The following is a 72089-nucleotide window of genomic DNA, read 5'->3' as shown; positions in this document are numbered from 1 at the left end:
GTCTTCCATATTTTACACTCTTGTTATCCCAATGTTGAATCCCTTGATCTATAGCTTGAGGAATAAAGATGTAAAAGATGCCATAGAAAGAACCTGGAAAAAGATAGCCAACATCTTTTCATAAAAGTTGCATGCAATAATAGCCATAAAAGTCTGCTTTAAATGTAAACCTTCATTGTTTTCTTCATCGCTAACATGAATAGGCTCAATATGTATTTCATCTACTTGAGTCTTAGTACTAAAACAACTTTATTTATTATAACTATATTAAGGAAGAAAAGAAAAAAGTTTTTGCTTTCTCTCAAGGAAAAGTGTGGTGATATTTTATTTGTGCTGAAATGTGATATTTTATTTGTATGTTAATAAATAAAATTTGCCTGGAGATCAGAAGTCATAGCAAGTCATAAACAGAAGTCAGAAGTGGTAACACATGCCCTTAATCCGATCACATGGCAGGCAGAGTCTCTTTGTGGTCAAGGACACAGCCAAACATGGTGACACATGTCTTTAATCCCAGTACCTACCATAGAGACCTGGAGGTCTATATAGACCTGCAGTGACAAGGAAGTGGTGTGGCTGGGCTTAGAGACAATGAGAAGGCAGAACAGGAAGGCAATAAAATCACAGGTTAGACAGAAAGAAACTCTCTCTTGGGAAGCTACAGTGTGGTGGTAAGATAAGGTTAATGAGTGGCTATTTGCTATCTCTCTGATCTCTTCAGCTTTTACCCCTGTATTTGGCTCTGTGTTTCTTGTTTAATAAGACTGTTCAGAAATTCATCTACAGGAAAGTAAGAATTTTAATAATAAGACTTGGGTACAGTCTATAGAGAGTAATATTGGGTTGAGGGTCAATGTATCCCAAATATGTGTTACTGAGTCCTATGATGCTTGGGGAAACTAAAGAGGTCATGAATTGTGTGTGGCATTTTTATCATTACAGTGAAATTTGCAGGGTTCATTCTATTATGTGTTCATATCTGTGTTTCTGCTTTTTGTAAGTGAATACTTTCTATTTTAGGCTAAAATTTATTGATACAGATATATTAAGGTCAAATTTGATTATGACCTCAGAACTGCTAATTGCAACTCATGGTTAGAGTCATTCATGAAAAAAATGTTCAAGTACTCCTTCCACATGATAAATCTAAATGTGCCCCCCTTTTCCTTAGTGTTCTTTTATATATAAAACTACTCAGTCTAAATATTTGACTATTCAACAACCAAGAGATTCAGCAACATCTGTTCTTGAAAAACTCATGGCATGTCTGTACACAAGTGAGTCCACCATCACTATGCTTATCTAATGTACTCATATTCTGCCTTAGGACAGATCATGAGTTTTCAACAGTTTGAACTAGATTCTTACTGACATTTTAGCACTATTGTTACTTGACTTCTCTAAATTCAAGTGATTCTTACTTAAAACTCATAGTTGTTTTGTCATTCAATTCTTTCGTAAGATGCCTCTCAGTAAGAATGTATGTGGGTCATCTTAAGGCTGATATGTTTTGTTTCATCCATAAACTACATTCTGTCTTTCCACTGGGTTTTGCATTAATTTTATTTGATAATTAACCTGGATGAAGCTAACAGATGGACTCTTTTGTTTTGATATATGCTATGTCTAAAGAAAATGAGGTAGATTAAATATTCATGTACAAACTTGTAACATCTTCTTCACACTCAGCATCCATTCCATCACTCCCTCTATGCTACTACAATTTATTATATAATTTCTAATGTTTATAATTTGGTATTTTATTTTCATAGTGGTCATATTGATGTGTTTCCTTAGCATGTGATCATTCATTCAATAAAACCATTTTAGACACATACATTAGAGAAAATATTTCCTAAAATAGTAAAAGCACATAGGTTTTCATTTTTCTTTATTCTTTAGAATTTCATACATGTATACAAAGAAATATGATAATATCTATATCTCACTCCCTTCCTCCTTCTCCCATATTCCACAACATATCACCTCCTTGCTTTATATTTCTTTTTATTATATATTTTTGAGATTATAATACGATTATATCATTTCCACCTTCTTTTCCCACTCCAAACCTGTCATCTACCCCTTCTTACTCTCTTTCATATTCATATCTTCTTTTCAAATTGATGTTGTTACATATATTGTATTGTTATACATATAATATATATATATATATTTAAATACTTCACAAAGTATAATTAGTGTTCCCATAATTAATGGGAGAGGAGCGATCTACTGGAACAAGGAAATAATTTGGGTTGAGTGCATATGGATATTTTCACAATGGATAGACATTGCCAAAATATTTATAATTGATCTTTTATTTAGCCCTACAATATTGAACAACTAAATTTTAGCTGTTTATTCATCTGTATATAATACAATATTGTACTATTTGAGGAAAAGTATGTAGAGAAGAAATAAATGAATTGTTATTATTGGTTTTAGTGAGCACATCAAAATATTTAAATAAGTATATTTTTAAATTATTTTAAGTTGGGCATAGTGGCACATGCCTTTAATCTCAGAATCTGAGAGACAGAGGAATGCAGATCTCTATGAGTTCTAAGCCAGCCTGGTCTACATAGTGAGTTACACAACATACAGGGCTACATAAACCCTATCTCAACAATAACAACAAAATATTTCAGCAAATTAATTTCTGTAGGTAACTATAAGTTTTAGTTGCTAAAAAGTATAGTTTGTATAGCTCAATAAAATACATCTAGTTAATATAGTCCCCAATTCTACCTCTTTAATAAGTACTACAAAAATTACTATGAGATAATATGTAAAATATTGGAAAAACCAACAATATCTGTAAAAACAAAACATGCAATTTTAGGTTAGTGTTTCTTAGGTCCTTTTGCTATTTGTTTTCAGGTTTATTTGCTTTATTTTTTTGCCTGTTTGTTTTCTAAAGACAGAAAAAAGATAATTTTGTTTGTTTTCCTGTTTTCTAAAGAAAAGGAGACAACAGACTTGGGGTTTGGTGGATGAGGACATGGGGAGGATCTGGGAGGACTTGAGGGAGAGGGAACAGTGATCATAATATATTATATAAAAAATACTATATGTGTGTGTGTATAAGAAGATGGAAAAACTGGACACAGTTTCACTATACTTCTGGGTATAAAAGTTATAGCTACACTGACACAAATTTGCAATTACAAATAAGGTTATATATCCTACGAGATTAAGGCTCTATTTTTATCATATCATTTTCACTGTACCTTTAGGAATACAGAAGTTTAGAGCTACAACATCAGACAATACATTGTTGGAACTATTAAACAAATTCAGAAAAGTTATAAGATTAAAAAAAAAACATACAAAATTCAGTAGGATTCTTCCATAACAATAGCAATTCCCTTTAAATGATTGAGAAGAAATTAATTCCATTTACAATAACTGTAAGAAGCAATATAACTAAAAACAAAATAATGGAAATCTAAAATAATAGACAATCTTTACAATGAAAAAGTCAAAACATGTGTGTGAGGAAATGAAGTGACTTTAAAATAAAACTGTGTACAATATTCATGTACTGGAAAAATTAACATAGTAATTGGTCCAGGTAGACAGCTATGCTCACTGCTACAGCACTGTCAACACCGCATATAACAACAATGATCAGCAAATTCAATATCATCCTCAAATAAAAGATACCTTAATCACAAAAACAGAAAGAAAAAAAAAAAACATGTGGACCATGTTCTCTGAACCATAAAACAAGAAAACACAGCAAAAGTCATCTTCAGTATTAAGGTTAAAGAAAATCCATTAAATTGACTGAATCTATAAAATATTACAAAGTTATAAGAATAAAGGCATAAATGGAAACAGAAGAGACTTGTAGAGCCTAAAGACCAACCCATTCACCTGATATAGCCAATGAATTTTATGAGTGTATACATTGATACAACCTAGAATGACAGTGGGAATTACATTTAAAAATATTTCCAAAAACCCTCCTCAGAAAATAGAATGTCTACATTCATGTTAATGAAAGTAGAAAACTGTGTTTTACTAACAATGAAAATGAATTCAGAATTGTTTAAGACATACACAGAAAGAACACCTCAACTTATGAAATGCCTAGGGTAGCACATGGAAAATATTGGAGAACTATAAAAGAAAAGCATGGAGACTTTTAAACATCAAGCATTAAGCACAAATATGTGAATGCGATTAAATCACACTAAAAAGTTCATAGTAATTAAAAGAAAAAACAGATTATAATGTAAATCTAGAGCAGTGGTTCTCAACCTTCCTAATTCTGTGACCTTTTCATACCATAAAATTATTTCTATTGCTGCTTCATAACCATAAGTTTCACTACTGTTATAAATTAAATCATGGTGTAAATATGTGTTTTCTGATGGTCTTGGGCAACTCCTGTGAAAGTGTCATTTAACTCAAAGGATTGTGACCCACATATTGAGAACTGCTGATCTAAAGTGTGGGATGAAATATTTGCCACCTATAAAATTTAGAAACAGGTATAGTCCATAATAAAAAAGGACTCCAAAAGGCAATAGTTAAAAACAAATCATTTATGGGCTGGAGAAATGTCTCAGTTGATAAGAGCATGCACTACTCTTCCAGAGGACCAGAGTTCAATTCCCAGCACCCACACCAAGTGTACCAGGTGGCTTACAACCATCTGCAACTCCAACTCCAGAAGATCCAACTCCTCCAGCCTCCATGGGTACCTGCACACACATGCACATACCCACACAACACATTCACATAATTAAAAATATTTAAAAAAATCATTTAAATAATGGACAGTAAATCTAGATGGAAATTTCCCTAAATAAAACATACTAAGTGAGAAAAGTTCATTTTAAAATGTCCTCTTGGAAATATACCCAGGGGATGCTCAATCATACCACAAGGACACTTGCTCAACTATGCCCATAGCAGCATTATTCCTAAAATCCAGAACCTGGAAATAGCATAGATGCCACTCAACCATAGAATGGATAAAGAAAATGTGGTACATAAACACAGTGGAGTACTACTCAGCTGTAAAAAACAAGGACATCATGAAATTTGTAGGAAAATGGATGGAACTAGAAAATATCATCTTGAGTGAGATAACCAAGACTCAGAAAGACAAGCATGATATGTACTCACTCATAAATGGCTACTAGATGTAAAGCAAAAGATAATCAGACTACAACCTACAGTTCCAAAGAAGCCAGGAAACACAGAGGACTCTAAGAGGGATGTGTGGATTGTATTGGGAAGGGGAAACAGATGAGATATCTGTGAGGAATCTGGGGATGAGGGGATTGACAATAGAGGGGAGGGGATGGGGAACGAGGACATGAAGTAATGGGATGGTGGAGCTGGGACAAGGACAGAGTGGGAGAGCAATGAAAGAGATATCTTGATAGAGACATTATGGGGTAAGGGAGAAAACTGATGCTAGGGAAATTCCCAGGAATCCCCAAGGACGACTTCAGCTTCAACTACTAGCAGTAGTGGAGAGGGTGCCTGAACTGGCCTACCCTGGTAATCAGATTGGTGAACACTCCTAACTGTCATCATAGAGCCTTCATCCAGTAAATGATGGAAGCAGAAGCAGAGATCCACAGCCAAACACCAGGCCGAATTCTCCAGTTGAAGAGAGGGAAGAGAGATTCTCTGAGCAAGGAGGGGTCAAGATCATAATGGGGAAATATACAGAGACAATTGAACGTTGCTCTTAAGAACTCAACAAACGCCGGGCGGTGGTGGCGCACGCCTTTAATCCCAGCACTCGGGAGGCAGAGCCAGGCGGATCTCTGTGAGTTCGAGACTAGCCTGGTCTCCAAAGCGAGTTCCAGGAAAGGCGCAAAGCTACACAGAGAAACCCTGTCTCGAAAAACCAAAAAAAGCCGGGCGGTGGTGGCGCACGCCTTTAATCCCAGCACTTGGGAGGCAGAGCCAGGCGGATCTCTGTGAGTTCGAGGCCAGCTTGGGCTACCAAGTGAGTTCCAGGAAAGGCGCAAAGCTACACAGAGAAACCCTGTCTCAAAAAACCAAAAAAAAAAAAAAAAAAAATTTAGACTAACAACTGTAGAACCTGCAGGGGACCTGAGTAGGCCATCTGCATGCAGGAGGCAGTTGTGTAGCTTGGTCTGTTTGAGGAGTCCCTGGCAGTGGGATCAGGATCTATTCCTGGTGTATGAGCTGGCTTTCTGAAGCCCATTCCCTACAATGGGACGCCTTGCTCAGCCTTGATGCAGGGGGGAGGAACTTGGACCTTTCTCAACTGAATGTACCAGAATTTGCTGATTCCCCATGGGAGGCCTAACCCTTTTGGAGGAGGGCATGGGGCTGGACTGGGGGTGGGGAAAGACTGGGAGACATCAGGAGGAGGAATGAGAGGGGGATCTGTGGTTGGCATGTAAAATGAATAATTTTTTTTAAATAAAGAAAAATGAAAATAATAATAAAAAGAAAAATGAACAATAGCATTCAAAATACAAACCATAGTATTATTTCCCCATATTTATTTCAATTTATTTGTTTGTGTGTATGTGTGTGTGTGTTCACACAATACAAGAGTTCATGTGCATAATGTGCATATCAGTGAGTATAGATGCCAGAAGAAAGTATCAACGGATTATTCTCGAACTTAAGTCACAGGCTGTTGTGAGCCACTATATGGGTTTTGGGGATTGAACTCAGAACCTCTGTAAGAGTAGTCCTGAACTTTTAACTGGTCCACTGTCTCTCCATCCCCCATACTTCCTCATACTTAGAATGACCACTCTTCAAATGCATACTAGTACTCTCTTTTAATAGGAAGGCAGCTAATAAATGTATAAAAAAAAATAAGGGGCACTTACAAAATGGATATACTTTAGTAATATCTGTTGATGTTACTTTTTGAATCTCAGAAGCTTTCTTTTAACTATGGCTTAAATGAGTGCTATGTAGCCATCTACAATTTTCTACAATTTAGCATCATGTTCAGATTCATCCATTATTACACATCGTAGACTATAATTTTTTAAGGCTGGATGATATTCCAGTGACTACATGTAATATATTTTATATATCAATTCATTTATAAATGGATATTCAACTTGTTTTTATTTCATAACTAGTTAGAATTAAGTTACAATGAATTTGATTTTGTGAACATCTCTTTAAGTTCATAATGCAAATAGTTTTAGATAAAATGAGACATCTTTTGGCTCATCTTATAATTTTAGTTTATTCAAAGTGATATACAAATTCCTCCTGACAATTAGTGGACAGTCTCTAGACATTTCATTAAGCATTCTGACATTGTGGGCTAATCAAGAAAATGCCTGACACATCCATGGGGAGACTCTTTAGAGTTTGAAGAAACACCCATAAGCTAGCATATAATACTCTGTGTTAAATTATGCATGCAAGAGTCACTGAGGCGTTTTCAACACAGGTAAGGGATGCAGTAGAGTTTATGACAGCAGTACCTACAGAAAAGGACACAGTTTTCTCTGACTTTGTGATCAAATGTTGCTGGTTTTTTTATTTCTTTCCTGTCTTTTCTCCTACTCCCTGTTGGCTGAACAAGAAGACCCCACCTATCATTTAAGTTAGAGAAGAAAACAGATAAGCAATCTGAAGCACATGAATTTCATCTTTTCTTAGAAAATATTTAACTTTCTATATACATGATATAAAATCTGATACATCTGAAAAGAGATGATGTAATAATAAATCATATGAATATTTTCAAAGTAGAAATCCCATCATTTTAATTTGCTTTCAAATAGTTAAGCATTGTGATTACAGAGTTTCCTATAGTTAACTTGAAAATTTTTAACACTTAAGGTATATAGGTAACTGCATTGATGAGAATGATGCATGATATACTCATGTCAAACAAATTTTCTACGTCATATTGATGTATAGAAAGCAACTATTTGTATTAAGAGAATTTTAAATAATCACCTTAGTGGCAATGATAAAATATTCTTTATTTTGTGCAGTGATCTGTCTACACACTTATATGACTGTAGGTTTAAAAATTAAATTTGATATATTGGAAAATAATAAATAATAGTATGCTGCATTCTATTAAACTCTAAAACTACTAGGGTAAAGTATATGTGCATCCTTTACTATACAGGATTAGTGTTACATGCTAGTCACAAAATTTTATTTTGCAATATATTATTGTTATTACAAAATCAAGCAAAATAAAACAACAAAACAAGATTTAAACAGCTTCCCATTGCAATTTTTGAAGATACTTCTCTAATATTGTAAAAGCATATCCTTTCTGTATTTATATAACAAAGGTTTATATATGGGACAGTGTGAACTACCAAGTATCGTCAACCACCTAAGTAATGTTTTATGTGGAAACAATAGGAAGTCTATTCTAAATATAATGTTGAAAATTTTGTGATTTTATTTAGTTACCTACAGTTCTTGTAAATATAGACTGTAATGATTAAAGCATTCACAAAATACTGTCTTTCATACGATAATAAAAATATATAACTGCAAAAAATTGCAAAATCACCTTTCTTTCCTTTTTCCACTCCTTTCTTTCTTTCTTTCTTTCTTTCTTTCTTTCTTTCTTTCTTTCTTTCTTTCTTTCTTCCTTCCTTCCTTCCTTCCTTCCTTCCTTCCTTTATTTCCTTTAGTTTTTGATACAGGACTTATGTAGCCCAGTCTGGTTTTACATCCTTAAACTCCTGATACTACTGTTTCCACATCCCCAAATCTGGGAATACAGGGGTGAGCCAAAAAATCTTGGCTTCAGAATTTTCCCTTAAAATAGAGTATCCCTCTATCCAAGGGGAATTTTGTAAATCTTCATTACATAAAACCAATGTTATGGTTCTTTTTCCATAATTTCATCAGGTGGTCTCATTCTCCTAATTTCTTCCACAATGAAGTGGATCAGATCTGTTACATTAACGTAAATAAACATCAGATATAATGAAAATGCCCATACTGGTAGAACAATATTCCAGTAAAAATGATATAAATACAACTTGAAATACTGTTGCATTTATGAATGTTAGATAATAAGTTGTGAAAAATCAAAAACATTGATTGTTGACATAATGGCAGTCATGGAAGGAGTAATTCAGAAAATGACTGGGAAATTTGAAAATTGATACATTATTTTCTATTACCCTTGTTTTCTATCTTGCTATTATTTTTCATATTTTTTAATTTTTATACAATATATTTTTATCTTCTTTTTCCCTTCCCTCAATACCTCACAGATCATCCCCATGCCATTACCTACCCAGGTTTATGTTCTCTCTCTGAAAGAAAAAATATAAAGCAAACCCCAAAATTTAAACCTTACAAAAAACTTAAAAGACAGAAAACAATAAACCATAACAAAATAAGAACATAAAAAGTAATGAAGTTCATTTTGTGTTGGCTAACTACTCCTGAGTATGAGACCTGGGCTGGAAGGTGGTTGATATACTCAGTGTCACTCCATTAGAGAAAATTGATTTTCACTTTATCAGCACATATCAATGGCTAATAAACAGTCTTGTATAGGGGTGGAAGTTTGTGATCCTTTCTCTATCCTGACAAACCTTTTGGCAAAAGACAAGGGCAGGGTACATATTTATTTGTAGAGGATACCTCTTTCAGATACTGTGACAAATTTCCAAGTAATATTACCAGCACTCCTCAAAGTAGATAAAAGGATCACAGGTTCCTGAGCAGCCTGGCCTACATAGTGAGGCTTTGCTTCTAAATGCTTCTAAAAAGTACAAAGGTGGGTATGGTTGCCCAGAGATAAAGTGTTTGGCAAATATATGCAAGCACCTCAATTTGATCCTCAGTCAGCACATACAAAACAGAAATGTGAATAATATTTGAGAATGATTTTATAATACCATTTCAACATTAAAATACCTAAACATTCTTACAGAAAATGCTACAAAGACATCTTTGGAACTTGCCATGAGCTTTATGAAAAATTAACTGTACCAAGCAAGGCTTATCTTTATTAAGTACATGTATCAGTTCTGTGTACATCTATTCAGTGCTTTGTTTCTTCATATGAAGACAATATTATATGTTAGTATGTTGACTTTTATTCATCTGCCCAATATTTACCAAGATAATTAACACCTTACTTTGCATCACCTGCTATAACTATTTTAGACGACTATATTATAAAGAATAATTTATATGCTTTATAAATATAAATATAAATATTTATAAAATACCAACTACGCATGAGTGCCAGAAACCTATCTTGCATACTCTACCACAGCAGTGTTTGTTTTTACTGATAAGACATTGCTCCAGATATGTGTGTCTATTTTTTTAACCCTGTCATTAGAAAATCTAACAGAATGGGCATGTGTATCATTGATGTTATTGAGATACTGTTGTTACTAAATGAAATGGAAGCATATGGAGAACAACATTGCAATAAAAATCCATTAGATATTTATTTAACAATTAAGTCTTAACAATATTTCATCATAGTTTTACTTTAATTTTTTTACCTATATCTTCATATCTGCATTTATACTCTTGTACCATCTGTATATGTCTGCATGTATATATACATGTAAGTATGTGTGTGTGTATATATATATATATATGTATTTATCTTCCTATCTATCATCTACTATTTAAGTATATAACTATAGAAGTTTATAAAATTATATGTGGATTATTGGTATATATTGTTTGGAAATGAATTCAAGAACTATATATGGTGTTTACCAGGCTAACTGGTTGCAAACCCTTAGAGGACAGTGGTAATTCATGTTTACATTGGGATTATCTAACAATCTCTTGAAGCAGTAAAGTGTTTTCCATTAAAAACATCATAAATGAGAAATACAAATTAGCTTTTGTTTCTTTATCTGTATATTCCTGTGAGTAAATGTATTTATTTTAAATATTAAGTTGGAAAAATCAGATATTTCTTACTTGTAGTCTTGCTCAATAAATGTTGTTCGAAAGATAAATACTGAAAGACATTCAGTACTCTATTGCTTCTATTAATAACAGGTTTTATGATAAAGAAGAATGGCGAAACCCAATCTCACTGTGGTGACTGAATTCATCCTAATGGGCATCACTGAGAATCCTGAGCTGCAGGCCCCATTGTTTGGGTTATTCCTCATCATCTATATGATCTCAGTGATTGGCAACTTGGGGATCATCATCCTCACCAATGTAGATGCCAAACTACAGACACCAATGTACTTCTTCCTTAAACATTTGGCTTTTACTGATTTTGTTTATTCAACAACTGTGGGACCAAAAATGTTGGTAAACTTTGTTGTAGATCAAAATGCAATCTCTTACTATCTTTGTGCTATACAGCTAGCTTTCTTTCTTCTGTTTATTGGCAGTGAGCTTTTTATTTTGTCTGCAATGTCCTATGACCGCTATGTGGCTATATGTAAGCCTCTGCTCTACACTGTTATCATGTCACATAAAGTATGTTTGTTCCTGGTTACAACTACTTATCTTTACTGTACATTTATGTCCCTTGTTGTCACCATAAATATTTTCTCTTTATCCTTCTGTGGCCACAATGTCATTAATCATTTCTTCTGTGACTGTATCCCCTTAATATCTTTGCTTTGCTCAAATACACGTGAAGTTGAACTTATAGTTATGATCTTTGCAGCTTTTGATTTGATTTCTTCCCTTACAGTTGTTCTTATGTCCTACCTGCTCATCCTCATAGCCATTCTCAGGATGAACTCTGCTGAGGGCAGACGCAAAGCTTTCTCCACCTGTGGGTCCCACCTCACAGTGGTTACAGTGTTTTATGGGACATTGATATTTATGTATGTACAACCTGAATCTAGTCATTCCATTGACACTGACAAAATATCATCCATATTTTATACTCTAGTCATCCCCTTGTTGAATCCCCTGATCTATAGCCTGAGGAACAAAGATGTGAAAGATGCCCTACAAAGAACATGGCAAAAAATATTCAGCACATTTTCTTAAAATGTACATGTAAGATTAATCCTTCAAACCAGGTCTGAATGTGGACTCATTCTTCTTTCCACCGGAATGTACAAAAAGCACCAGTGTACTTAACTACCTGAATTTAACTGTTTTAATTCAGTGTATTTAACTACCTGAAGGCTGGTGCTAATCAAATTCTCATATACTATACTTGCATTAGTGGAGAACGATTTCATTAAGGGGATATTATGTTTTTTTTTCTTATTTTATTTTACAATATAATTTAGTTCTACATATCAGCCATGGATTCCCTTGTTCTCCCCCCTCCTGCCCCCCCTTCCCCCAGCCCACCCCCCATTCCCACTTCCTCCAGGGCAAAGCCTCCCCTGAGGATTGAGATCAACCTGGTAGACTCAGTCCACGCAGGTCCAGTCTCCTCCTCCCAGGCAGAGCCAAGTGTCCAATGGGACCTCTTGAAACTGAGAAGCTTTTGTAGAGCAAAGGATATGGTCAACAAGACAAAGTGACAGCCTACAGAATGGGAAAAGAGATATTATGTTTTAAACATAACAGACAAGCCTATTGCAAAATACAAGGAGATTTGGTGTCTGTAGAACTGGAGTTATATCTAAAGAGACATATGGTGCATGAGAGAGAGAAAGTACAGTACGTGCAAAAGAGACTTTAAATGATCTTGTGGAATTAATATTAAAATAAACATCTGGCATTTGTATTTGCATGTGCTTATGTTTTATGAAACTACAGTGTTTTTTATTTAGCTCTGTTTTTTTATATTTGACAGTTTCATGTGTTTATATAATGCATTTTAATTATTGTCACTTCCATTCTTGAATCCCTCATCACCCTCCCTCCCTATCTGAAACTGTTCTCTTCAAACATCCCCTTCTTTCTTCTTTGGTGTGTGTGAAGTGTGATCCACTGATTTAACAAGAGTTACTTGCTCAAGATTGGGCAACAGTTGTTTAATGGAATTTACATTATATATATATATATATATATATATATATATATATATATATATATATATATATATATATAAAATCACCCAAGAAAATGACAGTCCATTTCTTTCCTTCAGGAAAATAGAGTCTCAGAGACTCTCCCAATACACACTGAAATTTTAGCAGGTCCAGTCTAGTGCATTCTAATACAAACAACAATAGCTGCAGTTCATGAGTTAAACCTCAATGTCATGTCCAGACGACATGATTTCACTCTATATCTCAGTTACCCCAATCCTTAAATTCTTTCTGCTCCTTCCTCTGTGATGTTCCCTAGGAAATAAAGAGGGAGATGTAGCTCTCATTAGGGACCAAGCACACGACCACTGCTTATTCTCAGCTCTTTGACCAGTATGTTTTTCTGCATTAAGTGCATCCAACTAATAAGAAACTTAATTATTAATATGGATAAAGAAGATGTTTATGACATTTGTACTTTATGAACTAACTAAGTATCATGACATTCTAAGGCTTAATTTGTAAAAAATACTGAAGATAAAATTGACTAGAGTTTCATACTGGAAAGCTTATTTTAGTAATCTGAAATTTACAGATTTTCATTAGCTCATCAGTTCATTTTTTATTTTAATGTTTTTATATTACATATAATATTACAATAAATAGGTGACATATGACTTCATTGTTAAAATAATTTTATCAGGAAGAATTTTATGTGTTATAAAATTAACTTCAATATAATTTAAAAGAAGAAAACAAAAAGTTTAGGGTCATATGAAATTTTTGTAAACAATCTGAGGTTTAAGATCACACCACTTGAACTGCTTTGTTGCAATTTGTCATTTACACAAAAGCTAAAAAATGTGGAAATATCTTGACCAAATAGCATCAGATGGAAACATTTTGTGGAATTCACGTACTACCTTATACTAACACCAGATGCTTGTAGCTTGATTCTAATAGAAGTTTAGGGAATTGGAACTACTGTTCTCTAAAAATCTTTCCAGACATCTAAGAACAGTTTTATTTTATTTTTATTTATTTATTTATTTATTTTTGGGTTTTTCAAGACAGGGTTTCTTTGTGTAGCTTTACACCTTTCCTGGAACTCTCTTTGGAGACTAGGCTGGCCTTAAACTCACAGAGATCGGCCTGCCTCTGCCTCCCGAGTGCTGGGATTAAAGGCGTGCGCCACCACCGCCCAGCCAGTTTTATTTTTTAATTTTGGTGAAACAATTGGCTAAAATTACATCAAGTCATCATATGTGTACAAATTAAAAAGCAATATTCACTGCTGTATATTGCAGCATATATGAGACAACCAAAATTAACTGAATTGCCTTTACGTGGAATTTGAAGTGGTTTGAAATATTCCCTTCCAACAATAACATAAGAAGTTTTCCCACATATAATGCAGAACAACATTATAGTAATATTGCATAAAATGAATTTTTATGTACTTAATGAACAGTAAGTTTAAAATATCTAACACTGGACATTATCAATTTTGGTTAATATTTTGCGTATAAGCATAGACTGTATAAGAAAACAATATAAACAAGCTCACAAAGATTTGCAGCATTCTGCATAATTTGGTTCCTTTTGCATGTCACTGTACTTACTTAAATGTTGCATGTAGGTTATAACTCTTTGATATCTTCTATTGTCTCACACAGACACTTTCACCTAGGAGCATGCATGCTAGATTATAACATTAGAGAAATGCCTTAAACAAATGCAATAAAGACCATCTAAATTTTGTTTCTATTTTTATTGCTTTGGTTTGCAATGATGAAAAAAATAACATGAGAATAATACCAGTTTTTCTGGAAAAGATAAAGGAATGATGAAGAGAAAGTAAAGGAAAAATAAGGAAAAATAAAACTGTTTCTTATCTATAATTTTGGAATTAAAAGTCAAGAAACAAATATCTTTTTCAGAGTTACTATCTCTACCAAATACTCGAATTTTTTTTTTTTTTTTTTTTTTTTTTTTTTTTTTTTTTTTTTTTTTTTTTTTTCGAGACAGGGTTTCTTTGTGTAGCTTTGCGCCTTTCCTGGAACTCGCTTTGTGGACCAGGCTGGCCTCGAACTCACAGAGATCCGCCTGGCTCTGAAAATACTGGAATTTAATGTTATAAAATACTTCAAAAAATTGTTAGATATTACTAAGAAATTAAAAACATTCTTTTCATAACCATAAAACAAAGTGAGTCAGGCATTTTGTTTTCTTAATTAGTAATGTAGAAATTAATCAATCTTTATATTTATTTAAAAATGATTAAATAGTATTTAGAGGAGGGCCTAGAACAAAAAAAATAGCACATTAAGAGAACAAGAAATGAGAGCTGGATGGGTGGTGCAGTTGACAAGAACACTGGATTCTTGTCACAAACTATTACAGGGTATGACTCAAATACAGCCTCTAGCATTTGATAATTCAGATATCAATGCACCAGAGGAATGAGTCTCTGATGGAGGAGAATCCCATCCAGACAAGTCTTGCAAAGCCACCTGTTCTGCTATCCAGGGAGCGGCATGTAATGGCACACAAGTAAAGCTACAGAACACATGGTTTCATATAGACTAACTTAAATGGGCTCAGTTTAAGTGTAAGAGCTAGTCAGTAGTTAGCCTGAGCTAATGGCCAAGAAGTTTTAATGAATATAAACCTCTGTGTGTTTACTTGGGTCTAAGCAGCTGTGGACCAGGCGGGACATAGGAAAACTTACAGCTACAAATAGTACCAAAACATGGGACCTAAAACCTGAGAAAGCTTTAAAAAAAATCTAAAACACAGCTAAAAACAGCATCCTAGTTGTGTCTCTCAGTTCAGCCATGAGCTACAGTATGGTGGGTTCACAGTGTCATGTGGGCTTGAGTGCAGCATGATGGATTCCCACCCGTGGTACACAGCGGCATCTCCAAGCCATACAGTGCACTGCATAATGACAGATTTTTAGCTTTTTGCTAGTAAAAATAAATAAATAAATAAAAATAAAAATAAATGAAGAAGTTTCTGGGCTACACGCTGCTGGATGGAAGCATAGACCCACTGCTTCCCAGAGTTGGCAGTGAGCCCAGTTACCAGAGCTGAAGGAAAATACAGTTCTGCCATTTTGGGAAGCTGAGATGTGTGAAGCCAGCAGCCAAAGCTGCTATTTCAATCCTAGTAATGCTGCAGTATAAAGCAATAGATTCACAATGAGTCAGATTCAGATGGAATAAGACTTTAAATGTTTTACAATGTATGTAAAAATATAAGTAGGCTTGGAAGACAGAAGAAAATGAGTATCAATAGTTATATAAAGAAATAGTATTAAAAAATAAAGTCTTTATGGACTTAATCGACATCTACAGAACATTCCATCCTAACAAAAAAGAATATACCTTCTTCTCAGCACCGCATGGAACCTTCTCTAAAATCGACCACATACTTGGTCACAAAACAAATCTAAACAGATACAAAACAATTGGAATAACCTCCTGTGTTCTATCAGACCACCATGGTCTAAAGTTGGATTTCAACAACAACAAAAACTACAGAAAACCTACAATCTCATGGAAACTGAACAATACCCAACTGAATCACCAATGGGTTAAGGAAGAAATAAAGAAAGAAATTAAAGACTTCCTAGAGATCAACTAAAATGAAGACACCACATATCCAAACCTATGGGACACTATGAAAGCAGTACTAAGAGGGAAATTCATAGCACTAAACGCCCACATAAATAAGCTGGAGAAATCTCACACTAGTGACTTAACAGCACACCTGAAAGTTCTAGAACAAGAAGAAGCAAAGTCTCCCAGGAAAAATAGACGCCAGGAAATTATCAAAGTGAGAGCTGAAATCAATAAAATAGAAACAAAGAGAACAATACAAAAAATTAATGAAACAAAGAGTTGGTTCTTTGAGAAAATCAACAAGATAGACAAGCCCTTATCCAAACTAACCAAAAGACAGAGAGAGAGCATCCAAATCAACAAAATCAGAAATGAAAAGGGGGACATAACAACAGACATTGAGGAAATCCAGAGAATCATCAGGTCATACTTCAAAAACCTCTATTCCACAAAACTGGAAAACCTAAAAGAAATGGATAATTTTCTGGATAGGTACCACATACCTAAATTAAATCAAGACCAGATAAACTATTTAAATAGTCCAATAACCCCTAACGAAATAGAAACAGTCATTAAAAGTCTCCCAACCAAAAAAAGCCCAGGACCAGATGGTTTCAGTGCAGAATTCTACCAGATCTTCAAAGAAGAGTTAATACCAATACTCTCTAAATTGTTCCATACAATAGAAATAGAAGTACATTACCAAACTCCTTCTATGAGGCTACAATTACCCTGATTCCCAAACTAAACAAGGATACAACAAAGAAAGAGAACTACAGACCGATCTCCCTCATGAACATTGATGCAAAAATACTCAATAAAATACTGGCAAACAGACTCCAAGAACACATCAAAACAATTATCCACCATGATCAAGTAGGATTCATTCCAGGGATGCAAGGATGGTTCATCATACGAAAGTCTGTCAATGTGATACACCATATAAACAAACTCAAAGAAAAAAACCACATGATCATCTCACTAGATGCTGAAAAGGCATTTGACAAAATCCAACACCCCTTCATGATAAAGGTCTTGGAGTGATCAGGAATACAGGGAACATACCTAAACATAATAAAGGCAATTTACAGCAAGCCAACAGCCAACATCAAATTAAATGGAGAGAAACTCAAAGCAATTCCACTAAAATCAGGAACGAGGCAAGGCTGTCCGCTCTCCCCATACTTATTCAATATAGTACTTGAAGTTCTAGCCAGAGCAATAAGACAACATAAGGAGATTAAGGGGATACAAATTGGAAAGGAAGAAGTCAAGCTTTCCCTATTTGCAGATGACATGATAGTATACTTGAGCAACCCCAAAGATTCCACCAAGGAACTGATACAATTTATAAACACCTTCAGCAACATAGCAGGATACAAGATCAACTCAAAAAAAATCAGTAGCCCTCCTATATACAATGAACAAAAAAGCGGAGAAGGAAATCAGAGATACATCACCCTTTACTATAGCCACAAATGACATAAAATACCTTAGGGTAACACTAACCAAGCAAGTGAAGGACCTATATGACAAGAACTTTAAGTCCCTGAAAAAAGAAATTGAAGAAGATGTCAGAAAATGGAAAGATCTCCCATGCTCATGGATAGGCAGAACTAACATAGTAAAAATGGCAATCTTACCAAAAGCTATCTACAGATTTGATGCAATCCCCATCAAAATACCAACACAATTCTTCACAGACCTGGAAAGAATAATACTCAACTTCATATGGAAAAACAAAAAACCCAGGATAGCCAAAAGAATCCTGTACAATAACACAACCTCTGGAGGCATCACGATCCCTGACTTCAAGCTGTACTATAGAGCTACAGTAATAAAAACAGCTTGGTACTGGCATAAAAACCGACATGTGGACCAATGGAATCGAATTGAAGACCCTGACATTAATCCGCACACCTATGAACAAATAATTTTTGACAAAGAAGCCAAAAGTGCACAATGGAAAAAAGAAAGCATCTTCAACAAATGGTGCTGGCAAAACTGGATATCAACATGTAGAAGGCTGCAAATAGATCCATATCTATCACCGTGCACAAAACTTAAGTCCAAGTGGATCAAGGACCTCAACATAAATCCAACTACTCTGAACCTGCTAGAAGAGAAAGCAGGAAGTAGTCTTGAACACATTGGCATAGGAGACCACTTTCTAAATAGAACACCAGTAGCACAGACACTGAGAGAAACAATCAATCAATGGGACCTCTTGAAACTGAGAAGCTTTTGTAGGGCAAAGGATACAGTCAACAAAGCAAAGCGACAGCCTACAGAATGGGAAAAGATATTCACCAATCCCACATCTGACAGAGGACTGATATCCAGAATATATAAGGAACTCAAGAAATTAGACATCAAAATGCCCAACAGTCCAATTAAGAAATGGGCTATAGAACTAAACAGAGAATTCTCAACAGAGGAAACTCAAATGGCTGAAAGACATTTAAGGAATTGCTCAACATCCCTAATCATCAGGGAAATGCAAATCAAAACAACTTTGAGATACCACCTTACGCCTGTCAGAATGGCTAAGATCAAAAACACTGAAGACACCTTATGCTGGAGAGGATGTGGAGCTAGGGGAACTCTCTTCCACTGCTGGTGGGAATGCAAGCTTGTACAACCACTTTGGAAATCAATATGGCGATTTCTTAGAAAATTGGGAATCTATCTCCCCCAAGATCCAGCTATACCACTCTTGGGCATATACCCAAGGAATGCTCAACCACACCACAAGAACACTTGTTCAGCTATGTTCATATCAGCATTGTTTGTAATAGCCAGAACATGGAAACAACCTAGATGCCCTTCAACTGAAGAATGGATAAACAAAATGTGGTATATATACACAATGGAATACTACTCAGCAGAGAAAAACAATGACATCATGAGGTTTGCAGACAAATGGATGGATCTAGAAAAAATCATCCTGAGTGAGGTATCCCAGACTCAGAAAGACAAACATGGTATGTACTCACTCATAGCAGGATACTAGATGTGGAACAAGGATGACTGGACTGCTACTCACATCACCAGGGAGGCTACATGGAAAACAGGACCCCAAGAAAGACACAGGGATCGCCCAACGACAGAGAAATGGAATGAGATCTACATGAACAGCCTGGACATGAGTGGGGGTAGTGAAGGGCGAGGGTCGAGGGAAAGAGAGCTTGGGTGAGTGGGAGATCCCAGCTGGATCAACAACAGAGAGGGAGAACAAGGAATAGGAGACCATGGTAAATGAAGACCACATGAGAATAGGAAGAAACAAAGTGCTAGAGAGGCCCACAGAAATCCACAAAGATACCCCCACAACAGACTGCTGGCAATGGTCGAGAGACAGTCCGAACTGACCTACTCTGGTGATGGGATGGCCAAACACCCTAATTGTCGTGCTAGAAACCTCATCCAACTACTGAGGGATCTGGATGCAGAGATCCATGACTAGGCCCCAGGTGGATCTCTGGGAGTCCAATTAGCGAGAATGAGGAGGGTTTATATGAGAGAGAATTGTTGAGACCAAGGTCGGATAAAGCACAGAGACAAATAGCCAAACAAACGGAAACACATGAAATATGAACCAATGGCTGAGGGGTCACCAACTGGATCAGGCCCTCTGAGTGGGTGAGACAGTTGATTGGCCTGATCTGTTTGGGAGGCATCCAGGCAGTGGCACCGGGTCCTGTGCTCATTGCATGAGTCGGCTGTTTGAAACCTGGGGCCTATGCAGGGTCCCTTGGCTCGGCCTGGGAGGAGGGGACTGGACCTACCTGGACTGAGTCCACCAGGTTGATCTCAGTCTGTGGGGAAGGCTTTGCCCTGGAGGAGATTGGAATGGGGGGCAGGCTGGGGGGAAGGTGAGGGGGGTGGGAGGGGGGAGAACAAGGGAATCTGTGGCTGATATGTAGAACTGAATTGTATTGCAAAATAAAAATTTTAAAAAAAAAAGAAAAAAAATAAAATCTTTAAACAGACAGTAAATATAATATAAAAAGCCACATAAAGATGAATATTACACAGAGAAAATGGATTGTGTTGTCTTTGATATTTTTAACTGCAGAGAGACATTTGATTGTAGAAACTCTGATGAGTTAAATAAATATGCATATTTTAAAGATATTTTGATTTCAAAATTTATGTATAAGGATATAAACCTCTTTGGAAAAGAGGTTCTGCTTTTGTTTCCACAGAAGATGAGAACCTGTGGATTGCTTCCAGGCTCATATGGTTTGACCAGCCAAGACCCCCTGAAAGGTCTCCAATGACACTATACCTCAGATGATCCAACATCTAGAAAGGCTTCAAGGCAATTGGCTCAGACAGTGAAGCCTCACAGACTATTCCAGTCAAGATTTAACTATAATTCTTAATTTTCTCAGGATCCACATTAATAATACAGCACCCTCTATCAGCAGGAAGTAGCCTATAAAACTATGCCCACATTCCCAAAAAATGGATTATGGATGTTTGTATTTGTTTAGGTTGTTGGTTACAATATGTTATTGGTCATAGTCAATCTCTTTCTAAAAGAAGAAAGGGGAAATATGATATAGAAGTATAGTATATAGATATGATAGGATAAAAGCATAGATTATTGAATCTGCTTTTAAAGAACAACAACTTATTTAAAAATGTTTCACATTGCTATGGGTTTTAGTTTTTTGATACAAGTTTAGAGTTGATTTTGTTATACTATATATATTTCTAATCTTGTTTAAGTTATTATGTTTATGTATCTCATTTAAATTGTAAAAAATAATTAAGAAATACAAATTAATAATTAGTCTTCTATGATAGCCAAACTTACAGTCATGTTAAGTTTTCTAGGTATACATAGATATAATTCAATTAGGTAGGTGATCTTCAAACACTTGAAAGATCTACAGAATATGGCATTTAAAATGTTTTAAAAGCTTAGACTTTCTGGACAATGAGACAAGTCTGCTCCTGGCAGCACCAATTTACTTCAAAGAGAGAGATGAGTGTCGAAGACACTCCATATGGAGTTTATCTTCTTCTTTGCAAAAATAGCCATTTGAGCAAGGAACTGTTCTTGCCTGGACTGCTTGACAAAGTGTTGTATCAACTGGACATGCAGGACCCATAGGAAGGTTACCACTGAACTTTGCAAGGCAAAATGTTCCTTCAGGTTGCTGCTTCACAGAAGAAACTGCCAGACATTCTACAGGACACAGAGAAAAATGACTGAGAGACTCTAGGCCTATATGGCTGAAGATGGATGACCCAAATTTACAGAGGAACTTTTGGGTAACTGTTCAGGCAGGCAGCTGTTTCAGTCATTCTAGATTTTTGGAAGTTGCTTACAGTGCATTTCCTGTTTACTTAGGTAATATTATATCCTTCTGAGGTCCTTGATGTAGTTGAAGACTAGATAGTTATAATTATGATTTTCCTTGGTTATGAAAAGAGATAAGGTAGATATGAAAATTTAAACTCACAAATATGGGATTGATAGAATATTTTCTTTAATTTTACAAAATACAAATAGATTAGTAATAGACTGTAATTCTTGTTTGTTATATGTAATTTTACTATTTGAAAGTTAAAACTTTCCTTTGTAATTAAACAGAAAAGGGGAATTCTGTGGGATGATGCTTTTATACACTGGTTTAATAAACACTGGTTGGCCAGTAGCAAGGCAGGAAGTATAGGCGGGATAAGGAGACAAGGAGAATTCTGGGAAGAGGAAGGCTGAGTGAGGAGATGCCAGCCTGTTGTCCAGGGAGCAGGATGTAATGGCACACAGGTAAAGCCACAGAGCACGTGGGGACATACAGATTAACCGAAATGGGCTGAGTTTAAGTGTAGGAGCTCATCAGTAGTTAGCCTGAGCTAAAGGCCAAACAGTTTTAAATAATATAAGCCTCTGTGTGTTTACTTGGATCTGAGCAGCTGCGGACTGGGCAGGACATAAGAAAACTTCCAGCTACAACCACCAATTCTGGAAACTGCTGCTCATCTCTTTAATTTCACATGTGCAAAAGCAGCCATGGTTTCTCTCCAATACCTGCACTGTAGTGTGTAATTTCATATGATATATATAAATAGTCTCATGATTGCATCTCAATCATATGGGCACATGTATTTGTGGATTGTCAGGAAGGTGACTTCTCATCAAGCTGTATAATTTTGGTATATAGAAAAAATATACTAGGATATGCTTCATAACTAGGTCTATTGTCCCATGAGGATTATAAGACACTTTAAAGTCTGCTTTGTTCCATTAACTCAAATTAACAATTTCTTCCCAGTCTGAGACAAACTACACACAATTAGCTCATTTTTACCTCAGAGTAAGTTCAAACTACACTAAATGTTTCTGTAAACAGATCATAAGTCAAAAACATTACAGATATGCACAAAAACAAAGTCACAGATATCTAACCAAGGTTGTTAATGCAAAACAACCAAAAAATCATGACAATTCTTTTCTTTCCAAGTCTTGCTGATAGAGATCTATCCCTCAGTGGCTTGTCTCACGGGGCACTGTGCCTCTGGCCTCTGGTCACAGTCTTACACTAGGGACATTGAAACATTATATTGCCATGATAAATGGCTCTTCCCCTTACCATTTGCTCAAGGAATATGCTATGACCTTCAGAGGCAGCTTTGTAACTCTTCTTATTATTGAAAAAATTACCTCCTGACACATCAAAAATATTATCCACCATGACAAAGTTGGTTTCATCCCAGGGATGCAAGGATGGTTCAACATACAAAAATCAGTCAATGTAACACACCATATAAACAAACTGAAAGAAAAAAAAAAACATGATTATCTCATTGGATGCTGAAAAAACCTTTGACAAAATCCAACACCCCTTCATGATAAAGGTTGTAGAGAGATCAGGAATACAAGAAACATACTTAAACATAATAAAGGCAATTTACAGCAAGCTGACAGCCAACGTCAAGTTAAATGGAGAGAAACTCAAAGTGACTCCACTAAAATCAGGAACAAGACAAGGCTGTCCACTTTCCTTATACTTATTCAACATAGTACTTGAAGATCTAGCTAGAGTTATAAGACAACAAAAATAGATCAAGGGGATACAAATTGGAAAAGAAGAAGTCAAACTTTCACTATTTGCAGACGATATGATAGTATACATTACTGACCCCAAAAATTCTACCAGGGAACACCTACAGCTAATAAACTCCTTCAGTAAGGTGGCAGGATACAAGATTAACTCAAAAAAGTTAGTAGCCTTCCTATATACAAATGATAAATGGGCTGAGAAAGAAATCAGAGAAAAATCACCATTTACAATATCCACAAATAATATAAAATACCTTGGGGTAACTCTAACTAAGCAAGTGAAAGACCTGTATGATAAAAAACTTTGTCTCTAAAGAAAGAAATTGAAGAAGATATCAGAAAATGGAAAGATCTCCCATGCTCATGGATAGGTAGAATCAACATAGTAAAAATGGCAATCTTACCAAAAGCAATCTACAGATTCAATTGAATCCCCATCAAAATAAAAACATAATTCTTCACAGACTTGGAAAGAACAATACTTAACTTTATATGGAAAAACAAGAAACCTAGGACAGCTAAAAGAATCCTGTATAATAAAGCAACCTCTGGAGGCATCATGATTCCTGACCTCAAACTCTACTATAGAGCTATAGTAATAAATCAGCTTGGTAGTGGCATAAAAACTGACACATGAAGATCTTTTCCCATTCTGTAGGCTGTCGCTTTGCTTTGTTGACTGTATCCTTTGCCCTACAAAAGCTTCTCAGTTTCAAGAGGTCCCATTGATTGATTGTTTCTCTCAGTGTCTGTGCTACTGGTGTTCTATTTAGAAAGTGGTCTCCTATGCCAATGTGTTCAAGACTACTTCCTACTTTCTCTTCTAGCAGGTTCAGAGTAGTTGGATTTATGTTGAGGTCCTTGATCCACTTGGACTTAAGTTTTGTGCACGGTGATAGATATGGATCTATTTGCAGCCTTCTACATGTTGATATCCAGTTTTGCCAGCACCATTTGTTGAAGATGCTTTCTTTTTTCCATTGTGCACTTTTGGCTTCTTTGTCAAAAATTATTTGTTCATAGGTGTGCGGATTAATGTCAGGGTCTTCAATTCGATTCCATTGGTCCACATGTCGGTTTTTATGCCAGTACCAAGCTGTTTTTATTACTGTAGCTCTATAGTACAGCTTGAAGTCAGGGATCGTGATGCCTCCAGAGGTTGTGTTATTGTACAGGATTCATCTTCACCAATCCCACATCTGATAGAGGACTGATATCCAGAATATATAAGGAACTCAAGAAATTAGACATCAAAATGCCCAACAGTCCAATTAAGAAATGGGCTATAGAACTAAACAGAGAATTCTCAACAGAGGAAACTCAAATGGCTGAAAGACATTTAAGGAATTGCTCAACATCCCTAATCATCAGGGAAATGCAAATCAAAACAACTCTGAGATACCACCTTACGCCTGTCAGAATGGCTAAGATCAAAAACACTGAAGACACCTTATGCTGGAGAGGATGTGGAGCTAGGGGAACTCTCCTCCACTGCTGGTGGGAATGCAAGCTTGTACAACCACTTTGGAAATCAATATGGCGATTTCTTAGAAAATTGGGAATCCATCTCCCCCAAGATCCAGCTATACCACTCTTGGGCATATACCCAAGGAATGCTCAACCACACCACAAGAGCACTTGTACAGCTATGTTCATATCAGCATTGTTTGTAATAGCCAGAACATGGAAACAACCTAGATGCCCTTCAACTGAAGAATGGATAAACAAAATGTGGTACATATACACAATGGAATACTACTCAGCAGAGAAAAACAATGACATCATGAGGTTTGCAGACAAATGGATGGATCTAGAAAAAATCATCCTGAGTGAGGTATCCCAGACTCAGAAAGACAAACATGGTATGTACTCACTCATAACAGGATACTAGATGTGGAACAAGGATGACTGGACTGCTACTCGCATCACCAGGGAGGCTACCTGGAAAACAGGACCCCAAGAAAGACACAGGGATCGCCCAACGACAGAGAAATGGAATGAGATCTACATGAACAGCCTGGACATGAGTGGGGGTAGTGAAGGGCAAGGGTCGAGGGAAAGAGAGCTTGGGTGAGTGGGAGATCCCAGCTGGATCAACAACAGAGAGGGAGAACAAGGAATAGGAGACCATGGTAAATGAAGACCACATGAGAATAGGAAGAAACAAAGTGCTAGAGAGGCCCACAGAAATCCACAAAGATACCCCCACAACAGACTGCTGGCAATGGTCGAGAGACAGTCCGAACTGACCTACTCTGGTGATGGGATGGCCAAACACCCTAATTGTCGTGCTAGAAACCTCATCCAACTACTGAGGGATCTGGATGCAGAGATCCATGACTAGGCCCCAGGTGGATCTCTGGGAGTCCAATTAGCGAGAATGAGGAGGGTTTATATGAGCGAAAATTGTTGAGACCAAGGTCGGATAAAGCACAGAGACAAATAGCCAAACAAACGGAAACACATGAACTATGAACCAATGGCTGAGGGGTCACCAACTGGAGTGGGTGAGACAGTTGATTGGCCTGATCTGTTTGGGAGGCATCCAGGCGGTGGGACCGGGCCCTGTGCTCATTGCATGAGTTGGCTGTTTGAAACCTGGGGCCTATGCAGGGTCCCTTGGCTCGGCCTGGGAGGAGGGGACTGGACCTACCTGGACTGAGTCCACCAGGTTGATCTCAGTCTGTGGGGAAGGCTTTGCCCTGGAGGAGATTGGAATGGGGGGCAGGCTGGGGGGAAGGTGAGGGGGGCGGGAGGGGGGAGAACAAGGGAATCTGTGGCTGATATGTAGAACTGAATTGTATTGCAAAATAAAAATTAAAAAAAAAAACTGACACATGGATCAATGGAATTGAATTAAAGACCCTGACATTAATCCACACACCTATGAACACATGATTTTTGACAAAGAAGCCAAAATTGTACCATGGAAAAAAGAGAGCATCTTTAACAAATGGTGCTGGCATAACTGGATGTCAATATGCAGGAGATTGCAAATAGATCCATATCTGTCACCATGCACAAAACTCAAGTCCAAGTGGATCAAAGACCTCAACATAAATCCGGTTACACTGAACTTGATAGAAGAGAAAGTAGGAAATAGTCTTGAATGCATTGGCACAGGAGAACACTTCCTAAATATAAAAGCAGAAGCACAGATACTGAGAGCAACAATTAATAAATGGAACCTCTTGAAACTGAGAAGCTTTTGTAGAGCAAAGGACATGGTCAATAAGACAAAACAGCAGTCTACAGCATGGGAAAAGATTTTCTCCAACCCCACATCCAACAGAGGGCTGATACCCAAAATATATAAAGAACTCAAAAAGCTAGACTTCAAAATACTGAACAATCCAATTAAAAAATGGACTACTGAGCTTAATAGAGAATTCTCAACAGAAGAAGCTCAATTGGCTGATAGACATTTAAGGAATTGCTCAACATCCCTAATCATCAGGGAAACGCAAATCAAAACAACTCTGAGATACCACCTTACGCCTGTCAGAATGGCTAAGATCAAAAACACTGAAGATAGCTTATATTAGAGAGGATGTGGTGCAAGGGGAACACTCCTACACTGTTGGTGGGAATGCAAACTTGTACAGCCACTCCGGAAATCAGCATGGCAGTTTCTCAGAAAATTGGGAATAAGTCTTCCTTAAGAACCAGCTATACCACTCTTGGGCATGTATCCAAGGAATTCTCAATCATACCACAAGGACACATGCTCAACTATGTTCATATCAGCATTATTTGTAATAGACAGAACCTGGAAACAACCTAGATGCCCTTCAACTGAAGAATAGATAAAGAATATGTGGCACATAAACACACAATGGAATACTACTCAGCTGTAAAAAAAAAATGATATCATGAAATTTGCAGTCAAATGGATGGAACTAGAAAACATCATCCTGAGTGAGGTAACCCAGACTCAGAAGGACATAGTATGTACTCACTCATAAGTGGATATCAGATGTAAGGGAAGGGATGGCCAGCCTACAACCACAGCTTCAGAGAGGCTAGCTAACAGGGAAAGACCCTAGGAGGGACACATGGATGACCCAGTGAAGAGGAAGTGGATGAGATCTACATGAGTGGACTGGGTGTGTGAGGGATGGCAGAGGGCAAGGAGTGGGGAATGAGAACATAGGGAAATGGGAGGGTCTAGCTGGAACAGGGACAGAGTGGGAGGGCAGGGAGGGAGATCCCATGATAGATGAGGACATCATAGGAAAAGGAAGAGGCAGGGTCCTGGGGAGGTCTCAGGAACCCCCAAGGATGACACCACCTTGGAGTGCTGGCAGTGGTCCAGAGGGTGTCTGGACTGGTCTACTCTGGTGACTGGTCTAGTGAATACCCTAACTGTAATCATAGAGCCTTAGTCCAGTAGTCACTGGATGGAGGCAGATGCAGAGATCCATGGCCAGGCACCAGGCTGAGCTCTGGAAATCCAATTGATGAGAGAGAGGAGGGATTCTGCAGGTGAGGGAACATCGAGATCATGATGGGAAGAAGTGCAGAGATGATGGCTACACTATTGGAGGCCTATGAACTGCAGACTAGTGGCTGTGGAGCCCCCATGGGACTGGACTAGTCCCTCTGGATATGAAAGATGGTTGTTTGGCTCGAACTATTTGGGGAACACCCAGGCAGGTGGGTTGAAATCTGTCTCTGGTGCATGGGCAGGCTTTTGGGAATCTGGTGCCTGTGGTGTGTGGCGCCTTGAGCAGCCTTGGTACAGTGGGAAGGGGGCTTGGACCTGCCTAGGCTCAGTGTGCTTGGCTTTGTTGACTGACCATGGGAGACCTTGGTTTGGGGGATGTGGGGATGTGGGGTGGCTTGGGAGGAAGGGCTGGGATATGGGAGGTGGTGGGATCTGTGGGGGTTATGCATAGTGAGTAGAAAATTTCTTAATAAAGAAAAAATAACTCCTGAAAAATATGTATATAGCTGTGGAGAACAAGAAAGAATTAGAACTTAGAAGGAATTAGAACTAGGAACAATTAGAACTGTAGAGAGAATTAGAGCTGTAACAGAAGAATAAAGAGCATGACCCTCAGATCATGAAAATGAGCCTTTACCTCTCAGATAAAAAAGCCCTAAGTTAAATTTTGCTATGCTGTGGTCTTTCTTCTTGAATCCTGGGTGTAGCCTTGAGAGCCCACAGGCAATCCTATTCCATATCCAATTTTTCAATCTAGCCATATCTTCCCCCATCATTTCAGACACTTTTTTCATGTAACTCCATTCCAGCCAGGTCATTTTGATCCTCTGGGCACAACCCAATCATACGTTCTCTCTTCTGCCCCAACTTGTTCTATCCATATCATACTTGAAACTAACAAAGAATTCCACATTCCCAGATCTCATCACAAAAAATACCTACAATATGAAAGATCAAGCCAGTATTTTCTCTCCAAAAACTATCAGTTCTACAGAAATACTTGCCAATGAGTGTTAATAAATAAAGTTGCCCGGGGGTCAGAGCTATTAGAGCCATAGCAAAAGCTGGACGGTGGTGGTGCATGCCTTTAATCCCAATACTTGGTAGCAGAGCTAGGTAGATCTCTGTGTGGTCAAAGATACAGCCAGCATTGGAGACACATGCCTTTAATCTCAATACCAACCATAGAAGACTTGAAGGTCTGTACAGACAGGCAGTGACAAGGCAGTCATGTGGTTGGGTTTACAACCAATGAGAAGACAGAACAGAAAGTCTATATAAAGACAAACAGACAGGAAGTAGGTCTCTTTTGGGTAGGTCTCTTTTGGAGAGGTCTCTTGGCTGAAGAAGCTATCTGCAGCAGGCAGGTAAGGCTCTTATCTCTGATCTCTTGGCTTTCCTCTTTGCATTGGTTCTGTGTTTCTTATTTAATAAGACAGTTGGATACATCTACAAATGAGAGTTAACTAGATAGGCAATAGGACAAAGAATGACCATAAACCTCATCAAATAACTCAAGGAGTTTAAAGAAGAGTCAAGGAAACAGCTCAGTGAAATAAAATAAAAAGAGCTTAAGGAGAAGAAATGGCTAAGTAATGCCCAAGAAATACAAATATAATGATAATAAAAATTTCCTGGAGAAAATTCAGAATATGAGGACAATACTCCATTATGAGATTGAAACATTTGAGAACCCTCAAGCTGAAATGAAGAAGGAAGTGAAATGTTCAATAACTCAACTAGAAAATGCAAAGGAAGCCTTTCAAATCGAAGAAAGGAGCAATGGAATTGGCCTCTGCAACTAAAGAAAACTGCTAAGGCAATGCATGTATCAGTGGTGTCCCTGAATGGAGGCCTAGAGGGGCCATGAAGCTGTGAAGATGAAGCCTGAATACCTTGGAGACCCCAAGATGTTGGGGATACTATAGCCATGGGATACCTGCTAAGGAAAGCTGATAACAAGGGGTGAATCAGCCATAAAGAAAGAAGTAAGCCAGGCAGTGGTGGCGCATGCCTTTAATCCCAGCACTTGGGAGGCAGAGCCAGACCAATCTCTGTGAGTTTGAGGCCAGATTGGTCTACAGAGAGAGTCTAGGACAGGCACCAAAACAACACAAAGAAACCCTGTCTTGAAAAAAAACAAAAAAAAAAAAAAGAAAGAAAAAGAAAGAAGTATGTTGCAGTCCACAAACCTGAAAGAATTTGGAGATCTGAAGAGCATTTTGACATCGGACATGGAGACGCAGTTTGGATTTTGCCCAGTTGGTTTTTGGTTTTTCTTTGGGTCAGTATTTCCTCACTATATTCCCTTTTCTATGTTTTGGGATGGTAATACATATCCTGTGACCATGTGTGTTGCAAGTATGTGATATTTTTTATTTTGATTTTATAGGAGATTACATATTAAGAGATCACATGAATCTCAGAAGAGACTTTGAACTTTAGTCTTTTAAGTAAGTTTGAGAGTGTTATAGACTATGGAGCTTTTGAATTTGGACTGAATGCATTTTTACATTATGATATGGCTACAAGTCTTTGGGGCCAGGGAATGAATGGAATGTGGTGGTTTCATAGAAAATGTCCCCCAAAGGGAGTGACACTATTAGGAGTTACAGCCTTGTCGGAATGGGTGTGGTCTTGTTGGAGGAAGTGTGACACTGTGGAAGTAGGCCTTGAAGTCTCATATATGCTCAAGATACTGTCCGGTGTCTTAGAGCCCTTCCTGTTGCCTGCAAGATGTAGATTTTTTTCAGCATCAGGTCTGTCTCTCACCACCATACTCCCAGTCACCATGCTCCCCGCCATGATATAATGTACTAACTCTGAAACTGTAAGCTGCCATCACAATTAAATGTTTTTCTTTATAAGAGTTTCTTCCATGGTCATGATGTTTCGTCTCAGCAATAGAAACCCTAACTAAGACATTAACTATGGATCTATAAAAACCTATTACATACACTTTTCTTATCTGGGTTGGGTCATTTTTCAATGCAGTCCCTCTAACTCCCTGAATGTAAAATATACTGTGATTGCCCTTGTTTGCCCCACAGTGTTGGAAGTTAAGTACCAATTGCTGAAGACACCATGAATGGCATAGCTGAAGAGGCCACTGAGCTGAAATTGACATTAATAACTCCTTCCTAAATACCAGCTTCCTTGTTACCAGAAGACACAAGGCAAGCTTTCAAATGAGCAAAGCAACCAATCCTCTTACCTTGCTATGATATCTATGAATGACCTTGAGAACCATAGCACAATAACCCTATGTGTGTAGTATTGCCCTAGATCCCTTGACAGTAACTGTCCTAGGTCAGTTATTATTACTGGGAGGAAACACTATGGTCAAAGCAACTTGGGGATAAAAGGGTTTATTTGCCTTACATATTTCAGGTCACTGTCTATGAGCAAAGCCAAGGCAGGAATTTAAACCAGAGATCATGGAGGGTTGCTGCCTATTGGCTTGTTCAGCTTGCTTTCTTATAGATTCCAGAACCATCAGGCCAAGACTGGCACAGACACAGTTGGATGAGCCCTGTCCATCAATTTGTAATTTAAAAAATGCCTTATAGGCCTACCACAGCCCAATTGAATTGAGGAATTTTCTAAATTTACGTTTCCCCCTCTTAGATGACTCTAGCTTGTGTTAAGTTGTTATAAAACTTGCCAGTATAGTAAAACACAGCACTCTAATTGGGCTTAAAACTTTAAGATCTGTTCAACAAGAGGGAAACTATGCCTGGTAGGGAGATCTAGCTAACTGCTCCACACTATCGATGTCGTGGATATTGGATGAGAACCTACCACCACATTAATAAATCAGCATCAACACTAACTACATTCTATACATTTCCCTTATATCCGCAGATCAGTTTAGTCTTTACCCCTCATGAAGGAAACTTATCTTTGTAACAGAGTTATACTATTAAAGAAAACCACAGCAATCAAAATACAGATTTACAAAGTCCAATGTAAAGGGGTATATCTATATAACAGTCTCACGTACATGGCTCAGGGAATGCTGTGAAAAGGCAGTCAGAAAGATTTTAAGAGCCAGAGGTGGCTCAGATGCAGGCCACATCAGTCAGAAGAACTGGTGAATGACCCTCCTGACAGCTGAACTGCCCTACTCCCTAGATTATGTTCCCAAAGACCCATTCTACCACCTCATCTCCTGCCCCCCAATCCAGATAGACTTCTACAGCTCAGGCACATACCGTACCAGTCAGAACAACATAGACCACCTGCTGAACCAAAGGCCAAACTAACTACCAGAAAGCCAGCCAGCAACATAGATGGAGACTCACAACTAGATCAGAGGTCACACTAGCTTCCAGAAATCCAGGCCTCACCAGACCAGAAGACAAAAGAGGAAAAAGAAACAAAGAAATAAAACAACCATCCAGCAAATACAAATCAGAAATCAGCACCTAGACTTATTATCATTGCAAACCCAGATGCCTAAATGCCAGTGTAAGACTACAATCAACAAAAGCTAGGGCAATACAGCACCACAAAAACCCAGCTACCTTCTAGACCTGAATATTACAACTTGGGTGAAGCACAGGAAAATGAACTTAAAAACAATATTGTTATGACAGAGGTCCTTTAAAGGGAAAAAAATTTTAAATACCTTAAAGAAATTGAGACAAAAACAAACAAAAATTAGAGTACATTAATAACTCTCTTATAGAATGCCAAGAAAGCCTAGAAAAATAAGCAGGTGAAAGAAATTGTTCAAGACCTGCAAAAGAAATAGAAGCAATATAAAGAAAACACAAACTGACAGAATTCTGAAAATGGAAAATGGATAACATTGAAATTACAGATGCAGGCATCACAAACAGAACACAAGAGATGAAAGAGAGAATCTCAGATGTTGAAGATACAATAGAAGAAGTAGACTCCATAGTCAAAGAAAATGATAAATCTCAATAACTCCAAACACAAAACATCCACGAATTCTAGGACACGATGAAAGGACCAAACCTAAGAACAATAGGAAAAGAAGAAGGAGAAGAATTTCAGCTGAAAAACTCAGAAAATATATTTTACAAAATCATAGAAGAAAATTTTCCTAACCTAAAGAAGCACGTGCCTATAAAAGAACAAGAAGCAAACACACACAAAATCAGTAGACAGTAGGAAATAATCAAAAAAATCATAAATCAATAAAATAGAAAGAAAGAGAACAATCCAAAGAATGAAATGAAGATTTGGCTCTTGAGAAAATTATCAAGAGAAACAAACCCTTGTTCAAACTATCTAAATAGACAAGGAGAGAATATTCAAATTAACAAAGTCAGAAATGAGGACGGGGATATAACAACAGACACTGAGGATATCTAGAGAATAATTGGATCATACTTCAAAAAACTTGTACTCCAGCAAATGGGAAAATTTATCAGAAATGGATAAATATCTCAATAGATACCACTTACCAATGTTAAATCAGATAAACAAACTAAATAGACCTATAACCCCCAAAGAAATACATGTCATTAAAAGTATCCCTACCAGAAAAAAAAAAGCCCATGTCCAGAGTGTTTTAGAGCAGAATTCTACCAGACTTTCAAAGAAGACATAATACCAATATTCTTCAAATTATTACACAAAATAGAAACAGAAGGAACATTGCCAAATTCATTTTATGACATCACAGTCACCCTGATATATAAACCACACAAAGATTCAACATAGAAAGATAATTACAGACCAATTTCTCTCATGGACGTTGATGCAAAAATACTCAATAAAATACTCACAAAGCAAATCCAAGAAAGCATCAAAAAGATCATCCACCATGATCAAGTAGACCTATAACCCCCGAAGAAATACATGTCACATACAAAATTCTGTCAATTAATCCACCATATAAACTAAATGCAAGAAAACAACAACACATAAGCATCTCACTAGATGCTGAAAAGCCTTTGACAAAATCCAACACCCCTTCATGATAAAACTCTTGGAGAGATGAGATCAAGGATACAAGACAATTTACAGCAAGTTTACAGCCAACATCAAATTAAATGGAGACACATTTCCACTAAAATCAGGAACAAGACAAAGCTGTCCACTCTCTATAGTACTTGAAGTTATAGCCAGAGCAGTAAGATAACTAAAGGAGATCAAAAGGATACAAATTGGAAAGGAAGAAGTCAAACTTTCGCTATTTGCTTATGATATTATAGTCTAAATAAGCTACCCCCAAAATTCTACCAGGGAGCTCCTACAGCTGATAAATACTTTAGCAGGAATTTTAAAGCTTTAAATTATAATAGCTAAGTTATTTGAGAGTCTAATAAGATGCCTGGAGGATATAAACTGAAGTCAGGGACAACTGATATTCTACTCTGACTTTATCTATTTGTCTATGTGTGTATCTATGTATCTGTTTATCTATCAATCTATCTATCATCACCATCTATATCTATCTGCATATCTATTTTTCAATCCAATAATACCACTTATGTTCATTTTTCCACAAGTATTAATATTAAAATACTAAAGACATAATAATCTCATGTTCACTTCAGCATATGTTCTAGCCAAGATGTTGAAATCTACTTAAATATTATTGAAGTATTAATAATAGAATGCAATTGCATATTGCAAATCTTAAGTGCTTACGACGTTTGAATTCAGTCTAAATCCATGTTATAGGAATCCTGTAGGCATGCTCTCTACTCATATGTTGAGTATGATTTTATAAATATTTGAGTTGGTTAGAGTATATTAATTACATAAAACAAGAGGCTATAACATTTTCATATATTTGCATGATGACTTTCCATAGTCACTCCATTATTCCCTCCTGTCTTTCTCCTTACCCTGTGATGCCCTCCCTTTTCCCAGATATCACCCTTCATACCTTCATGTGTCCTTTATTGATTCATCTATTCATTTTATTTATATAGGATTTTATGTTTCCTTGGGGCTGGTTATAGTGATATGGTAAAAATTATTTACATGAACATGAACATTTTGCCAATGGCTATAGCACTGACAAAAACATCTTTCATTTCCCAGCAACCATTAACTACTTAATATTATCAAGGAAAGTTAAGATTTTGTGAATCACTCCCCACTTCATTATAGAATATTTGTGTTACCAATCTAATATTGGTCTTATGTGGGTCATCAATGCTGCTGTGAGTTCATTGGCTTTTTATATTTTGTTCCTGACCACTCTTTGAGGGTTTTATAGATACCAAGTTAAATCAGTATTCTCATTCTTGAATGAAAAAAAAAAGAAAACTCAAAAATGTTATGCTTATGACAGAAAAATTTCCAACACACCCAATTTATCTCCCTAAAAGCAGAATGGGTAAAAAAGTTTAGGACTTTCCTAAAGAGACTCAGACATAATTTTCTCAGGAAAAGATATTAAATGAATTGTAATGTGGAATGCCCCACCCCCCCAAGCATGCAACACTCAGAGACCAAAACTGAAAATGAGAGACAGGAGGACAGCCATCCTGGTATTCAGCTCAGCTGTGCTGGGACTGTGTCAAACAGCTCTGCTGACTTCATGACTCCAGCAGATATGGCTGGGCCAATTAGACTTTCAAAAGTATTGCTGGTAATTGTTTCTTGGCATCTCCTCAGGGAGAGTCTCTATAGTTTAAAAAAACACACATACATAGATCTCAGAAACCCATGCTGAGAGTCACAGTGGGAAATGAAGACAGGAATTTCACAACAGGTAGCAAAGTGTCAGGCAGAGCACTGTAGTTTTAGCATAAGGAGATATGGTACCCTTTGCTAAAGTCTCACCATCTGAAGATGCTCATTTCGGATTCATTGTTTAGTGTTTCTTTTTTTTTTTTTTTTTTTTTTTTTTGGTTTTTCGAGACAGGGTTTCTCTGTGTAGCTTTGCGCCTTTCCTGGAACTCACTTGGTAGCCCAGGCTGGCCTCGAACTCACAGAGATCCGCCTGGCTCTGCCTCCCGAGTGCTGGGATTAAAGGCGTGCGCCACCACCGCCCGGCTGTTTAGTGTTTCTAATAGTCCATGATGTCTGAGCAGGAAGAGAATTTCTTCATATCACTATTTCATGTTGATTTTTGGAGCATTTCCACTGAGGTTAAGAGGGCAAATGATATTAATTACCTTTTAAGTATACTCAGAAATATTTTTTTGGTATTTTATGCTTAGAAAACAACTCTCTCTCTCTCTCTCTCTCTCTCTCTCTCTCTCTCTCTCTCTCTCTCTCTCTCTAGTTCTCCATCTCTCTATCTTACACACACACACACACACACACTTAATTTTATAACTAGTGAAGGGCCAAAATGAGAAGAGATAGACAGTAAATAAAATGAAATATAAATAAGACATTTAAAGAAAACCAACTTTATTTAAAGGAAAGAATTTGAGAACACAAATGTTGTGTGTCATTATATTTTCTTTCTAATCTGTAGTTATATTTTTAATTTTATTTATTAAGGAGCACCTACAAAAAATTATTCCAAAACCTAGTGTGGTGGAGCACTAGGATAAGGAAATGAACTAACTATACACAGAATGACAGGAAAGAGAGAGAAAGAGACAGAAGAGAGATTATTAAAACAATGAGTGATGACATATATGTATGAAATGTCATATGAAAATCCACTTTCTTAACCTAACCTAAAATAATTGAAACTTTAACAAGTAATCTTTCTAGAGAAAAGTTATACATGTTTTTACTTTTGGATCCTTTAAAAATTTTAACACATTTTCCATGTGTATGCACATGTGCACAGACCAGAGGACAAGTACATGAGTCAGTTCTCCCCTCCCATCCTTGTGTCCTCAGGCTCACACTTGGATCCCCCTCACTCAGTGGTTTTACCTGTGGCAAGATCTCTCTAACCCATTGTCTGATTCTTTGATGAGGAAAATGAAGTTTTTATCCCATAGGAGGTGTGAAACCATTACTTGAGAGTCAAGAGAGACTTAATTATATCTTTAATGTTTCTTCCTTCTGTACTAAATGGTCTTAATTTTTCTGAGATTATAGTTTTCAAAAACAACATGCCAGCTATTCAGTTTGTATAATAAACTATTTGTAAAATGAATGATTTTTTTTACATTGAGCCCTAAGAGTATACAGGAGAAATTGTTTTTTTTTTTTTAATTATGAGAAAATTGAAAGTCAGTGTATTTAATTTTTTACCTATTTTTTATTGCAAAATAAACAAATAAAAGGGACCATGATTGAATGAATTAAGTTTTGCAATACTTGATATTTCTTACATGTTTAAGAGATGAAGTGTATAATGGTGAAAGGGAGAATGTCAGGCAGCTAAATTTTATAAATTTTTAAGTTATTTAAGTACAAATTATGTATACTCACCTTTAAGAAAAGAGGTGGGTGATTTCACTGCCATTTTATCAGAGACAACATTTTCTACCATAATTACAATTTGTACATATTATCAAAAGTAATAATTGTTCTCCTCCTGTGATTTTTCTCTGGCTCCTTGGAAGTATTCAGGCAAGCTTTCTTGGAGTATAGAAATTTACTACATGGTGTTCTATTTCATGTTTGGAAGCTGTTCCTGTGAACTAACCACACAGAATGATTTTCTGAACCAACTTGCATCTGTGCAAATGCCATTGTACTGCACTTTGATTTTGCTTTGTGGTATCTACACCACAGTTAAAGTTTTATACAGTATCAAGCATTAAACATCGATCACAACATTTGGCAACCATACTTGGAAATTCTATTCTAAAAATTACAATATTATAACATAGTACCCCTTGTTCAAAAGGGGCTTTTGAGAGTTTGATAATAAACTAATTTAATCCATTCTCTTAAAGTTTTTTCTCATTTTTAGTATTTGTCTAGATTCCAACATGAAGCCTTTGTATTCCTTGTGACATTAACATAAATTACATTATGTTATCAAAAAGGTGTCTTCTCTGAAAAAGATTAATATTTATGAAAGAGATTCACTTGAAAGCTTTATTAACATGATAATGTGATAAAAAGTTCAATCACAATGACAGCAAACTATGAATATTTCTTCTTGGCTGTTAAAGCTACAGACTAGGATAGCTTGTGTGTACCCCATTTGTCATGACTAACTTCTTATTTGCTCCTCTCTACAGACCTAACAAAGAAGCTAAGCCCCAACCCTTTGGGATGAGCACAAACAGATAAATAAGGAAAAATCTTTCAGGTAAGTTAGTGTAACCAGTGACTGGTTGAAATCCATGTGTTCATCATCTTTGTGGACTATAGCCAGAGAGCCCAGACTCCTTGGTTCACTCACTTACTTATACTTCAGGTTTTGAAAAGGGCATCCAGAGTTATCTTGGTATTATATAGGCAAAAAATATTTTTTACATACCACCTTACTTTCCAAAAGGAACTGTTATATATCATAGGTCAGTGTATAAGAGGGTTGCACAGATGCACTTACTCCCATGTCCTTTGGTTAGTTCAAATAAAGATAATTCTGAGTGAGATTGCATCTGACTATTAGGTATAGTTATTAATAACTCTGGACATTCTACTTGTATGTCTCAAGATTTTTTTTTTGCCCCCAGAGCTGAGGACTGAACACAGGGCCTTGCTCTTGCTAGGCAAGCGATCAACCACTGAGCTAAATCCCCAACCGCATATCTTTTTTTTTTTTTTTTTTTTTTTTTTTTTTTCCTGAGACAGGGTTTCTCTATGTATCTTTGCGCCTTTCCTGGATCTCGCTCTGTAGACCAGGCTGGCCTTGAACTCACAGAGATCTGCCTGCCTCTGCCTCCAGAGTGCTGGTATTAAAGGCATGCACCACCACCACCCGGCTCAAGATTCTTTAGATATACACATGTAACTAGAGTTGAGTGCATTTTAAAAAATTTTCAGTAGGTATGTGTGTTATTATTATTGGCATGCAACTTACATGTTATTACAAATATGTAATTGTTAGACGTCACAATGAAATAGTGATCATTTCAGAAATAAAAGCAAAGGTAAAAAGATTATCAACATGTGTGTAAATCCAGCTATATACAACTTGAAAGTTTTAACATATATATATGTATGTATGCATGTGTGTATACATATATATTCAGACACAGACATAGACACAGACAAACACACACACACACACACACACACACACACACATATATATATATACATCTGTCTGTTGAGAAACATTCCCATATACTGAAATTAACAGAGTCTGAGGCTGGAAATTGCCTGTGTTATACATGTGATGTAGAGAGAAGATTGTTTTCCATATTAACCACTGTCAAACCATTAGATTAAAGTGACAGTTCACATCTCAATTGGGAAAACCAGATATTGTTGGCAAAGAATTTTGTAATTCTCTGATCAAAACTTGCATTGGTAGAGAATCAAAGATTCATATCTATGTCTTTGTTTATTTCAAGCTCCATGATTGCATATAAATGTGTTTAGATGTGCATAAGAGTGTATGTGCATCTTTTTTTAAAATATAGATTAATTTTCAAAAATTAAATTGAAATGTTTGGACATATTGTAGCTTGAATAACAAAAATCCACAAAAAATTATAATATTTGAAATCTGTTGATTGTGCTGTGGTCTCTCTATTAAGAACAAATTTTCTAATATACACAGATGGAGACCCACAACCTCACAGTGGTGACAGAATTCATCCTGCTGGGCATCACTGAACGCCCTGAGCTACAGACCCCATTGTTCATACTGTTCCTCATCATCTATCTTATCTCACTGGTGGGCAATTTGGGCATGATCATCCTCACCATGGTGGATTCCAGGCTGAAAACACCCATGTACTTCTTTCTCAGACACCTCGCTATCACAGATCTTGGTTATTCAACTGCCATTGGACCTAAAATGTTAGTTAATTTTGTTGTCAGTCAAAATACAATATCATTTCATCTTTGTGCCACACAATTAGCCTTCTTTCTTCTGTTCATTGCTTGTGAACTGTTTATTCTATCTGTGATGTCCTATGACCGCTATGTAGCCATCTGTAACCCTTTGCTCTACAATGTAATCATGTCACAAACTGTATGTTGGGTACTGGTGGCAGTCCCATACCTTTACAGTGTATTTGTTTCTCTCATAGTCACTATAAATATTTTCTCTTCATCCTTCTGTGGCTACAATGTCATCCATCATTTCTACTGTGATGGTCTGCCCTTGATTTCTCTGCTCTGCTCAAATACAGAAGAAATTGCAATGATAATTTTAATTTTATCTGCTATTAACTTGATTTCCTCCCTTCTGGTCATCCTCATCTCCTATCTGCTTATTCTCAGAGCTATTCTCAGGATGAACTCGGCTGAGGGCAGACGGAAGGCTTTCTCCACCTGTGGGTCCCACCTGACAGTGGTCACTGTCTTCTATGGAACTTTGATATTTATGTATGTGCAACCTAAGTCCAGTCACTCCTTCAACACTGACAAAGTGGCTTCCATCTTTTATACACTAATCATCCCTATGTTGAATCCCTTGATCTACAGCTTGAGGAATAAAGATGTAAAACATGCCATTAAAAAGACAGGGAAAACTATATACAATAACTTCTCATAGAAGTCACAGGTGTTAAAACTTATCTTATTTCATAACAAATAAACTTAAATACTTTATAAGTTTCAGTAAAGAAAATACTAAAGAAATACTCTTCTCTGAAGAGGAGAAAGATTATAAACAAAAAAATTGAAGAAATGAAGTAGCACTGAAAAGTTGTTTTAAAATGTCTAGACCCAAAGAAGGTAACAATGTGTTTATTATGTATTAATGAAGGTAAAGGCAGGTGTCTTGATAATTTAAATAAGTTTTATGAATTGGACTTTACAATAAATTGTATGGTGCTCATATGTATCTGTGCATTTATTTGTATAAAAGTGCATTGTTATTATTTTAGTATTTACATATATTTAATATTCATATACTTGTATATGAAACTGTGTTAAAAATCTTATCAGAATATCAAGTAAGTGAAGTCTATCACTTTGATATTAAAGTCACAGTAATATCAGAGCACACAGACGCCTTCTTGGCGCAGACAATTCTACATCCTGATTCTGCTTCACTTCACTTTCATAGCAGTTCATATATGATTGCAATGGCAATAATTAATAGCATATATTTAGTGTTTAAATAGCTCCTGATTTCAACGTATCTTCTAATGTTGTATAATTCCAAATGTAGTGTGTGTGTGTGTGTGTGTGTGTGTGTGTGTGTGTGTGTGTTTATGTAAGATGGCTGATGTTTTCCATGGCAACTTCTACTACTTTATTATGTCTTGCTATTGGATTATCTTAATTTCTTACTTCCCATTTCTGTTTACTGAATGACTTAGCATTTGCTTTCTAGATGGAAAGTGTATCTCTTGCAAGTCATTTACTAAGTTTTGATAATTGGATGAAATGCCAATTCTATAATTAATTGGAATATGTAGGCAGGTCAATCAGGATTCCAAGATCAGCATGGACTACATAGTTAATCTGAGATCCATCTGAGTTACATAGAATGATTTGAAAAATGAGAACACTAATAAGGGAATAGCTTTAGGTTTTGTTTGACTATCATTCTGTGGGTTTGACCAAAAAGTAGATCTTATACATTATCAGATGAGTAGAACTTCAAAACTTTCTGTGGCAAAGAAAATCATCACCTGTAACAAAACTGATAATAAAACTGTGAAAATTAATATTTAAAATGGATATAAATAATCAAACTTTGTCATTCTGGCACTAAACACTGAGCATTGGACATTCTTTGATAAACAACATCTCTATGTCTACAAACACAATATTCAAATAAACAGCATGTAGTAGACTATTAAAACTCAATAAAAGTTTAATTTCATAAACTTGTCAATTAGTTTGCACACTATTTTGTCTCAAAGAAGAGAACTCCAAACCATCTGTGAAAAACAATTCATCATCACAAATCCTCTTGACAACAGGATTTAAAATGTTTTAAACAGTGCTCACAATTTTCTCTAGGTTAAAAGGAACAGAAAAGGCTTTTATTCTAGAAGTATTGTTTGTTTATTTAGTTTTTATCCATGATTCAGCACATTTTTTTTTTTTGGTTTTTCAAGACAAGGTTTCTCTGTGTAGCTTTGTGCCTTTTCTGGAACTCACTCTGTAGCCCAGGCTGGCCTCGAACTCATAGAGATCCACCTGCCTCTGCCTCCCGAGTGCTGGGATTAAAGGTGTGTGCCACCACCACCTGGCTTCACATTTTCAATTTGTTCATTTTTTATTCATTTTACATACAAACCACAGATCCCCCTTTCATCCTTCCTTCTGCTCTCCCCCAGGCTTCCCCTGCAACCCCAATCCCCTACTCCAAGAGGGCAAGTTCTCCCATGGGAGGACAGCTAAGCCTGGTACATTAAGTTGAGGCAGTACCAACCACCTCTCTGCTTTATCAGGGGTGAGCAAGGTGTCCCACCATAGGTAATGGGATCCAGAAAGCTGGCCCATGCCCCAGTGATGGATTCTGATCACACTGCCAGGGGCCCCTCAAAGAGATCCAGCTATACAACTCTCTCTCATAGGCAGAGGGTCTAGTCCAGTCCCATGCAGGTTCCACAGCTGTTGGTCTAAAGTTCCTGAGTTCCTTTGAGATTAGATCTCTCTGTAGATTTCTCCATCATGATCTTAACATATCCCCCCCACTTCCCCTTGCTCAGAGCTCAGCCTGGTACATGTTTGTGGATCTCTGCATCTGCTTCCATAAGTTACTGGATGAAGGCTCTATGATGTTAGTTAGGGTATTCACTAATCTGATTACTAGGGTAGGCCAGTTCAGGCACCATCACCACTGTTGCTAGTAGTCTAATCTGATGGCACTGTTTTCTTTACAGCTGAGTAATACTCCATCGTGTATATGTACCACATTTTCTTCATCCATTCTTCAGTTGAGGGGCCTCTATGTTGCTTCCAAGTTCTGGAGATTATGAATAATGCTGCTATGAACATAGTTGAGCAATTGTCTTTGTTGTATGCTTGAGCATCCCTTGAGTTTATGCCCAAGAGTGGTATCATTGGGTCTTGAGGTAGACTGATTCCCAATTTTCTGAGACATTGCCATACTAACTTCCAAAGTGGCTATACAAGTTTGCACTCCCACCAACAGTGGAGGAGTGTTCCCCTTGTACCACATCCTCTCCAACATAAGCAGTCATCAGTGTTTTTTAGCTTAGCCATTCTGACAGGTGTATGATAGTATCTCAGAGTCATTTTGATTTGCATTTCTCTGATGACTAAGGATGTTGAGCAATTCCTTAAATGTCTTTCAGACATTTGGGATACTTCTGTTGAGAATTGTGTTTAGATCTGCATCCCATTTTTTTTAAATTGGATTGTTTGGTATTTTGATGTCTAGTTTCTTGAGTTCTTTATATATTTTGGAGATCAACCCTCTGTCAGATGTGGGGTTGGTGAAGATCTTTTCCCATTCTGTAGGCTGTCATTTTGTCTTACGTTGGTGCACTTTGTTCATTTCTAACTAGAAGATAAAAGGCACAGTCCCTCTGGACCATTTCCTATAGGCTTTATCAAGTTTTATTAAGTGGATATAAACAAGGTGAATTAGGGACACTCATAGTATATTCAAACCTGCTTGTTCTGTTCTTTGAGTTAGAGTGCACTGCAGAATATCTGAAGCAATTTGAGGAGGGGCTGCAATCTAAAATTTCAAGATTAATTATGCTATATTTGTTAGATGCTTTTTTAAATAAACATGTTGGCTCTTTGCTGTAAAGTGCAAGTCACATACATTTTTCAAATTATGATTTACTCAGAGTAATGCCTAGCAACTAAAATCAATATTTTATCCAGTAAAGAAAATCTACCTTCATAATTTAAAATATTGTGGTCAAATACAGTTCTTCTTAAAGACTTTGTAATATTCCCAATTAATTAATATACTTCAAATAAGGATACTCATGAAAGCATAGAAAATATAGAAATGCTTTTAAACTTGATGTGTTAAACCAACAATATATTAAGTTTTGATACAAAGTGAATACAATTAATAAGCCTTTAATTTTTTTGCAATAGGGTTTGTGTATTCCCTTAGGGGACATATCCCTAAAGAACAATGAATCTCCCTTATTCAGCAATCATAAATTAACATCAATAGATTCTCACTCAGAGTTAAGACTGCTTCACTAATTCCCCCTTTGTACTTTGAGATTTTCCTGCCTTGACCTCATGTCATTCTTGTGCATGAAGTTACAGCCACTTTCAGTTCATTAGCACAACAGTTCTGATATGTCTGGAAATCACAGTTTGGCTATGATCATGGACTACTCCTGATGCTTACACTTCTCCTCATACCCACACCTCTTCTGGGATGATACCTTGCTAGCAAGTGATATGATATAGATGTCACATTTAGGGCTGCGTATTTTAAAGTCTTTTATTCTCTACACCCTGAGCATTTTGGGTCACTATTAATCACCATTTATTGCAAAATAATGATTCTGTGATGCATGTTGGGAGACACACTTATCTATAATTATGAGTCTTTAGAGTCTCCTCATCTCAGAAAGCATGTTCTGAATAGAGACACCAGTGTCATCACAAATTAATTCATTTCTTTCAATATTTTTTTCCTTTTCCAAATGGAACATGAACAGTCAATTTCATCTCATGATTATAGTAAAACTATGACAAGGATTTATTCTCTTTTGTAAAATACTGCATTATTTGTAATCTCTTCTTAGTCAATGCTCATATTCAAAATATTCAACAAAACTAATGTCTACTCCTTTATATTTTAATCTATGAGATTTTGGATGTGTTCACATATATTAACTTTGATTTTAGAAGTTACCTATGAAGTGTTCTAAATTTGCCAGAAAAGTTGTGTAGATAATATACAGAAAGATTTCAAATCATATCAAATTACCCATGTAATTGAAACTTTTATTTAATTTTATCTGTATACTGTCACTCACAACAAAAATAAATGCAAAATATTAAGCATTAAAATGTATTATAATGAAACAACACACCACTTTTTCCTTTCTCCAAGAATAATTGTGAGTCTTCATTATTAAATCAGTGCTAAAAACCATTCTTCCTAATTTGCTTAGGCATCCTTATATGTTTGTAGGATCTTGACTGTAATATACAAATAAATTTATCAAAATTATAATGAAAAGTGTCCTTAGAATAAAATTTATGAGTACACATTGATATCACATAGATATATTACTTGTGGTGCATACAAAGGAATCAAGATGCATGATGTGAAAGACACAAAGAATAAATAAGAAAGAAAATTCAAAAATAAATCATAATAAAATAGTAAAAAATAAATAGAAATACAGCACAAATCCTGTGTTAGTGATGGCGTAGTGGAGAAAAAATTTGAAATAAGTACAATGAACAAGATGCTTGACTTAGTTGCCCACCTATTTATCATTTCAGATCAGTGAAGTATTCAGTACAGCCACTGGGATGTACACAAACACTTTGAAAACAAACTCTTCGTGTTAAGTTTATGCCCTTGTTAAAAATGCAAAACAGTATACACATGTGACTTTTGAGAACTCCTTGGAACAGTATAGATACAATATAGCATGAAATCCTCCTTCATTTCTTCAAAACATGAACAGGCAGGTCTTCCCAAAAATATTTTCAATGAAATATTTGCCCAAATTTACCTTTGTGTACACTATGATAAAACACATCAGGAATATATTGTGATTATATTCCCTTTGATTTCTTCAGTGAAATGAAATTTGGTCTACTCTAGTGAACTTATGCATCTACTCAATATCTGTCACATGTTAACACTTTTAGCTACAGTATCTGTAAGTATAAGCAATTCATAATTCAGTTTTACAGAAGCGGATTTTTATAATTGTTCTTAGCTGCTCTTGCAAAATAATAAGTATATATATATATTACAACATACTATTAGATATACTGATTATATATCGCTATGCATTTACAATTATAGAAATGGTAAGTGCAAATTTTCTTTTGTTTTAGTGATGCTTGTTTCTTATACATTTCCCTATGCTAAATGTTCTCACTTGTGACTTTACTTTTTTAATAAAATATATTCATTTATATTACAACCTGACTACGGTTTCACCTCCCTCCTCTCTTCTCATTCCCCCGCCACCTCTCCTTTGTCCCACTCCACCAATCCACTCCTCTGCTTCCTTTCAGAAAGGGGCAGGCCTCTCATGGGTGTCTACAAAGCCTAGCATATCAAGTTGAGGTAGGACTGAGCTCCTCCCCTCATATTGAAGCTTGGTAAGGTGACCCAGTATGAGGAATAGGTTTTCAAAATCCTGCCAAAGCCTCAGGAACAGGCCCCACTCCCATTGCTAGGAGTCCCACAAATAGACCATGCTATAAAACTGTCACAAATATGTAGAGGGCCTAGGTCGGTCCCATAGAGACCCCGTAGCTATCAGACCAGAGTCTGTGAACTCCTATGATGCCAGGTTGGTTGTCTTTATGGGTTCCTTTCTACTGATCTTGACCCCCTTGGATCTTATACTTCCTTATTTCTCTTCAGCAGGATTCCTGGATCTCTGCCCAGTGCTTAGCTGTGGATCTCTGCATTTGCTTCCATCAGTTACTCGATGAAGGCTCTATGATGACAATTCGGGTAGTCACCAATCTGATTACAGGAGATAGTCAGTTCAGGCTACCTATCCACTATTGCTAGGAGACTTAGCTAGGGTGATTCTTGAAGATTCGTGAGGGTCCCTTGCACCGGGTTTCTTTTTTCTTTTTTTTTTTTTTTTCAAGACAGGGTTTCTCTATGTAGCTTTGTACCTTTCCTGGAACTCACTCTGTAGTCCAGGATAGCCTCGAACTCACCAGGTTTCTAACTGACCCCAAAATGTGTCTTGTCCCAATCAAGACATCTCTTTCATTAATCTCCCTTTCTGTTAAATACCCAATCCCATTTCTCATGTTCCCATCCCCACCGGCCCCCAGTTTACCCATGAAATATCTTCTATTTCCTCTTCTCAGGGAAATCCATGTATCCCTCTTTGGGTCTTTCTTATTACCTAGCCTTTCTGGGGCTGTGGGTTTTAGCATAGTTATCCTTTATTTTACAGCTCTATCCACTTATGAGTGAGTAAATACCATGTTTGTTGTTCTGAGTCTGGGTTACCTCACTCAGGATGATTTTTTCTAGTTCCACCTATGTGACTTCAAATTTCCTGATGTCATTCTTTTTAACAGATGAGTAACACTCCATTATGTAAATGTACAACATTTTCTTTAACTATTCTTCAGTTGAAGGATATCCAGGATATTTCCAGGTTGTGGCTATTATGAATAACATTACTATGAACATAGTTGAGCAAGTGTACTTGTGGAAAGATTGAGCATAACTTTTGGTATATGCCTAAATTGGTATCACTGAGTCTTGAGGTAGATTGATTCCCAATTTTCTGATAAACTACCCAAGTGACTTTTTCCAAAATAGCTGTACAAGTTTGTGCTCCCACCAGAGATTTATATTACAGTGTGGTTATGCAACCCAAATGGACTTATAAAGTTGACAGATGCCTTTTACCTGTTCAAACACAGAGGAGAAAGTCATCTTTAGTTGATTTGTGCACACCACACATTTCATACTTGTATTAATGCAGATATGTATGTTACTTTTTTTCTTTTATGCCACTGAACTTTTTTTTCTTTTTATTTATTTATTTTTTTTATTCTGCAATACAGTTCAGTTCTATATATCAGCCACAGATTCCCTTGTTCTCCCCCCTCCTGCCCCACTCACCTTCCCCCCAGCCCACCCCCTATTCCCATCTCCTCCAGGGCAAAGCCTCCCCCAAGGACTGAGATCAACCTGGTAGACTCAGTCCAGGCAGGTCCAGTCCCTTCCTCCCAGGCTGAGCCAAGTAACCCTGCATAGGCCCCAGATTTCAAACAGCCAACTCATGCAATGAGCACAGGACCTTGTCCCACTGCCTGAATGCCTTTCAAACAGATCAAGCCAATTAACTGTCTCACCCATTCAGAGGGCCTGATCCAGCTTGGGACCCCCTCAGCCATTGGTTCATAGTTCATGTGTTTCCATTCGTTTGGCTGTTTGTCCCTGTGCTTTATCCAACCTTGGTCTCAACAATTCTCGCTCATATAAACCCTCCTCATTCTCGCTAATTGGACTCCCAGAGCTCCACCTGGGGCCTAGCCATATATGTTACTTTTAAAAGTTTGTATATTTTCAAAATGAAAGGACCACATACCAATGAAGACAAGTGAAGCAGCCTAGATGATCCAGCCTCTCAGAATGCCTCTGTTGCCACTTACTCAAAAGTCTGCATCCAGGAACACTTCAACATGGCTAGCTACGATGATCCAGCCTCACAGACCACTCCAATCATTACTTCAGATAAGCCCTGCACTTTCCCATCACACAAAGACTGGAAAACAAATTATACAAGTAGCTCTCCCAGGACTTGACCATTATCCAAATTTTCTTAGGGACACTTCAGGATGCCATCATCTCCAGACATCCTGAAACAATTTTAAGAACAAAACACTCACATTCAAAAAAGTTGGGGTGGGTGGGTTTTGGTCATTCAGTGGGTTATGGATGTTTGTTGTCATTTGGTGGGTTTATTTTTATTTTTTATTTTTTTACAAGTTGTTACTGGTCATGGTCATGGAAGAAACTAAACAAAGATAGTTAGATTATGGGATTTCTTTCTTTCTCTTTCCTCTATCCTTCTTTCTCTCTTATCTTGTGTTGGCTGAAAAATGGAGGATAAGGGATAAAAAGAAAAAAGGGGAGGATATAGAAATGATAGAATAAAAGGGTAAATTATTGAGTCTACTTTTAAATTAGAAAGCAGCTACTAGTCTCAAATATTTTACATTGATTTAGATTTTTGTATATTGATAGAAATTTGAGGTTAAATACTGTATACATGTTTCTACACTTGTTTGAGGTATTGCACCTATGCAACTCATTTTAAAAATGTAATGTAAAGTTCTAGTCCTTGAAAGTACTGTTATAAACTGTTTAGGAAAATTAAGAAATATAGGTAAGTAGTTAGTCACATATGACAGTCAAACTTGTAATCAGGTGTGTTTTCAAGCTCAAGGAGAGATATATTTTAGATAGGTGATCTTCAAACACTTTGGAAATCTACGGAATATGGCATTTAAGATGTTTTAATAGCATAAAGCTTCTCATGAAAGTGAGACATATCTGCTCCTTTCAGTACCAATCTATTTCAAAGGAGATGATGGGTTTTGAAGAATATCTGTATGGAGTTTGGTTAAGATGTTGCAAACCTAGCCCTTTGGCAAGAAACTTCCATTGCCTCAACTGCTGACAGTATGCTGTTCAAATTGGACATGCATGTCACAAAGGAAGTCAATTGCTGAACTTTTCCAAGAAAAGGTAGGCAAGTCTATCAAAATTCCTGCTTCACAGAAAAGTCTATTAGATATTCTGGGCCTGTAGAATGAAAATAGATGGCCAGTGTTGCAGAGGAACCCTGGGTCACTCTCCAGGCAGACAGTTGTCTTGGTCATTTCTATAGTTTTGGAAGTTGCTTGCCCTCTATTTTCTGTTTACTCAATAAATATTTATCCTTCTTGGATCTCAGATTGGGTTGAAGACTAGATATTTATAGTTTTAAAGTTTTCCTTCTTACCTAATTCAGAAAACAAACTCACCAAAGATATGTATAGTTTATAAAGGTTAAGAGACATAAAAGGTTAAGTAGTTTATCTAAGAAAATGTTTTAAGGCCTAAAAAGGTATTTTTAGATTGGTAATACAGTTATGGAAAGTTATTTAGGTACAAAACTTTGGACTCATCAAGATGGGATAGATAATAGAGTACTTTCTCCAAAGGGACCAAAACAAATGGACTGGATTTTGTGGTTGTAATTATTACCTGATAATTGTCATAACTGTATACAGTTTATTGATATTAGAGAAATGAACTTTTCTGGACTAAAAGGGGCAATGTTAGAATAATATTTTTGTATACTATGTGAAGATGTGTCTCTGTTCTTCCTCACCTGCCTAAGGCACCTTCTGATTGGTTTAATAAAGATCTTAATGGCCAATAGCTAGCTAGGCAGGATAAGATAGGTAGGATTTCTGAGGAGATATAGGAACTCTGGGAAAGAATCCGAGGTGCAAAAGATTTGCCAGCCAGAAGCAGAGGAAGTGGGACATAAGGTACAGAGGAGAGTTTATGATCGACAGGGGCAGAGTGTAGATTAATATAAATGGGTTAATTTAAGTTTTAAGAACTAGTTGGGAACAAGCCTAAGCTAAGGCCAAGCTTTCATAATTAGTAAAAAGTATTCATGTCATTATTTCCGAGCTGGCATTCCAAGAAAGACATATCAATTTTTTCTATGAAGTATATATATGACAAGTGAAATAATACTAAGTAAGCACACTTTAAAATAACCGTTGAAGTGATTAAAGTGTAAATTAAATACAATCACTGTACACAAAAATGTTAGATCTGGGGTATTTCAGTCCCATTTTCTTGGAGGCTACAGCTTCTACTATGGTCACCATTGTAAATAATTTTATTTTTTGTTTTACCCAAAAAATACTGACACATACACATTTTTACAAAATTAATAATTCTTCCCCTCTCTCTGGTGCACTACAAGTATTCAGACATGCCTTCTTGGAGTATGGAAATTTATTGCTTTGTGTTCTATGTCATGTTTGGAAAATGTTCCTGTGAACTAACCATACAGAAATATTTTATGACCCTCACTTGAATCCATGTAAATGTAATCATACTGCATTTAGGTGTAGTTTTTTGGTATCTACACCACAGTTAAAGTTTTAGCCGGTATCAAGTATTAAACATCTATCACAACACTGGGCAACCCTATTTAGAAATGTTATTTCTAAAAATTTTACTATTGTAATATAGTACCTTTTAATCAATGGGAGATATTAAGAGATCATTAAGACAATTGTATTATAATAAAAACATGCCAATTGGTTTGAATACAAAGGAAGAAAATTCCAAATCATGTATGAAAAGAATTTCAACATCATAAAAATTCTTGGCAGTAGGATCTACAGTGTTTTAAATAGTGCTCAAAATATTTTTCTCTCAGTGAACAGCAGCAAAAGAGACTTTACTCCTGAAATATCTGTATGTGTTTCTTTGTTTGTGTTCTTTTCCTATCATTCTGCACATTTTCATTTTGATAATTTCTAACCAGAAGATAAATGAGACATAATCCCTCTTGGGCATTTCTTGTTGATTTTATCACTGATGATTAAATGGATATAAGCAAGGTGATTAAGGCCATTTATAGTGTATTCAAACCTGCATATGATGTTCTGTGGGTAAGAGTGAACTGCAGAACATATGAAGGATTGGAGTGGGAGAGCTGGAATGTAAAATTTCAAGATTATCTTGCTATTTTGTGATAGACATTTTATTTAATAATTGTGTTAGTTCTTGATTGTGGTGTGCAAGTCACACATATTTATCAAATTCTGATAATGCCTAGCAATTAAGATAAAGAACAATTATCTGTAAACATAATTAATTGCATTTAAACTAATAGCAGTGTTCCTTAAAGAGTCTGTAATTTTCCTGCTTAGTGGATAGACTTCAAAGTAAAGATATTCATGAATGCATATAAAGTACAGAAATATGCCTGTATTTGATATGTTAAATTAGTTAGTTTATTATTTATTGATATGAAGAATGCATTTAATGAACCTTTAAAGGTTCATTTAAAGAATGCATGCAACAGAGTATGGTTATTCCCTCAGGAGGCTCATCCTAGCTTAGTAATGACTCTTGATTACTCAACAAAAATATATAAACATCAAAAGCTTCTAAGCTAGGGTTGGAATTTTCTCACCATATCACTATCCATACTCTTTATCTCTAGTAGTTCTTCTGCATGGAATCACAGCCAGTTTTATTTCATGAGCAGTACAACTCTGTTATGTCTAGAAAATACTATTTGGCTATAATCACACTGCCTCTGATGCTTTTAATTTCTTCAGACCAACAACTCTCTTCTGGGATGATGCAAGAGCCTTGGTAGCAAGTGGTATGATATAGATGTCATATGTAGTGTTGAGTACTTTGGAGTCTTTTATTTTCTGCACACTGAGCACTTGTGAGTCTCTGTTAATAACCATTTACTGCAAAAGTTTGATCCTATGACGAGTCTTGAGAAATCCACTTATCTATGTGTGTAAGTATTTATGTCTCTCTGATCTTTCAGAATTCACCCCAATACCTGGCTCCTGAGATTTTTTCATTAATAAGACCTTCCTTTTAGATTTGTGTTACAGGGTCACTTTTAAAAAATTTTTCACTTAGCATCTTTATAGGAGATTCTTTTCAAAGACCTATAACCTCACTGGCCTCAGGATTTTTGGCTCCTTAAATGGTGACAGCTATGATTTCTATCTTGTAAGGGTTAGTTCTCTCCTTCTGCTATGTGGGTTCCAGAGATCCAAACATGTCTTCCTGATTGGCAACAATCACCCTTTAGGAGCTAAGCCATCCTTAGAAATGTTCCTGTTCCTATCTTAAGGGAAATGGGGTTTTATTCCCAAAATGAGTGTGAAAAAATTAGTAGAGAGCAAAAAGATGCTTAACAGTTGATGCAGAATAATGACACATTTTTCATATTTTGTGCTAGATTACACTAAATTATTGAGGAAATTAGTTTATAAAATATGATTCAGGTATTTGTATTCCTTGATTGAAAATTGATATTCTATTTACCTTATTCTTTTGACTTTTTATCATTGTAAAAAGCCAATAGAAAAGGAGAGAAAATGTGGTTTCCAGAATTTCTAGAGCCATTTATCTGTTTTAATGGTCTGATTTTTTAATATTGAATATGAGAAATGTATGTCTTTATTAAAGCATCAGTAGATGCACAAAGGAAAATAGCAGATAACGTATTGGAAGCCACATGATATCATTTATGCAAGCAAAAGTAGAAATATGAATAAATCACCTTTAAACAGGATTTTACAAAACTGATTTCGTTGTTCTTTTTCAATGAGTAAGTTATAACAAGTAACTGTCTGAATTCCCTGTGATCATCATGATTGTAAATTATCATCAGGGAGCAGAGAATCCCTGAAACACTTTGTCTCCCTTCTTCTTCTTAATGAACAGTACAAAGTCCTCTTTCTTTTACTTATCCTGAGAAAGTATTTTATTCATCTTAAATTATTTTTTTTCAAATGAGTATTTATATACACTAGGTCAAAGTGCAAGTGATTGCTCAGATATACTCCATGCCATTCTGCTTCTTCAAATAAAGACAATTACATTATGATGTGCTATTATTTTCTCATATATATAATATATAAAATACAATGCTTACATGTTATGACTTGTAGCTGTCTTACATGTAGGTGTTAGGGTTCTATGTAACTACACATGTAGTTAGAGTTGGCTAAATTTTTGAAAACTCTCACTAGGTGTCTATATTATAATTGGCATGAATCTTATGTAGTATAACAAAATATAATTTTTAAGTGTCTAAATGTATATTAATTGTATAAAAGATAAAAGATAATTTTTACCCAAGTATGTGAAACTCCACAATCTACAATTTTTAAAGATTTATTTTGCTTTTCACATCCGTAATACCTTTGTATCTCCACATGAGTCTATTCGTCATGGTTTATCATCTTTTTAATTTTAAGATTTTGAGCTATATATGCTTACATATTTCACAAATGGTCATAATTCCCTGTCATAGTTTTACTATAATCATGAGAATGAAGGTGACAGCTTATGTTCCTTTTGGCAAAGAAAATCATTAAAAGCAGCTGAGTAATGACCTTATGAATCTATGTCTTTTGTACAGATGGGCTCATATTCATATATTTTATTAGATATATATGACATTAATTAGTTTCCAAAATAAAATCACCATATACATTTGGAAACTACTGATAACACTTTTGGTTCTATTCAGAAAGACTTTCTGATGAGCTAGAATGCAGACCCACAACCTCACAGTGGTGACAGAATTCATCTTGATGGGCATCACTGAACGCCCTGAGCTGCAAGCACCATTATTCGGACTGTTCCTCATTATCTATCTGATCTCACTGGCTGGCAACTTGGGCATGATCATCCTCACCATGGTGGACTCCAGGCTGCAAACACCCATGTACTTCTTTCTCAGACACCTTGCTACTACAGATCTTGGTTATTCAACAGCTGTGGGACCCAAAATGTTAAGAAATTTCCTTGTGGATCAAAATACAATATCTTTTTATTTTTGTGCTATCCAGTTGTCTTTCTTTATTATATTCATTGTTAGTGAATTTTTTATTCTCTCTGCAATGTCTTATGACCGATATGTTGCCATCTGTAAACCACTCCTCTACACTGTCATTATGTCACAAAGAGTATGTTGGATACTAGTCATCATCCCCTATCTCTACAGTTTAATTGTCTCACTTCCACTTACCATTAAGATTTTCACTTTATCCTTCTGTGACCACAATGCCATCAGTCATTTCTACTGTGATTGTCTGCCCTTGTTATCTTTGGCCTGCTCAAATACACAAGAAATTGAGGTGATAATTTTGATCTTATCAGCTTTTAATTTGCTTTCTTCTCTTCTAGTAGTCATTGTGTCCTATCTATTCATCCTTACATCTGTTCTCAGGATGAACTCAGCTGAGGGCAAAAGGAAGGCTTTCTCTACATGTGGGTCCCACCTGACAGTAGTCATTGTCTTCTATGGGACTTTGATATTTATGTATTTGCAGCCTGTGTCCATTCACTCCTTTGACACTGATAAAGTGATTTCTGTCTTTTACACTCAGGTTATCCCTATGTTGAATCCCTTAGTCTACAGCTTGAGGAACAAAGATGTAAAAGATGCCCTTAAAAAAACAATGGGAAAGCTACGCAATATTGTCTTGTAGAGTTTGCATATTATTAAAGTTTATTCAAATAATTCACAATAGTGAAATAAGTATCCATGACAAGAAAAGCAGAAGATATGCTCTCTGTATGCTTGTCTGTCTGTCTGACATGTGTCTGTCTGTTTCTCTCTCTTATTTATAAATAAACACAGCAGCACAGAACATTGCTTTAGAATGAAAGGACAACATATGAACTAACAGGGTTAAAGTCTATGAGTAAGGAGACTAAAAGCTGTCAGGACAATTTAAATGGATATTTATTTTTGATATTACAATAAATCATTCAACGTTAATGTGTGTCTTTGTTTTACTATCTACAAGTTAAGTCTTTGTATTTATTACTTTTACACATTTGTAACTTAATATAAAATCAAACTTTATGATTTTATCAAGAGACAAAATGTATTGCTTAGATATTAATGCCTCATTCATATCAATATACTCATCTACTTATTTTCCACCCAGATACAATGCTCTGCTGCATTATTTTTACGTAAGAGCCCAATAGTGCTTACTAGTTTAGTATGTTTATTGATTACACAGGAATTAATTTCAATTCACCATTTAATTTTGTCTAATTCAGAGCATATGTATATGTAAGTGAATGGATTGATTGTGGTACATGGATTGAGTTCTATGAAAGCATCTATTATGTTACTATTATCCTATTACTGGCCTAATCATAATTCCTTACTACCCTTTTCTGTTTAATGGATAGATTCTGTATTCATTATATACATAAAATAATATTTGTTTAAAAATTCGCTGTGGGATGAAAAGTCTAATTTATAATGTGATGGCAGTAAGATCAGAACTTCGAGACCAGCCTTTGCCACATAGTTGAGGCCATCTGGGATATAAAATATGATTTTAAAATGAAACACTAGTGGCATTCATAAAGGAATTGCTCTAAGTTTTGTTTTATCTTGAACTGTGGATATGTAATCAAAGCCAAATAAACACACCATCATCTAAGTAGTGCTGAAATGAATTAAAATGTGTCAATGTGGCAAAGAATATCTTCATCAGGGTGAAAATATCAGTGCAAATAATACTATTTATAACCTATGTTACTAATGAAATGTTGCCTTCCTTTAGGTAGATATTGAGACAAGTATTTGTACGTTGATATCAGATACTTGAGCCCAGCCTGAACAACATCTCTCACTTGAAATTCATACATCTAATACAAAATTTATATACAAAGTATATTACTGTTACTATTAATACTTACAAAACAAATTACTTTTTTTTAAAAAAAAAAGATTGCTAATAGTTTGGATAATTTTTTTGCTTCAAAGCCAAAAAAATGACACATATTGGAAATACGACCTGACAGCAGAAATCATCATGGATTTGTTCATCTAAATATTTAGATTTTATTTTTATAGTGGTATGTTCATGTGAACAGGGTGTTCAAAGAGGCTAGAAAAGAGTATTGGAACCCCTGAAACTGGAGTTACAGGTGTTTGTAACCTGTATGTTTTAGGAGCTAGGAATCACTTCAGATCCTTGGTAAGAGCACCATGCCATTTTAATGGCTTAGCCATCTCTCCATGGATTAAGCATTTCAAGTACTGGGAAGAAAACAGTCTCTCAGTGAAGAGGAATAACTCAGGCCTTTTCCCATAGATTTTGATTTGTTACTTGATAGGGAATTGTCACATTGCTTCTCTTTAACTGGAAGATAAATGAGGTATAATCGCTCTGTGATACCTCCTCTGGGCTTTTAAGCACTGATAATATAGGCATTTCTCTTGAGTTAATGATAGCTTTATGTTATGTTGTATCTATTTTGTCCCAAGGAACTCTCAAAAGTCACATGTGTGTACTGTTTTGCATTTTTAACCAGGGCATAAACATGCCCCAAAGGGGTTGCTTTCAGAGTGTTTTTGTACATCCCACTGGTCAGTACTGAAGTCTTCACTGATATGAAATGATAAGTAGCTGGGGAATTAGGTCAAACATTTGTTTCCATTGGATCTATTTCAAACTTTGTCTCCACGTGCCAAGAGTAATACTTGATTATGTTTCATGATTCAATTTCTATTTGAATAATTTTATAATCACTAAACAATATATCTTTCAGGATTATTAGTATATGCATTATGACATATTACTAAATGTACTGATTACATGTAACTATGCATTTATAATTATAGAAATGATGAATACAACATTTTAAAAAGCACAATAAGCTATGTGATATTTTGTTTGTGTTCTGACAAATAAAGTTCGCCTGGAGATCAGAGGGTGGAGCTAGCCACTAGTTAGTTATAGAGGTCTGGAGGTCTATACAGATAGGAGACAGGATATGATAAGGTGGGTGGAGACAGGATCTGGGCCCTTTTGGTTCAAGGATTCAGAGAGGTAAGAAGTCTCTGGTAGCTGCTCCTTTGCTTCTCTAATATTTCAGCTTTTACCCTAATGTCTGACTACTGTTTTTTATTGATAAGACAAATTAGGTGTCTTGCACAGCCTTGGTGCAGGGGGAGGGGCTTGGACCTGCCTCAACTGAATATACTAGGCTCTGCTGACTTCATGGAAGGCCTTGCCTTTGAGGAAGTGGGAATGGGAATGAGTTGGAGGGAAAGGCTGGGGATGGGAGGATGGAGGAGAGGGGGATCTGTGGTTAATATGTAAAATGAATAGAAAATGTCTTAATAATAAAAAAAGGGTCAGACGGTGGTGGCTCATGCCTTTAATCCTGGCACTCAGAAGGCAGAGCCAGGTGAATCTCTGTGAGTTTAAGGCCAGCCTGGTCTACAGAGCAAGATCCAGGACAGGACCAAAACTACACAGGGAGACTCTGTCTTGAACAAACAAATAATAATAATAATGATGGTGATGATGATGATGATGAGGAGGAGGAGGAGGAGGAGGAAGAGGAGGAGGAGGAGGAGGAGGAGAAGAAGAAGAAGAAGAAGAAGAAGAAGAAGAAGAAGAAGAAGAAGAAGAAGAAGAAGAAGAAGAAAGACTATGAGGGTCAGAGGTAGAATGTGGTCATTTATAAAATGCCCCATATAAGTCCCCCCAAAAAAGACAAATTAGGATCATGTTTCAACAATAAACATTCACATATGCCATCCATATTTCTGAATATATTAAATCACTTTAACTTGCATCTCAATAAATGGTATCTTCATCTCCATTTTAAGCTATTTTTTCATTTATTGTGTATATATCCTCATCTATCTGTGTTTGTGAATCTTGAAGCTAGTAAATCATCTACTACATATAATTATTATCTCAATATTTAATTGAGTAGTGATTTTCAAAGTTAAAATGGGTTGTTGGCACCTGATACAAGTGGAATATTCCTCCTGCAAAACCAAATATTCATAGACATTGAGTAATATTATTTTGTAACACAAATCTAGTTTAGAGCTATTCTTGTACATCTATGTCTATTTCCATTGTTAAATGCATATAGAGGTGTGTTATATTATACATATGCATATAATATGCATATTATAGATGTGTTTTTAAATATTAAAATTGAAAGAATTAAATTTATGTCACTTATAATAGTTTATAATTTTTTTTTAAGTAATAATAGTTGAACTCTGTTGATAATGTTCATGTTAGAACAGGTTGTCTGGTAAACTAAGATAGAAAACCACAACATCACAGTGGTGACTGAAGTCCTCCATATGGGCATCACTAATCACCCTAAGCTGTAGGTGTCATTGTTTGGATTGTTCTTTATCATCTGTCTAATCTCACTGGTGGACAACTTGGGCATGATCATCAATACCGTGATGGACTCCAAGCTGCAAATACCCATGTACTTTTTCAGATATCTCCCTACTAGAGTTTTAAGTTACTCAATAGCTGTTGGAACCAAAATGTTAAATCCAGATACCTAAATGTCAAAGTAAAAACACAAAGAACAATAGTCACAGCATCATGTCATCACCAGATGACATATACAACAAGCCCTGAATATTATAACACAGCTTCAGCACAAGAAAATAACCTTAGAACCAACTTTATGAAGATGAAACCAGACCCAGAAAGACAAACATGGTATGTACTCACACTTAAATGAATAGTAGATGCAAAGTAAAGGAAAACCAGGCTACAATCCACAACCCCAGAGAAGCTAGGTGAAAAGGATAAGCCTAAGAAGGACATACATGGAGGGTCCCAGGAAGGGAAAATAGTTAAAATTTCAAGACCTGAAAATGGAAATAGAATCAATAAAGAAAACTCAAACTGAGGGAATCCTGGAAATGGGAAAATCTAAGTAAGGTAATAGGAGCCATAGACCTAAGCATCACTAAGAGAATACAAAAAATGGAAGAGAGAATATTATGCAATGAAGACATGATAGATTAAATAGATACATTGGTCAAAGCAAATGTTAAATCTAAAAATAAATAAAATGTGATACATATACACAATGGAATACTACTCAGCGGAGAAAAACAATGACATCCTGAGTTTTGCAGGCAAATGGATGGATCTAGAAAAAATCATCCTGAGTGAGGTAACCCAGACTCAGAAAGACAAACATGGTATGTACTCACTCATAGGAGGATACTAGATGTAAAGCAAAGATGACTAGACTCCTACTCACAACTCCAGGGAGCCTACCTAGAGAACAGGACCCCAAGAAAGACACAGGGATCACCCAGTTACAGAGAAATGGATGAGATCTGCATGAACAACCTGGACATGAGTGGGGGTAATGAAGGGCAAGTTTCGAGGGAAAGAGAGCTTAGGAGAGCAGGAGATCCCAGCTGGATCAAGAACAGAGAGGGAGAACAAGGAACAAGAGACCATGATAAATGAAGACCACATGAGAATAGGAAGAAGCAAAGTGCTAGAGAGGTAACCCGAAATCCACAAAGATACCTCCACAAAAGACTACTGGCAATGGTCGAGAGAAAGCCCGAAATGACCTACTCTGGTGATAGGATGTCCAACCACCCTTACTGTCGTGCTAGAAATCTCATCCAATGACTGAGGAAACCGGATGCAGAGATCCATGACCAGGCCCCAGGTAGAGCTCCAGGAGTCCAATTGGCAAGAAAGAGGAGGGTTTGTATGAGTGAGAATTGTTGAGACCAAGATTGGAAAAAGCACAGGGACAATTAGCCAAACAAATGGAAACACATGAACTATGAACCAATAGCTGAGGAGCCCCCAACAGGATCAGGCCCTCTGGATAAGTGAGACAGTCGATTAGTTTGATCTATTTGGGAGGCATCCAGGCACTGGAACCAGCTCCTGTCATCAATGCATGAGCTGGCTGTTTGGAACCGGGGGCTTATACAGGGACACTTTGCTCAGCCTGGTAGGAGGGGACTGGACCCGCCTGGACTGAATCTGGCAGGTTGAACTCAATCCCCAGGGGAGTCTTTGCCCTGGAGGAGATGGGAATGGGGTGTGGGCTGGGGGGAAGCTGGGGGGGGGCGGTGCGGGGAGAACAAGGGAATCCGTGGCTGATAAGTAAAATTAAATTAATTTGTAAAATTTAAAACAAAAGAAAGAAAATGTTCCTAACCTAAGAAGCACATCTCTATAAAGGTACAAGAGGCTTACATAACACCAAATAGATTGGACCAGGAAAGAAAGACTCCTTCCCACATAACAATTAGAACTCTAAACACAGAGAACAAAGAATGAATATTAAAAGCTGCAAGAGAAAAAGGCCAAATGACATAAAAGGCAGACCTATTAGAATTATACCTTATTTCTCAATAGAGACTTGGAAAGCTAGAGAACCTGGACAGATATGCTGCAGACTCTAAGACACCACAGATGGCAGCTCAGACTACTATACCCAGCGAAACTTCAATCACCATCAATGGAGAAAATGAAATATTCCATGATAAAGTCAAATTTAAATAACATCTTTGAAACAAATCAAATCCTACAAAAAGTACTATAAGAAAAACTCCAAACCAAGGAACTTAACTACACTCAAGAAAATATAAGCAATAAATACTTTCACAATAGCAAATGTCAAAGAAGGAACACACACACACACACACACACACACACACTACCAACAACAACAATGACAGCAAAACAATAGGAATCAGCAATTATTTATCAGTGATATCTCTAAATGTTAGTATACTCACAAGACAGACTAACAGAATGGATGTGAAAATAACATACATTTTTCTGCTCTATAGCAGAAACACACCTCAACATCAAAGATAGGTATTTGATAGATAGATTTTTTTCCAACCTAATAGCACCCAAAAGCAGGCTGGTGTAGTTACTCTAATACCTAACTAAATATTCATACCAAAATTATTTTAAAAAGATGGATAAGGACACTTCTATTCATCCAAAGATTAATCCACACAGATGATCTTTCAATTCTCAACATCTAATCCCAAAATGCAAGGATACTCACATCTATAAAACAAAAGAAAAGAAAACATCGCTAGAACTTATATCACATATTGACCTTCACACATTGATGGTAGGAGAGTTCAATACCCCACTCTCACCAGTGGACAGGACACCCAGATATAAACTAAACAAAGAAATAGAGGAGTTGACAGATATTAAAAACCAACTGGACCTGACAGATATATCCAGAAAATTTTACCCAAACACATAAGATTTACCTTCTTCTCAGCACCTCATGAAACATTCTCCAAAACGGTCCACATACTCAGTGACAAAGCAAATCTCAACAGATATAAGAAAATTGAAATGATCTCTCCATTCTATTATACCACCACAAATGAAAGCTGGATTTTATCAAGGATAGAAACAATAGAAAGTTTAAAAAGTCAGCCGGGCGGTGGTGGCGCACGCCTTTAATCCCAGCACTTGGGAGGCAGAGCCAGGTGGATCTCTGTGAGTTCAAGGTCAGCCTGGGCTACCAAGTGAGTTCCAGGAAAGGCGCAAAGCTACACAGAGAAATCCTGTCTCGAAAAACCAAAAAAAAAAAAAAAAGAAAGAAAGTTTAAAAAGTCATAGAAACTAAACAACTCTCTACTGAATGATTACCAGGTCAATGAAAAAACAAAGATGGACATTGAAGACTTCCTAGAATTCAATGAAAGTGAAGGCACAACATACCCAAATTTATAGGATACAATGAAAGCAGTGCTAAGATGAAATTTCATAGCATTAAATGCCTTTATAAAGAATTTGGTGAGATCTCATATTAGCAACTTAACAATACACCTGAATGATCCATAACAAAATTTAGCAAATGCACAACAGAGTAGTAGGTGCCAGTAAATAATCAATCTGAGGGCTAAAATCAGTAAAATAGAATCAAAGAGAACAATGCAAAGAATAAAACAAAGAATTGGTTCCTTGAGCAAAAAATCAACAAGATAGACAAACACTTATCCAAACTAACCAAAAGGCAGAGAAAGAATATAAAATTAACAAAATCAGAAATGAAAAAGAGGACTTAACTACAGACATCAAGGAAATCTAAGTAATCATTAGGTCATACTTCAAAAATCTGTACTCCAGAAAATAGGAACATCTAAAAGAAATGGACAATTTTCTTAATATATGCCACTTATCAAAGTTAAATCAAGATCAGATAAACAAATAGATCTCTAATCTCTAAGGATATAGATCAATCATTAAAAGTCTCCTAACCAAGAGAATCCCAGGGCAGACTCTTTTAGCACAGAAATCTTCCAGATGTTCAAAGAAATAATATCAATACTCCTAAAATTATTCTACAAAGCCGAAACAAGAGGAAAATTGCCAAATTCATTTTATAAGGCCACAGTATCCCTGATACCCAAACTACATGAAGTCTCAACCATTAAAGACAATTACAGACCAATACCCCTCTTGACATTGATGCAAAAATACTAAATAAAATACTCAGAAACCAAATCCAAGAATATGTCTAATAGATCATCCATCATTATCAAATAGGCTTCATTCCACAGATGCAAGGATGATTAAAGTTAGGAATATCTGTCATTGTAATTTATCACATAAGAAAACTGAAAGAAAATAAATTATATGATCATCTCATTAGATGCTGAAAAGGCCATGGCAAAATCCAAGATCCCTTCATCATAAAAAAATCTTGGAGAGATCAGGGATACATGGAACACACCTAACCATGATAAAAGCAGTTTATAGCAATCCTAGGACCAACATCAAATTAAATGGAAAGAAACTCAATGCAATTCCACTAAAAGCAAGAACAGAACAAGGTTATCCGCTCTCTCCGTATCTATTCAATATAGTACTTGAAGTTCTAGCTAGAGGTAGAAAACTAAAGGAAATCAAGGGGATACAAATTAGAAAGGAAGAACTCAAAGTATCTCCAGTTGCAGATGGTATGATAATATGTATTGGTGACCCCAAAAATTCTACCAGAGAACTCCTAAGGCTGATAAACACCTTCAGTGAAGAGGCTGGATACAAGATTAACTAAAAAAATTCAGTAGCCCTGTAAAGAAGGATAAATGGGCAGAAAAAGAAATCAGCAAAACATCTATCACAATAGCCACAAATAATATAAAATATCTTGGGCTAACTCTAACCAAGCAAGTTAAAGAACTGCATTACAAGAACTTCAAGTCTTTGAAGAAAAAACTGAAGAAGATATCAGAAGATAGCAAGATCTCCCATGCTAATGTACCAGAATGATTAACATAACAAAAATGACCTTCTTACTAAGAGTAATCTACAGATTAGAAGTAACCCCTATTAAAATCCCAACACAGTTCTTTACAGACCTTGAAATAGCAATACTCAAATTCATATGGAAAACAAAAACAAACCAGGATAGCTAAATAGTGCTGTACAATAAACAAACATATGGAGGTATGACCATCCCTGATTTAAAGCTCTACTATAGATCAATAGTGATTAAAACCACATGATATTGGCATAAAAACAGTAGGAACTATAGAATCAAATCTAAGTCTAGACATAAATCTGGACACCTTATTTTTTAACTAAGAAGCCAAAATTATACAGAAAAAAAGGAAAATCTTGAACTAATGGTGCTAGTCTAATTGGAGGTCAGCATAAAGAAGAATGAAGAGATCCAAATCTATCACTGCGCTCAAAACTCTAGTCCAAGTGGATCAAAGATCTCAACATACATCCCAGATACAATGAACTGATAGAAGAGAAAGTTATGAATTGCCAGAATGAATTTGTACAAGAGACAAAATATTGAACGGAACATCAATAGAACAGGCACTAAGATCAGCAATTTATAAATGGGACCTCATAACACTGAAAAGCTTTGGTAAGGCAAAGGATACAGTCAGTAGGACAAATCTGCAGCATACAGAATGGGAAAAGATCTGTAACAATCCCACATCTTTCAGAGGGATAATTTCTAAATATTTAAAGAACTCAAGAAGATAGACATTAAAAAAGACAATAAAAATGGGGAAAAGATCTGAACAGAATTCTTAAATGACTGAGAAACACTTAAAGAAATGTTCAACATCCTCAGCCATCAGTGAAATACAAATCAAGACAACTCTGGGATTCCATCTTACACCTGTCAGAATGGTTAAGATCAAATACAAAAGTGACAGCTCATGGTGGCTAGGATGTAAATCAAGGGGAACATTTCTCTGCTGATGGTGGAAGTACAAACTTGTATAGCCACTTTGGAGATATGTAGCCTGTAACCAGACAAGGCTTCCAGTGGAGACACTGGGACACCAACCCATCCATATAGCCATCAGCCTACAATTTATCCTGCCTACAAGATGTACTTGCTAAAGTTAGCAAAGAAATTGTTAGGTTAGCGAGTACCCTAACTTTCATCATAGAGCCTTCATCCAGTAACTGCTGGAAGCAGATGCAGAGATCCACAGCCATGCACCAGACCAAGCTCTGGGAGTCCAGTTGAAGAGAAGAAGGAGAGATTATACCTGCAAGAGGGGTCAAGATCATGATGGGGAAATCTACAGAGACAACTGAACCAAGTTCGTAGGAACTGACAAAGTTTAGACTGATAGCTCTGGAAACTACACTGGACCAGAGAAGATCCTCTGCATACGGGAGATAGTTATGTAGCTTTGTCTGTTTGAGGGGGCCCTGGCAGTGGGATTAGGATCTATGCCTGATGCATGAACTGGCTTTCTGGAACCCATTACTAATGGTCAGAGGCCTTTTTCATTCTTGATGCAGAGAGGAGGGGCTTGGTCCTGCCTCAACTGAATGCACCAGGCTTTGCTGACTCCAGATGGGAGCCCTTACCCTTTTGGAGGAGGGGATAGGACTTGGGTCATACGGGGTGGAAAAGGCTGGGAGGAAGAGGGAGGAGGGATAAGGGGGGATCTGTGGTTGGTCTATAAAATGAACAAAGAAAATTCTTAAATAAAAGGTGAAAGTAAAAAAAAAGTCTATGCTAAATTTTAAACCATTAGAAAAACAGAGAGGTTGCTGTTCTGGTTTTATGTAAGCAAGGACAGAAGAAAAAAATAAGATTTTCACTTTGTTTTTCTGTGTGTACAATGTCATCAGTCATTTCAAATGTGTCAGTCTTCCTTGGATATCTTCGGTCTGTTCAAATATACTCAAAATTGAAAGGAAAATGTTGATCTCTTCAGCTTTTAATTTGATATTCTCTATCCTACTTTCCTGCAACTCATATAATTGGTGTCTTACTGTATTTATTGATGCATAATTTAGGATTATTTCATTCAGCATGATGTTCACCATATTTATCCCTCTTATCATCCTTTGCTTTTGTTAAGCTTGAATTATACACTATTGTTTTGTATAACTTTAATAATACTCTATTGTTTTGTACAAAAGATTTTACTTCTATATTCATCCATGATTGGATATTTTATATATTCTACGTCCTAGAAATTATATATGATGTCACAATAAACAAGAGCACACAAATTTACCTTTGAGAACCTGGCCTTGATACATTTTGATAAGTATAAATGGGAATGCTGGCTTATACAACAAATAACTAAACCATTGTGGAAAACAAATTGACTCTGACAGTTTATAACCTTCAGAAATCACCTCATTAAACACTCAAAAAAAGTTAGCTAGTAATTAATAAGATTTCAGCATCTCCTCAGGGAGAGTCTCTATGGCTGACAAACACACGTAAATAGATCTCAGAAGCCCATGCTGAGAGCCACAGTGGGAAATGAAGACAAGAATTTCACAACAGGTAACAAAGTGTCACACAGAGCTCTGAAGTTTCAGCATAAAGAGATGTGTGCATCCTCTGCTAGGCTTCTTTCACCATCTAGAAGTTCTCCTTTGTGATTCTGTGTCTATTTTTTTTCTAATATTCCACAATGGCTTGCCAGCAATAACACATCTTCATTTCTCTATATCAGGTTGTTTTTGAACACTTTCCCTGAGGTTGAGAGGGCAAATATATTCTTAGATATTTTTCTTATAAAGCCTCTGTATGTGTGTCTCTCTGTCTCTCTCTCTGTCTCTCTCTCTATCTCTATCTCTCTCTGTCTCTCTCTGTCTCTCTCTGTCTCTCTTTGTCTCTCTCTGTCTCTCTGTCTCTGTCTCTGTCTCTCTCTCTTTCTCTCTCTCTCTCTCCTGTCTGCTGTATATACAAACAGTTTTACAGCTAGTGAAGGGCCTAGAAAAAAAGAGATAGATACTAAATAAACAAAATGATTTTATTTAAAGAAAATAATTTAAGAACACAAGGATTGCCTATATTTATATTATCTTTCCAAACTTCAATTATATTTGGCCCAAGATTTCCTAATGAGCTAAAAAAATTACTCTAACCCAGAGTAGTGGGGAACATCTAGGATAAAGAAAACAACTATAGAGAGAGTGAAAGGAGAGAGAGAAGAATTAGAACAATGTGTTTAGACATATATGTATGAAAATGCCATAATAAAGCTCATTATGGTAAACTAAATTAAATAACTGAAAATTTAACAAGTAATTTCTATAGATGAAATACATAGTTGTGATTATTTTTCATTCTATTAAATTTTTACAGTATTTATTTATTTATTCATTTATTATGTGTGAGTGCACATGTGCAAAAATCAGAAGAATAGTGCCTGATTCAGTTTTCCTCTTCCATCCTTGTGGGGCTCACACTCAGATCCCCACACTCAGCTGTTTTACCTCTGGACAGATCTCTCTGACCCATTTCCTGACCCTTTAATGAATGTAGTTTGTATCTCAAAAAGTGTATGAAAACCATTACTTCATTTTTTACTAAATACTACTACCCTTCCTGAAATTATAGAATTGAAAAATAACATTCAAGTAATCTGTGAACAAAATAATCTATAATAAAGTATGTTTTTCTTTTCATTGAATTCTAATTATATTTAGAGAAAAACCTTTTTGTCATTCCTTACCTATAAGAAAATTGACAGTCAGTGTACTTAAGGTTTTCCATTCATATCCTTGCCCATCAAACCAATACAAAGGATTGAAGATTGGGTGTTTCAGTTACACAACTGATAGTTTTACATGTTTACTGTATGAAGTATATATATTGAGAATGGAATATTATTATGTAGCCACACTTTAAAACAACCTTCTACATGATTGAAGGACAAATTAACAATCACCTGTATACACAATGGTGAGATCTGGGGCATTTCAGTTCCATTTTGACATAGTCTGGAATTTCTACTATGATTACCATTGTAAATCATTTTATTTCTGGTTTTACTCAGAAAACATTGACACATACACATTTTTACAAAAGCAATAAATGGTTCCCTCTCTCTGGTGCATTGGACATATTTATACAAGCTTTCTTGGTATATATAAATTTATCATAAAGGAGTATATAAATTTATCATATTGTGTCCTATGTCATATTTGGAAGATGTTCCTGTGAACTAACTACACAGAAAGATTTTCTGTCCCTCACTTGCATCCATTCAAATGCCATCATAATGCGCTTTGGTTTTGTTCTGTGGTATCTACACCACAGTTAAAGTTTAATCCATTATTAAGTATTAAACATCTGTCACAAAACTGGGCAGCCATATTTAGAAATTCTATCACTAAAAATTATACTATTGTATTATAATACCTCTTAATCAATGGGAGATATTGAGAGGTCATGAATAAGGCAATTTAAATAAACCCTCTCATTATTATTTCAGATTTCTTTATATTTTTGTAGGCTCTAAGGAACATAGGAATTGTGTTATGATAAAAGTGTTCTTTCAAGGAAATATTAATTTATATAGGAGATTATTTAAATTTTTTATTCTTTGCTTTTTTCTTCATTTTAGTTTCATATGCTTCATTTTTCCCTTTATTAAAAATAGATTATTTTCTCACATAATAATCCTTAATAAGTTTATTAACATGATAATGAATAAAGTATTAATTGAAAATGATAATAAACAATGAACATTTCCTCTTGTATGTTCAAGCTACAGACTGTGATAGTTTTTGTACACTCTGTTTATGTGACCAGCTCTTCATTTGCTCATCTTTTTCAGATCTGACAAAGAAGCTGAGATCCTCTCCTGAATGATATAGACATATATTTATAAGGAAAACTCTTTCAGGTAGGTTAGTGAGTCCAGAGACTGGTTGAAATCCGTGTTCATCATCTTTGTCACTATGGACAGAGAGTAGATTTGATGGATCGTGTACTTCTACTTCAAAAGTCCATACAGAGACATCTTGATTTTATATATGCCAAGTATTTTACACATCTCACCTTATTTTCCCAAAGAAATATTTGTGTATGCTAGGTATTGTTTAAGAGGATGGCAAAGATACTCTTACTTACATGCTTTTTAGTATAAAGACAGTTATGAGCATTATGTGTGACAGTATATTTATTCATAAGTCTGACCAATATGAGTTATGATAACAACTTCAGATATTCCACTTTTACCTATTAAGATTCTGTAGATCTACACGTAAAAGTAAAATTATGTGGGTTTTTTGTTTTTTGTTTTAGTTTTTCAAGAGAGGGTTTCTTGAGACAGTCCTGGCTATCACTATCCTGAAACTCACTTTCTAAACCAGGTTGGCCTTGAACTCCCAAAGATCTGCCTGCCTTTGTCTTTTAAATACTGGCATTGAAGAAATGAGCCACCATGTCCAGCAATGTGCATTTAGTAAGGTTTTTTTTTTTACAAGCATATGTACTATTTTTAGAATGCAACTTACCTTTTATTAAAAGTATATAATAATTATGTCACAGTGTATGAGTAATCATCAGAAATTAAAGCAAAAGAAAAATAAATTTCATGAATGTATGTGTAAATCCAAATATCTACAATTTAAAGACTGTATCTTATTTTTCCACATCTATACATATAAATAAATTCATTTATATATGTACATCTGTTTGTATACCTATATTTTCAGATCCTGATGGTATTAAGTATTGAGTTTGGATGATCCCTGGGCTAGATAGGTGAGGTAGAAGGATGTTTTCTAGATTAACTAATGTCTAATATTGTATTGAGAAGATGGCTATCATCACAGTTAGGGAAAGTATGTATCTTGGCAAAGATTTGTGTTATTCTCTGATTAAAACATTAACTGGTAGAGAACCAAAGATTCAGAAATGTGCTTTTTGTTTGTTTCAAGCCATATGTTTGCATATGTGTGTATAGACAGGTATAAGACTGTATGTACACCTTTTTAAATAGAATTATTTTCAAAAATGAACTCAAATGTTTGGAGATATTTCATTAAAGCTTATTTGAATAATAAAAACTCACAAGATGAGATTTGAAAACTATTGACTGTGCAATGGTCTCTACTCAGAACAGATTTTGCAATAAACCCTGATGGAGACCCACAACTTTACTGTGGTGACTGAGTTCATCCTGATGGGCATCACTGACCGCCCTGAGCTGCAAGCACCATTATTTGGACTGTTCCTCATCATCTATCTTATCACACTGGTTGGCAACTTGGGCATGATCATCCTCACCATGGTGGATTCCAGGCTGCAAACACCCATGTACTTCTTTCTCAGACACCTTGCTATCACTGATCTTGGTTATTCAACTGCTGTGGGACCCAAAATGTTAAGAAATTTTATTGTAGATAAAAATATAATATCATTTTATTTTTGTGCTACTCAGTTGTCCTTCTTTAGTATGTTCATCGTTAGTGAATTTTTTATTCTTTCTGCAATGTCTTATGACAGATATGTAGCTATCTGCAAACCACTCCTCTACAATGTCATTATGTCACAAAAAGTATGTTGGGTCCTGGTGGCAATCCCAGGTATTGCCACAGTGTATTTGTTGCTCTCATAGTTACCATAAATATTTTCTCTTCCTCCTTCTGTGGACACAATGTTATCAGTCATTTCTACTGTGATGGTCTCCCATTGATATCTCTGCTCTGCTCAAATAAGGAGGAAAATGAAATGATAATTTTAATCTTATCAATTATTGACTTGATTTCTTCTCCACTTATCATCCTTGCATCCTATCTGCTTATTCTCAGAGCTATCCTCAGGATGAACTCGGCTGAGGGCCGACACAAGGCTTTTTCCACCTGTGGGTCCCACCTGACAGTGGTCACTGTCTTCTATGGGACTTTGATATTTATGTATGTGCAACCTAAGTCCAGTCACTCCTTCAACACTGACAAAGCGGCTTCCATCTTTTATACCCTAATTATTCCTATGTTGAATCCCTTGATCTACAGCTTGAGGAACAAAGATGTAAAACAAGCCCTTAAAAAGACAGGAAAAAGGATACAAAATATCTTCTCCTAAAAACACATGTTGTAAGATGTCATACTTTTCACCACAAATACATTTAAACGCTTTATAAGCTTCAGAGAAGAAAACAGTAAAAGTCAATACTGCTCTAAAGAGGAGACAGATTATAAACAAAACAACTGAAAAAATGAGGTAGCACAGAAGAATTCTTTTAAAGTCTATAAATCTAAACAAGGTAACAATATGTTTGCTATATGTGAATAAAGAGAGAGATAGGTGTCTCTGATGATTGAAATTAATTTTGTGAATTGAACGTTACAATAAATTGTATGGTGTTCATGTATATCTAACTATTTATTTGTGTTACCTACATTGTTAACATTTACATTCATTTGATATTCATATATATTTCTATAAACACTTAAAGAATCTTTTTTATATAATTTAATTTAATTTTACATATCAGCCAATTGAATCGAATTGAAGACAATCCATACACTTAAAGAATCTTGATCACCATGTTAGAAAAGCGAGATTTATCACTTTGATATTAAGATCCCAGTAAATGAGATCACACAGAGGATTTCTTTCCAAAGGGACTCTTATGTCCTGATTCCACATCACTTTTCTTTTACATTACCTCCCATACGATTGCAATAGAAATAATGAATGTCACATATTAATGATTAAATAGTTCATAAATTAAATGTATCATCAAATATTGTGTAAGTTAGAGCATACGTGTGTGTGTGTGTGTGTGTGTGTGTGTGTGTGTGTGATTATGTTAGTTGTCTTGAATTTTCTATGGCAGCTTTTATCCCCTTTGTTTTATTACTGAACTAATCTTAATTTCTTACTTCCCATTTCTCTTTACTGAATGATTTAATGTTTTCTTTTTACATGGAAAGTACATTACTTGTAAGATCTATACTAAGTTTTGATTACTAGAAGAAATGCCACCCCTATAATTATTTGGGATGTGGAGTCAAGAGGACTGCAATCATCTCTGACTATATAGCTAGGATGAGGTCAATCAGGGCTACTTCAGATGACTTCAAAATAGAAATAAAGCCCAGAATCCTTCATAAAGCAATATCTTAAATTTTGCTTGAAAATCCTTTTGTGGATTTGACACCAAAGTCAAGATAATACAATATTATTGTGTAAAATTAAATTAATTATAAAATAAAAATATTTTAAAAATTAAATATATATATAAATCTTTATATAAATTATTCCTTTCTTGAAAAATAATTTTATTGTAACCAAAATCCGTTATTCCTCAGAACTTACAAAATATACTTTAAAAGTGTGTGCAGCCATGAAAATGATCACCAGGCTGATAACAAAAACTATGACAATGTAATGTTTATAATCCATATAAAAAAATCAAACTTTGTCATTCCTGGATCTTGGGCATTATTTGATAGACAACATCTCTGACTCTACCAACCAAATATATAATACAATATTCAGATAAACAGCATTTAATTATATATTAAAACTTAAAATCATATTTAATTTAAAAAAACTTGCCAAT

General features: G+C 35.9%; 5 protein-coding genes across 5 annotated transcripts in view; all 5 read left to right on the top strand.

Moving 5' to 3' along the window:
* Positions 1–124, top strand: part of LOC131908238 (olfactory receptor 8K3-like) — a 942-nt gene extending 818 nt beyond the window's left edge. The window contains exon 1 of the mRNA XM_059259288.1: positions 1–124. This exon is cut by the window's left edge and continues 818 nt beyond it. Within this exon, the coding sequence (XP_059115271.1) occupies positions 1–124 (124 nt within the window).
* A 10895-nt stretch (positions 125–11019) lies between these two features.
* Positions 11020–11961, top strand: LOC131908237 (olfactory receptor 8K3-like). The gene has a single exon (XM_059259287.1). It carries the CDS (start codon positions 11020–11022, stop codon positions 11959–11961), a length of 942 nt encoding a protein of 313 aa, XP_059115270.1.
* A 27682-nt stretch (positions 11962–39643) lies between these two features.
* On the top strand, positions 39644–40585 carry LOC131908236 (olfactory receptor 8K3-like). The gene has a single exon (XM_059259286.1). It carries the CDS (start codon positions 39644–39646, stop codon positions 40583–40585), a length of 942 nt encoding a protein of 313 aa, XP_059115269.1.
* Positions 40586–54000: 13415 nt separating this feature from the next.
* Positions 54001–54942, top strand: LOC131907766 (olfactory receptor 8K3-like). Its single transcript, XM_059258863.1, has one exon. The coding sequence runs from the start codon at positions 54001–54003 to the stop codon at positions 54940–54942; it is 942 nt and encodes a 313-aa protein (XP_059114846.1).
* A 14700-nt stretch (positions 54943–69642) lies between these two features.
* Positions 69643–70603, top strand: LOC131908235 (olfactory receptor 8K3-like). Its single transcript, XM_059259284.1, is given in 2 exon segments — positions 69643–70103; positions 70106–70603. Coding segments are annotated over 2 exon segments (942 nt in total). The 5' UTR covers positions 69643–69659.
* The last annotated feature ends 1486 nt before the right edge of the window (positions 70604–72089 follow it).

The sequence above is a fragment of the Peromyscus eremicus genome, chromosome 4 (genome assembly GCF_949786415.1).
Source record: "Peromyscus eremicus chromosome 4, PerEre_H2_v1, whole genome shotgun sequence".
NCBI lineage: Eukaryota > Metazoa > Chordata > Mammalia > Rodentia > Cricetidae > Peromyscus > Peromyscus eremicus.
The sequence above is the reverse complement of the archived record's forward strand: the minus strand, read 5'-3'. Positions and strand labels throughout refer to the sequence as shown.

What these genes read in the sequence shown, in the direction of transcription:
- LOC131908237 (XM_059259287.1), top strand. Translation starts at nt 11,020, where the DNA reads ATGGCGAAACCCAATCTCACTGTGGTGACTGAATTCATCCTAATGGGC.
- LOC131908236 (XM_059259286.1), top strand. Translation starts at nt 39,644, where the DNA reads ATGGAGACCCACAACCTCACAGTGGTGACAGAATTCATCCTGCTGGGC.
- LOC131907766 (XM_059258863.1), top strand. Translation starts at nt 54,001, where the DNA reads ATGCAGACCCACAACCTCACAGTGGTGACAGAATTCATCTTGATGGGC.